The 62,803-nt window shown below is 40.0% G+C and overlaps 3 protein-coding genes and 1 non-coding gene across 5 annotated transcripts; 2 read left to right on the plus strand and 2 right to left on the minus strand.

Annotated features, from left to right (window-relative positions):
- The first annotated feature begins 10,535 nt into the window (after positions 1-10,535).
- Positions 10,536-13,735, plus strand: LOC105050815 (uncharacterized). Its single transcript, XR_012143252.1, has 5 exons — positions 10,536-11,872; positions 12,147-12,197; positions 12,281-12,379; positions 12,912-13,067; positions 13,159-13,735. It is a non-coding gene; the product is annotated as an uncharacterized protein (transcript).
- Positions 13,736-25,436: 11,701 nt separating this feature from the next.
- On the minus strand, positions 25,437-28,579 carry LOC105050813 (uncharacterized). Its single transcript, XM_010930982.4, has 2 exons — positions 27,801-28,579; positions 25,437-27,638 (listed from the first exon to the last, which is right to left on the minus strand). Exon 2 carries the CDS (start codon positions 27,211-27,213, stop codon positions 25,927-25,929), a length of 1,287 nt encoding a protein of 428 aa, XP_010929284.1. The 5' UTR covers positions 27,214-27,638; positions 27,801-28,579; the 3' UTR covers positions 25,437-25,926.
- A 652-nt stretch (positions 28,580-29,231) lies between these two features.
- LOC105050812 (putative glucose-6-phosphate 1-epimerase) lies at positions 29,232-40,252 on the minus strand. Its single transcript, XM_073242367.1, has 9 exons — positions 40,003-40,252; positions 38,549-38,623; positions 36,936-36,992; positions 36,669-36,847; positions 36,398-36,538; positions 31,419-31,521; positions 31,252-31,351; positions 30,873-31,113; positions 29,232-29,609 (listed from the first exon to the last, which is right to left on the minus strand). Exons 1-8 carry the CDS (start codon positions 40,093-40,095, stop codon positions 30,902-30,904), a joined length of 960 nt encoding a protein of 319 aa, XP_073098468.1. The 5' UTR covers positions 40,096-40,252; the 3' UTR covers positions 29,232-29,609; positions 30,873-30,901.
- A 2,672-nt stretch (positions 40,253-42,924) lies between these two features.
- On the plus strand, positions 42,925-59,620 carry LOC105050811 (uncharacterized). 2 transcript variants are annotated; one of them, XM_010930979.4, is made up of 3 exons: positions 42,925-43,161; positions 43,277-43,444; positions 59,248-59,620. In XM_010930979.4, exons 1-3 carry the CDS (start codon positions 43,025-43,027, stop codon positions 59,486-59,488), a joined length of 546 nt encoding a protein of 181 aa, XP_010929281.1. In that variant the 5' UTR covers positions 42,925-43,024; the 3' UTR covers positions 59,489-59,620. The 2 variants fall into 2 exon arrangements, with proteins under 2 accessions (XP_010929281.1, XP_010929280.1); XM_010930978.4 differs by having other exon boundaries at positions 42,929-43,161; positions 43,274-43,444.
- The last annotated feature ends 3,183 nt before the right edge of the window (positions 59,621-62,803 follow it).

Genomic DNA, 62,803 nt, shown 5'->3' on the forward strand with positions numbered 1-62,803 from the left:
TTATATGAAGAAAACATTTGGCTTGAGATCAAGAAAAAACCTTAGGAAGATGTCTCCAATCTGGAAGGATGTATGTAAACATCTCAATACCGTTTGGAACTGTCTCTCTTTCAAGCTTGGTGATGGATCCAAAGTTCATTTTTGGAAGGATCAATGGTGTGGTCTTACATCTCTTGCTTATCTCTTTGAAGATTTGTACCCCTTAGTTGTTAAGCAAAATTGCTCTATGGCTTCACAATGGTCAAAGAGATCCTTGTCTCGGAGGATTAAAGTTTGAGGACCACTATCTCTTCTCCAATATAAATAACTATATATTTTCAAAACCTGTATTGCCAACATCAAACCATCTAGAATTGCTGATGTCTCTTCTTGGAAGTTCACTACCAATGGGCTATTCACTGTGGATTCGTTTTATGGGTTCATCAACAATGGGGAATTGTTTGTCTATACTATAAGATGATATGGAAAGCTACTATACCTAAAAAGGTTAGGATGTTTTTGTGACTGGTGCTTCGAAATAGACTCCATATTGCTAAAATTTTGGCAAAAAAAAGAGGACAGATAAACTCCAGATGTGTTCTGTGTGGATCTAACTTTGAGACCATCTCTCGTCTCCTTACTAGGTGCTCCTTCGTGTGTGGGATCTGGATGGATTTGCTTGTGAATCTGAACATCTCCGGTTGGCCTTCAAATTTATATGATTTGTAGATTGTTTGCAGGAAAAAAAAATTGGATGCCTCAATTAGAAAAGCTGCTGATCAACTCCTTGTCATTTTGTGCTGGGAAGTTTGGAAAGAACGCGATGCAAGAATCTTTAGGAAAAAACATTGCTCTAAGTTTGTAGTTCTTTAGAAAATTATCAATCTTTTCATAGCTGGTTCCACATTTGTAGGTCAAGAATTCAAGATAGCCTTGAAATACTTTGGAGAAAGCTTCAGCTATTGCTTCAGCAGCCGGTGGATTCGCTTTGAGTATCGACTACTTTGTTGTCTTGCAGTCGTCGGAGGTTCTACATTTCATGGTATCCAATAGAAGTATTGGGTGTGAGAGTTATTGTGCCCTATTTCTAGAGCCTATTTTACTTTGTTTTGCTAACCTTTGTTTTCTCTGTTGTGTAGCCTCCTATTTTTTATAAGTTTCTTGCTCTTTTTTTTGTTGTACATTTTTTTTTTCTATATCTTTCTTCTTCTTACAATAAAGCTTCGGTGACTAAGGCTGGCCCTTGGTCTTCTTTTCCATCCAAAAAAAAAAAACTTAACTAAACCCAGTAAATCAAAAATTACTTATCCAATATTCCTTTGCTGCTTATCCTATCAGACCATTTATTATGCAGAGGCGGCTCAACATATTTGGAGGCCTAAAGCTAAAATCTAATTTTTTCGTTTTCTCCTATGCTACCACGAACATAACCCTTTATGATCTGCCACATGTCCCTGATCTCTGAAAAAAAAATGATCGATGTCACAGACCTTTCGTCTTCCACTGCTCCTTGCCATCGATGACTGTGACCGACCGATCGACCGTCGGCGACCGCTCAGGGCTTCCGGTGAGCGGCGCCGTTCATCTTCTCGCTCGCGGACCGAGCGGGAAGGGGGAACCTGGCCACCTAGGGCAGGGGCCTTCCGAAAAATGAAAAAGAAAAAAAAGAAACCGGTCTTCCAGTTCCAGGATCAGGGGCAGGGGCCTTCGGTCCTTCGTCCTTCGTCCTTGGAAGAGTTTGACGCGCGGCGTCGGTGGCCGGCAGCCTGGCGCCATTCATCTTCTCGCAGGACGAGCAAGGGCGGGGACTTGGGGGCAGGGAGGGGCCTTCCGGCTTTCAGGAAACGAAAAAAAATCATCTCCGGCACGCCGAGCGGGGAGAGGGGTGGGGGCAGCGGGGGCTCTCTGAAAACAAAAAAAATAAAAAAATCTACCATTCCGTGACTCCCGTCCATCTTTGCGCCGCTCGCGAAGACGTCTTCCTCACCATCGGTGATCGGATGGCGGCCGACCGCGTGGGCCGAGCGGGGTACCAGGGCCGCCTGGGGGCGGAGCCGTGGAGGGAGCCAAGGAGGGCGAGGGGGAGGTAGCGGGGGTGGAGCGTGGAGCAATGGAGGTGGAGGAGCCCGGAGCCGTCAGCCGTGGAGCGGCTGAAGTCGTGGCCGATGGAGGCGGGGACTACGGGGTGGATGCGTGGAGCCGTGGAGGCAGGACGGGGTGGAGGCGTGGAGCCGTAGTGGAGTCTTGCCTTGCCGGGCCGGAGAGACCTTGCCGGGGTGGAGCGTGGAGGCGGAGGCGGAGGTGGGACTCGAGACTCGGAAGCGGAGGGCCTAAGGCAAGAGCTTCAGTGGTCTTGTCCTTCAGCTGTCCCTGTGCACAATCAGTCTGCACTACTGAGATAGTTAAATTTAGAATGTTTTGTCAATCTCCTAGATTGAAAAAGCTTTTGAAAGCTGTATATCCTGAGAAAATGAAAGCATTATTACTTACTGTTATTTGATCGAAATTTTTATTCACTGACATTTGCACCATTTCTCTCCAAGTATTGCTTGTCGAAAGAGCATCAGTTGGTACCACACCAAGCATGGTTAACTCATGCTCCATCTGGAAACATCTTTGCTCATTATTGAGTGTCCATCATCTACAAACATCTTTTGACCACTTTTGTACTGACCAGATTGAAAGGAATTTCTTTGTCTGGTCGGATCATCCTTATGCTTTGGGGGAGTTTGGCTTGGTCAAGTTGGAAAGAAAGGAACTTACTTCTTAATAGACACAAATTCCTCTGTCATAACATCCGAGGCTCTATAATTTTTTCTAGACTGGTTTATCTTTTACAAATCAGGTGAATATATCGGCTTATTTTGAAAAATTCTAGAGTAAAATAAAAAGAATCTACCCATTGCTGCCCACTCTTGATCCCTGAAGATGGACTCTAACGCTGTCTCTGATTAGTCTAAAACACAATTGATGTCTTCGGTTTGTATTTCTCCTCACTTTGATCTCTTCGGTCTTCCCTTTTTTCCACCTGCATCTTTTCATATTTGCACCCTTTGAAGCTCTTGTAACTTCACTTGAAAGGTTTATGCTTGTGTTTACCTATTCCCCATCGTCAATGTAATCTATATGCACTTTTGTAAGTTCCTGATTTTTTTCGTTGAATAAAGCTGGTTGGCTCTGTTTCTGAGCCTCCCGTTACAATCTTCTTCTTTTTTTTTTTTTTTGTTTGAGGAAAATGGAAATTAATGGCGCATACCATTAGTCACCAAATATTAAGAAGAAATAGTTACAAGTCATGGATGTACAAAAGAAAGAGGAAAGGAATTTTACAAAATAACTGGAAGACCAGCAAAAGTGTAACAAAAGGGACTCAAAAGAATGCTCAGTTCGGTGCAGCAAGAGAAATCACAAAGGCTCACAGTCTACAATTTTCTCCATCACAATCTACAGAGAAGATAGTAAAAATCAAAGAGGAGCATCGACCGAGAGGTAATGGGAAGAAGTAGTGGTATGCTTAATTTTTTCCCAGATCTGCATGAGACCATGCAAATGCTTCTCCCCAGACAACAAGGACCAATCCTTCAGTGGGTTCACAATTTTTGAGGCAATTTTTTAGTGGTTGAAAGCTTGTCTAAGAAGGTACAGGCATTCCTTTCCTGCCAACCGCACTAAACTATGGCGGCAATAAGCATAAGAATTACAGAGTGTAAATCTTTAACGAAACGGGCGTGCAGCCAGCTAGAACATATATACTTCAGGTCACCAGGGGTAGGCATGGAAAGAAATGAGCAGAGAAGTCTCCACAAGCCTACCAGCAAAGGAACAAGAGAGGAAGAGGTGCAAAATGTTTTTGAAGGGTCTCCATAGGAGATGCAATCATTAAAATATGTACTATTTTTTGAAATAGAATATCTCTAGTATTGATCTTGTTGAGGAGGCAAAGCCAAAAACAGCTCTTGTACTTCAATAGAGTTTTGATCTTCCAAAGTTTGGAAGCAAGATCCCACCTCACACCTCTTGAGTTAAGAAAATAGTAGAGAGAGGAGGAAGAGAAATCCCCGTTGGAGTTAATTGCCAGAAAATTGAGTCTTGCCTCGCATCAAAATGAAACCCGACGAGGAGTGCTTTGAGATCGGTTGACCCAATTTGGGCAGCAGGGGAAAGAGTTGAGCTGACCTTGAGAGTTTAAGAATTATTTCTAGGATTATAGAATTTGAAAACAATACCAGACTTCAAACCCCAAGCTTTATAAGTGTGGGGAAAGAATTGGCACAAATGAAAATTTAGTATCCATTTGTCCTGCCAAAAAAGTATTTCCAAGCCATTTTTATCAGAAAATTCATCTGGTTCCAGAAAGGAGGAAGGGAGCAAACTATATCTCTCCATAATCTACAGCAATTCCTCCTTGGTTTCCAGCTGGCAGAGAGTTTGACTCTGTTAAAACAGAGACCAGACATCCGAATCTTCCAGAAAAATCTCAAAAAAAGTTTGGTTCATTTTTGGCTTACTCATAAGCTTAATGCATTAGATCAAGCAAGTCATGTAATCAGGTTTCAGTTTTGGTCAATTTAATGTTCACCTAGCTAGGATTATGTCTCATTTCTGAAGCTAAGTGACCCATGATTTTGGATTGATTGCATTGGTTAAATTAAATTCAGTCGTGATGCTTGTTAAATTCAAGCTTACCCCATTTGCACCCTTATTTGCGTAGGGTGTCTTGCGATCTAAGCTCAAACTTTGAAAGGGAAATGATATCAAGATTTAGCATTGTCTCATGGCTATGACCATGAAACTACATGCAACCAAACCTATCCTCGCAACCGGGAAGGCATTGTCCAAATCCACCAGACTAAACCAACTTGCAATATGACCACCTATCTGGGAAAGGAGAAAAATTTTAGTAGATGGTAATCACAAATTCCAATACTGAAATACTATTTCTTTCCTACGTCCTCCACTTCAATATTCTACCCGCAGGAAAGCTGTTAAAGTAGCCTTCTGGTAAAAATTCCTCCAGCTTTTCAAAGCAAAGAGAGAGCCCAAAGCTGATGGTCTCTTTTTCAAGTAATCATCATCCATTTTCCCCCATTTATTCGGGGAAAAAAAAATTATGTCGCACCAAGAGGAGATGCCTGCCCTGAGAAGAAGGCAACTGGGGGAAGAATACAAGTAGAAAGCACGAAGAGGAGAAGACAAAAGAAGCGAGGGCTGGTGGATGCTAGACAAGGAGAAACGCTAATGACATGCTTTAGTTTATGGATGGATCAGACTTGGCTAAAGATTTCTTTAATCTGCTACCCACAAGATCCCCACAAGATCCCCCACCTGTCTCAAATATGGCAAGAGCCAATTGATTTAATTTACAAGGTTGTGTGTCCTTTTACGGGATAAATTTTATACCTTGCCTTTCTTTACCAATACCGTGTTAAATCGAAGAATTAAAAAGGAACCTCTATTGAGAATTATTACTTTATTACTTTATTCATATTTCATACTCCTGATTACTTCAAGAGTAAATAAATCCCACAGCACACATGAGCTATGAAATTATCTTCACATTTATGATGATGCTGTAGTTCACCAAACTATAGAGTTTATTTAGTTTGCCTGTCATTTTGGTCAGTGTTCTTTGATTAGTGAATTGTTCATGTTGTATAGAGTATATAAATCTCCTGTTTGTTAGTGGATTGTTCATGTTGTTCCGTGATTTTTTTTTTCAGAGAAGTTTTTTCACGTAAGATTTGCGTACCTATTTTATCACTTGTTTTTATTCTTTTTGCATGGTGGAATACAATTTTCAGCTTGCTTTTCTGCTGCAACTTTGTGATTTCCAGCGAAGGCTGGTTTTTTGCAAGCCTTGCACTATCTACGTTTTCTTAACCCTTTTAAAGCAATTCCAGGTTCCCCGTCAAGCATAAAGAATCAATTAAACTCAAACAATTCCAAGTTCCTTGTTGGTATAAAATATCCCCGACCGAAGTTTGTAAAAGATCGATGCTTCAGGGCTCTTCTGGCTCCCGACCTTATATGTGGCGCCTCTCCGAACTTCCTCGGCCGTCCGACTTCTCCGACAATGGATTTCTGCGTTCACCCACCGACCGCCCAAAGCCCTCTGACCTCACTGACAGTCGACCTCCTACAGCAGCCAATCATTCCCGAGTCTCTCCTGGACTTCTTCCGGCCACGGACGACCCTATTCCGAACTTCTTTCGAGCTTCGTTAGCATCCGAGCTTCCCCGACAACGAGATTTCTATAGTAACCAGACTCCTTCCAAATTTCTACGGCGTCGACCACCTTTCGGATCCCGATCGAGCTCCTGTGAGAGCCAAACTTATACTACGAACGGTCTACTCCGAACTCCTACAGCGGACTGTCTATCCCAGACGTCGACTGTAAGCAAATTCCGATTCAAGCCTCTACTATAAACAAATTTCTTCCGAATTTCTACTACAGGTAGACTTTAACCGAGCTACCCCGTAGCGAGTGGGCTCTGGACGAGCTTCTACAGCGGGACACTACTCCGAGCTTCCGCGACAACTGGTCCTCGTCCGAGCTCCTACAATAAGCGGCCCCTTTTCGACCTCTTACGAGAACCGAAGCCCGTCCGAACTTCTCCAGTGGATGGATTCCGGACGAGCTTCTATGACGGATGAGCTCCAGCAACTAGGTCCCTGCGATAGCCGATCACCTCTGATGTCTGCCGAGCCTCCCCAACGCTATCCGAAGTCCATCGCCGGCCGACCTCCTACCAGGCTCCCCATAAAATCGGACTTCCCCGACGGACGATCTTCAGATGAGCTTCCGCATCAGATAAATCCCAGACGGACTTCTCCGGACTTCGTCAACAAAAATCTCCGTCCGAGCTCCTACAGCAGGTGACTCTCGCCTGAAACGTCAGCACCCGAAGTGTCCGACAACAGTAGATTCGTCAGCGACCTCGGAACATCCGAGCCTCTCCTATAACGACGATGTAAAGAGCTATTCTGCTCCATCAAGCATCCCAGCCGAGCTTCAGCCGATGGATCCAAACTCTCTGGCAAGCCACAACAAGGGCCACTACCTTACTCCACTCGCTGCAACGGATTCCACACGGTTCCACCACTCTCTGACAAGCCACGACAAAAACTGTCATCCCACTCCACTCGCTGCAACGGATTCCATACAGCCCCACCTCTCTCTAGCAAGTCCCGACAACGGATACCACTCCACTTTCCGTGACTAGCTCCACGTGGCCCTGAACAACCCCTGACGTCACTATTCTCCGTAACAAACTCCATGCGGCTCTGAGTGATCCACTACCAGACGGTTACAGATGTCGCTGTCGGTCAGTCACACCTCTATCTATAAATAAGGACCCCCAGATACGTTCTTCTAGAAGCTGGTAACTCTATCTCGAAATTCTGTCAAAATTTTCACTCGAGCACTCCATTTCTGTTGAAGCAGATACTGACTTGAGCATCGAGAATCTTGTCGGAGCACCCCTAACTCGATTTAAACTTTCTTTGCAGTTCCGGCGCGGCCGCGATCATCCCAGCTCCAGCTTCTCTGACTTCGATAGAATTCTGCACCAACATTCTTTAATCAAACTAGAAAATCAATTAAACTCTCTCGGCTCTGTTTTAATTCTGATACATGTTAACTTTTTTTCTCCTTTCTCCTCCTCAAGCCAAATACTAGGAACATGATGGATAAGCTCAAGGACAAAGATCGGCAGAAGAGAATCTGCTCGGTGACAATACATACATACATATATATACAAACACACACACATTAAAGCAGGAGAGATCGAAACGAATCGGTGAAAGGGCTCACTTTGTTCCTATTACATCGTGGTTCGGTAGCAGCAATTAACGCAGAAGAACCATTAATGATTCCACTCCATTCGAAAGATTCTTATCGATCTTTTTGTTTTTGTCCCCCTACTTTCTCTTATTCGATACCCTCACCGGCGCATGGACCGTGAAAGAAACAGAGAAGGAAATTTTGGCCTTTTCCAAAAGAAGCGACGCAAAGATTTTTAGCTGGGTCGTTTCTGGAGCTGAACCGTGTGATGATATCACGTTTACTCGGTGAAAATAGCATCAAAATTGGATCTTTTCAATCAATACCCAAAAAAATAAAAATAAAAGCGTGATTGAAGGAAAGTAGAAGATCCCGTGTGCGGTCCACGAATGCGTGGGCTAACGACCACAGTAATCCCCGTCCCTATCTCCCTTAATCTCGGCTCAGATCGTAAAACCGGGATTCGATCTCTCTGGTGTTCTGTTTTGGCTGCTCCGCGTTTCATCCCCCTGGAATTTGTTGTGTGGGGGAGTATTTAAGCCTCGTATCGCATTTGTCGAGCACGTCTCTTCGCCTTATCTCTCTCTGTCTCTCTTTCTGCGGAGCGACGGCTTTCGGCTCTCCTCTTGCGTGTCGAAAACGCCGCCACCGAAAGATATGACGCAAAAGGCGGTATTTTTCTTCCTTTTTCACACTGTTTGATCGGTTTTTGATCTCTTCTATCGGAAAAATTCCAGCTTTCGTTTGACAGGTCGGATCTTTGGTTCAGGTCTTGTGGAATTTTGATGGTTAGAGTCTCTTCTTCGCCTCAAATCGCGACCTTTTTGATCGAATATATGACGTGTGATTGTGGATGTAGTGAGAATAGCTCAAAGCTCTGCTAAATATGGGACTTCCACCTTTTGGAACATATCAGAGCTTTGGGTTGCATTTCTTTTCTCAGGTTTCTGTCACGTCATGTAATATACCTTTCCCTTTTGTGGATGATTGGATATATGCGCGACCTTGATGGTTTCTGTTCCATTTTATGTTTGTTTGGTCTATCACCTTATTGGATTTTGTTGTGTTTCCTCTTCTCGGCGAGGTGATGATTTTTCTTCGTCATTAGCGATCCTCGCTGGAGTTTGATTTCTTAAAAGAAAAAAGTCTTTTTTTTTTTTTTTTTTGGGCAATCTGTTCTGTTTGTCAATCATCCATGAACAACTAGGGAAGGGGAGTTTTGATTCTTTGAGATGCATGGCCTCCTGGATATGTTAATGTTGTATCATTCTGGCTGATCCTTTGAGATGTATGGCTTTTTGGATAAATTTTTTCATTGCTTGATCAAAGATTCTGACATCTAAGTTGGCATCTTGGAAAGAATCAAAGAAACCATCCCAACATATTCCTGAATTAGAGTTATGTTTTCTCACGACGGTACAAGATCGGATATATGAGCTCCTTTAGAAACTTAAATTTTGTTCCTTTTTTATCTATGGTTCTGTGTTTTTTCACCTTTGACAGTTATTGTGATCTCTATATATTATGCTGTGTCTGCTCTATTATAGATTAATATATATTTTTCGCTTATAGGAGTGCAAATACTATGCCAAGTGAACACATGTAGATGGGGGTTCGATCTGACATATTTTTTCCTTGAAGTCATGTTTCACCAACATTAGAAATTTCACACTGTTTCATTGTCTGGATATCTCAATGCTGTGTTTTCTTGATGATTTGCGGCAGTCCAGAGAAGATCTGTATTTTTTTCCCATTGGCATTAACACATAAAAGTGTAATGATAGCAAGGCGTCAATGTATTAACAACTACAGTGATGCCCACTTGAAATGTAGAAACTTCTGCAAATAAATTCCACATTGTAACAATGGCACAAAATGCTTCCCTTCTTATCATATATGTTTGATACATCTACTAGTTGGATCCATCATGTCATTATCTGGGATGATGTCATGTCTTGCTATATAAAGTTTTTGGAGGATGAGCTTGGATATCCGAAAGTCTTCAGATTTCAAGAAAGTACAATGAATATTTTTCTAAAATGTTTGTTTTGTCTCTCATGCTTGAAATCTATGTATCCTGCCGCATGTAGTTTGCCAACCAATACTATAGTTTTGGTTGTACATCCAACTGAATTTGCTTACCTTTATCCTATTTTCTCAATCACCTTCATTTTTTTTAATCACCAAATTGCTCCTGCCTAGCTGTAAAAGTAATAAATTGACTGGAGCTCTCTATCATATTAGATATATCAGTCTATTTAAGACTTTGGGGGCAGAAGAGAAAGCGTGACAAACTTATCGGCAAAAAGGAGATTTGACTTCATCATACGGTGTATTAGATTGACTTATGCTCACAAGATTTATGTTCTTTTTTGGTTATGCTTCAGGTATGCAACATAAAATAGAAGATATGATTTCTTTGTTTATTTGTTTTATTTTCAGATATTTTATTTTAATTATGATTCTTTTCTTGGTTCACTTCTCTCTTTTAACTATTGGTTTTGTAGTTTTTTCCCTCTTCTTTCCCTCATTTGCAAGCACTGTTTTTACAATGCTTATGAGACATTTGCTCGTTCCAGGGTCCTCCTTTCTGATTATTTGTTGCAACATGTGACTCTCTACCCTTTTCCCTATTGGACCCAGAGTCCATGTTTTTGCAATACCGTTATGCACTCCTACTTGTATTTCTTTTCTTTATTGTGACTATTTTTCTTGCATAATTAGAATTTTCCATTTCTGCTCTTTCTTCACAACTTTGAATTACCATTTGCAGCTCTGAGGAACCATCCTGTGCTAGAGTATTGAAATTTGCGATGCTTATCTCCAAATTTTGATTTTGAAATGGATGAATTTGTGGTTGAGAAAGCTGCTGGAGGGCATGATTTTTCTCGTAAAGGGTCGGCATTGTTTTTATAGATCAAAACCATGAGGATAGAAGCATTCAAGATTGCGACAGATTAGGATGCAGCACCAGCCTTAATTCCATGAAAGGGACCCAAATTGGTGACCTAGAAAAAGCCAGATATGTAAAGGCTACTTTTTGCTCTGCGAGCGATAAGACCATTGCAGGAAGCTCTTCTAAATCATTATCTTCATATAGCAGCTACCAAAAGTCTTTCCATGAACGACAGAAGCAAACATTACAACGAGAGAAGGTTATAGCAGAAAGCAGTAACACCCAAGGGAATATTGGAGATTCAGAGGCACAATACACAGCATTTCATAGACAAATCATGGGAGCTAGAAGATTCAGAATGTTCAAAATCCAATCCCACAAAAGTTGGCATTCAGATGTTACTGCCGGATTTGCCAATTCTTGAACGGGTATCTACAAACAGATCAGACTCGCCAGGTCGCTGCACCATCGCATCGAGTTCAAAATCACATGATCAAATTAACCATAATTTTGGTTCGGGCAATCAGACTGTTTCTTCAAGATCCTTTTACCGGCATTCTACTTATGCATCTAGAAACTTTGGGAATGCTGCTAGCCCTGCTCCACAAGGTCTGGGTATAGAGGCACATAAGTGTGGTCTTAAAAGTCTAATTTGCACATCAGTATCAGATGTTCTTCCATCAGTATCAGAATTCTCTCGTGGAGCGAATTCTGCTGCCAAAGACGAGGGCACAAGTGGCCCCTCAGCTGGAAGATATTCAGGTTCTACACATACAGGCATTTCTGGCTTAAGTCGATCTCTTCCAGAACATCGAATACATCGACAAACTTTGTTAAATATCAGGAGCAGACCTTCCAGCAGGGATGATGCAGCTTCAGTTAGAACACGTGTAACTTCTACTGGGGATGCTAGAACAAGGCTGTCTGAGCAAGGGGTTGGTAATACCCTTCCAGTACATGAGCCTGTCGTGATCGCTCCACCACAGCAGAATCAAGTTTCTATCTCAGACGCTGATCTGGAAACCTCATCACGATCAACTTCCACAGAGTTGCCAAATGTCTCGCTTAATTCATCTGAACATCGAGGTTCAAGTAGCAGGACTGCTCGAAGTAGAATGGTTTCTTGTCCTGAAGATGGGAGCACAAATATTCTCCAGGGCTCTTTGGGAGATAGAGGCAGCTACAGACGCTTCAACATGGACAGAATTGATGAGGTCTTTTCCCAATTCTGGAACAGCCATACCTTGTCATATACTTCAGCTGTGCACGGTTATTTGATGGAATCAATATTTTCTTTTTTCACCCCAGAATTCTGCTAGAATTATTTCAGAAAGGATTCATGGATAAAATCATTTTTCTTTTTCCTGTTTCGTAAAGATTAAATTAGTTTTTCAAAATTGCTATATATACAGTAATTGTGTGATGACTGCACAATGGAGTCTGAGAATTTGAGTTTGAAGCTCGACTTATGACACATAAACATTGCAGGTATTGTTGGCTTTAGAGAGGATTGAACGAGGCGAGGAATTAACACCGGAGGTTGTTGATCTGTGTTCTAATTCCCCACATCTTATTTTTGTTTGTTAACTAAATTAACTAAATGAGATTTTATTCTCTTGCAGCAATTATCGGTGCTAGAGACAACTTTATTCTCAGCAGGCGTTAGCTTCAGTGATCGGCACAGGGACATGAGAATGGACATTGACAATATGTCCTATGAGGTACATTCTTTATCAGCCAATTGCATCTAGAGTTCAGACATGCATCTTGTATCCATGTGTCATTCCAATAGAGAATATGGGTTTTTTTGGGTATGTGTGCACGTGCGCACGTGTTTTCTTGTTCATTTTGCCTGGAAAAATCCGAAAAAATCTTTTGCAAAGAGTAGTAACTAGTGAAATTAGTTCTTTTCTATTATCTTCTGTGAATCAATCCATGCTCCAACGCATGACCAATAAGTTCTTTTCTATTTTGGCGTGTCCTTTCTTTTGCCATTCTGCCTGAAGTGTGTATTGAACAGTCAAAAAACATGCATACGTTTTGGATAGCATAACTGCTGAATAGTCATTATTCTATAATTGATAAAGTTCTTCCCATTTACTGAAGTGATAATTTTAGTTTTTATCGACCCGTATAAATATTTTGATACTAATGGTCTGTGTAAAGGTTGTCCTTAAGTTTAGAATGTTACTGAACTTTTATCTTCCTTTTCCCTGTATTGTTCTGAGAAGCTCAATAATGTTTGGCGAACAGGAACTGCTAGCCCTGGAGGAGAAAATGGGAACTGTAAACACAGGGCTTTCAAAGGACCAATTGTCGGAATGTCTCAAGAGAAGCTTATACACTCCTGCTTCTGAAGTTTCGGGAATCACTGGCTCTGGTGATGAAACCAAATGCAGCATCTGCCAGGTACTTATGCTGTTCACTGACATGCTATGAAATTAATTTTTGATATAGAAAATATTGTTATGGATTTGTTGCGTTGTAAAAGCTCCTTTAGGTTCTTATTTTGACAAAGAGCGGGCAGGACATTTTACGGATTAATAACCTTTGCCCATTTGATATGCCTGATGTTCATCACAAAGTCATGAAGGTTATTCATTCGATATGAATTGATACAATGTCTGCATTGGTGCATTCCAGATCGGCCCTGGCATTTGGTGCTTCTTTCATCAACTACTGATTGATCTTGGAACTTTGCGGTGATTGGAGCTCTGTCATTGTGTGTGACCCATGTGATACTAGCTTTCCATATATCCTTACCCAATATCACAACTATAGACTCCGTGCCTTCTAGTTGATCTTTAATTAAAACCAGGTTGTGCTGATCTGCTATAACAGGCACGCTGATAGTGGGTTGATTGTAACACATATTTTTGCTTTAAATCGGCTCATAGTAGTGCTTGATCATATTGCATGATGCATTGCCGTAGCTCAAAAGAACTTGAGCAGATTAAACAAAAAATTGCTCGCAAAACAGTATGTTTGGTTTTTTTTTTTTTCCTTTCTTTATCAGCATTTAGGTAGATGCTGAGTGATAGAATGTTGCAGTACCTCTTCTCTAAATTGGATGATCTGCTGTTTCCTTTCAGGAAGAGTATGTCGTGGGGAGGAGGTGGGCAATTTGACATGCGAGCATCGCTATCATGTGGCCTGCATCCATCAGTGGCTTGGGCTGAAGAATTGGTGCCCAATTTGCAAAGGATCGGCTATTACCCCTAAAGAACGTCCAAAACTGAAGAATCGGATCTTCTCCGTCTGAAGGCAGCTTAGAGAAGTTAAACTAGAATTGCAGGACCTTCTCTAGGTTCTTGTCCAACGTCTGCATACTTTTTTTTTTTTTTTTTAATGAAAACGCTTGAGTAGAAATATTGATATCAGGGTCTTACCTTCAGTTTCATTGGTTTGTAGGTAGTCCTTATTTATTTATTAAAAAACATTTGCATGCTTAACCAGAAGCTCAAGTTATTGACATATACGAACGCTCATCTCCTCTCATGAAAGAGGAGAGAATCTTTGGAAGAGGTTATCGAGGAATCCTGAGAACCCATATTCCTCCGATAAAAGAATATTTCCTCAGAAAGTTTTCCTAAAAAAGGCTGACATCCACAACAGGTGGACTAAAATAGTCGGCTTATTCGCAAGGGATGCCATCTGATTACTGGATTCTCTCGCCCTTTGTGTAGGGCCATGGCTAAGAAACTCTGGTGAGGCCTCCTGTTATTAGCATTTAATGATTAATCATCTCATTTTATTTACTACGTATATCCCCCACAATACCAACACAAGGATCGAAAGACCCAAATAGCTGAACTTGAAATGAACCCAACTTTTGCATATTTAGATCCTGTTATATTTAGATCCTGTTTGGTCGCCTAGATAACGAATCTTGGAATTTTCAGTGCGTTCTTGGTGGGGGAAACTGATTTCTTTCGAGGTAACTTCCAAACCATGTACGAAAACCTTCGAACTGATTTCATTTTTCCTCGTGAGATCGCAAGAGGCACACCAAAAGTATATTTGTAGATAAAATGCCAGCATTAACTGCTGACATAGACAATAGTTTTTGAGATAAAAGTTACATAGTTTTTGAGAGAAGAAAGTTACAAAGCTTTTTTCTTTTTTTTTTTTTTTTTGTTACGAAACCACAACTATATCAAATTAACATTAAATACATCCCAAACCCAACATGATGTGTGATAAATACATTAAAGTCTGGAAGAGTAGATAAGGACTGAAGAAAAAACAGAAACTTGACCGCTTGAAACCAAGTTATAGAAAAGTATGGATATCTTGAGGTGTTTACAAAGCATCAATCACAGGAAACATCATTCAAAGCTTCACTACTTTCTAGTGGCCAAAGGAGAACCTTTTTTCTTCTAGAGCTTCAAAATCAATGCATACTCAGCACTCACCACGGAATTATACTATAAGAAGAACATCCAGCGGACACATTCAGAATCTGAGGGCTAGTTCACTAATTTAATAAAGTGTATTCGAGCCCAAAGGATTGTTCACCAATATAAATGATGAAGCAAATCCACATGGACTGTTAATGTCAACAATGAACCACATAAAAACAGGAATATCACTTCACATTCAACAGTCTGATTTGCAGCCAAGAAAAAACTGAAATAAACATAAACATATAAATACCTAGTCGTCCTCATTATTATTGAGGGAAATAATGGACCAGAGCTGAATCCATGTTAATAAATTCCTAGTCATTCTTGATAGGTACAAAGGCCCCAAATAGTGCTGGAACAAAGCCACCAATTACGAATCTATTGCAGCATCATTTATTTCATCCAGGAAGCTCGTTGTCATTGTATAAGCTATCAAAGAGGCGATTGTGTTTGATGGATTCCAATTGTACTGCTGGGTTCATTGGGCTGGAAGATTTTCCTTATGGTCGACGTTTACAAGAATGCAGCATCTGAGAACGGAGAACCACGTTGCACCTGGATACCAAAAGAAAAAAAACACCACTTGTTTCAGCATGTTCCTCCACTTTCATAGAGATTTCAGATGCATTTTGCTGATCTGCAGGGAAGTGATAATTTTCAACATCAAAACTCAAAACCTTTCCTAAATGGTACCGAATTTGTCAAGTTTCAATTACAATCTGAAGCTGGGTTCCATCACCATAATAGCAGGTACCTCATACGTTGCATAATTTCCTGCAAGGGGTTCAGAGAGCTTTTTTCTCTGGACTTGGCAAAATGGGCATGATAAAGTCTCTTAAAATTTTCACAGAACATCTAGAAACAAACAGAGGCATGAGACAAAAAAAATGTATATATAAAATTAGAATATGAAGGCAAAATGAAGTAGAAATATGCTTACAGCATTCTTTGCGACATTATCTTAAAATGTATGTTATAATCTCCAACTCCCATTGCACATTGTTCTTCCACGTGGCATCTTGAAGTAGTCATGGAGTCGCAAAAAGTAAGCAGGAGGCACAACTGATACAACCTGTTTCATCCATTTAATAGAAGTAACCTATTTTAAGCACCAACTCCCATTTCAGGAGCTCATAGGACCACCACAAAACATTACAGGTTGGAACATCAGAATATGCCCTATACTATTCTGGAGCCAGTAAATTATCAAAAGTTATAGAAGTAACCTATTTTAAGCACCACTACCTTTTCAGGAGCTCTTAGGACCATCGCTTAACATTACAGGTTGAAATATGGGAATATGCCCTATAATATACTGGAACCTGTAAACACTCAAAAGTTTGGTACCTGCCAGATATCCAGAACTCTCAAAGTATGTGAGAAGTGTAGTGCATGTTTCATGATACTTGCCACATAAATGAAATGCAACAACAGAGCACTAGCGTATGAATGTTTGTATGCTGATGCAGTTACCCTCCCATGAGGAGCAGAAAAGATCTGTTCTTAGTTCATGTTTTCATGAACACTAACAATCCACCACCATCATCTTACTGTGGAGTGTGCCTACAGTCTTTCCCTTGGACGGCTCATATAATGAATGACAGGCCCCTGATATCTTTCAGTCCTCCATGACTGCAGAACGGTTGATTTCCAGTCAGTCAAGCTTCAATTTATTCCCTTGGACAGCTCTTATATAATGAATGACAGGCCTCTGACATCTTTCAGTCATCCTCCATGACTGCAGGACGGCTGATTTCCATGCAGTCAGGCTTCAACCTACCTTCCAAGAAGCCAATATGGGTGCCAATAAGGCAGCCAATTTCTGCAGAAGGCTGCGTGAAAAGTTTCTCTGGACTAATGACTATCCTGATGTAATCAAACAACAGTTATATTTTGATGTATCAGACACTTATCTAGAGCAGTATGCCATTTTACGCACCATAAAATCTGATGCAATTTTTGACATTCTATGTTTCCTCCAAAACTAATCTTCAAAAGATGTAACATATTCTGTTGAATTCCACCCACCATTTTAACACCAAGTTCTCTCATTCATCCTTCTTGTCAATCGCAGAATATAAATTCATAGCTACTGCTGTGCATTAGACACTCTTTATGGTACAGTTCTATATGTCTGCAACAAATCTCTATATACTAAAGCTTCGAATATAAGGAAACAAGTTTTAGATGGAATTTTGTTTTGAGGATCCACTGATGTAAAAAGGACTAAAGTGATGCAAGAACACACTAGATGATATTCAACAACGATGCAGTGACCAAGATGTATGAAATATGCAAGGATAATACAAAATTCTTTAAAAATTATTTTTTTTATTCTTGGATTTGAATTGAAATTGACTTTAGGAATTTAGTTTATGGGTTCAATTTTCAATGCGGTCTGCAACAAAAGCTTTAATTTGCATAAATCACCCTTATATTTATTTACTTGTCAGTTTATAGCGGGATGAAGTTGTTTTACAAGGAGATCAAGGAATCACACAAGTTTGTACATTGCATGTCTATATGAAAGAAAAGTGAAGGATGCATTTAACATGGTTCTGGAAGATCCATTTATTTTCACCCTCTCTTCTTTGTTCCTTTAGTTACCCTTATCATCATCTGTAGTTGGTGTTGGATCTGCAGCAGATATGTTGTAAGATCTGACTGAAACCTTGACCCTTCAAAATTTTGCCTGCACTTCCATGAACATCTAAAGTTCTCGAATCCATAGTAGGTAGAAATCCCCCTAAATCAATGTTTAATTCTTTAAGGAACTCAGGCTTTCATTATATATCCTTTCAATGAACCAACCGTGAATCACTCATGTTTGGCTTCAGACTAGTTAAGCTTGATTGGATTGTAATATAAGACAAGCATGAGCACAGTCCAGCTCACTCGAGCTTGGCTCTTTTACATGCATAATAGAAAGATCCAACTACTTAAAATGTAATTGATGAGTTGAACATGAAAAACAAGTTACAAGAATGAGAATTTATATTTGATCAACTTGTAGTTTCATGGGATCATGATATCTGCCTTGAAATACCTTTGACATCGATAATTGATTTGTAAACCAAGTCTCCTCAAATTTCTCTTATAATCCTTACCCAAGGATATCCTGGAGGCCCATGCCCCTAAGCAGATCTAAGCGGATGCTAATTTTTCGACTTTCATTTGATTGGATGGTTTGAAGACCATTGGTGCACGGTGGTATGCCATTCAAATTGAACATCCAAAACGAGCTACATAAGATGGGGGTTTATCATAAGCTGGCAAGACTATCCTTCAGAAGATTTCAAATTGATGATGAGTTTTCAAAAAGAAGGGAACTTTGCAACAAAAGCATATCAGATGACAAAGAATATGAAGGGATAACATGAAAATAAGCTATAGTGATAGTTTAGTATCTAATTTAGTTAAAGCATTTCAATTATGGCTTTGATTTAAAGCTGGCTTAGAAGTTAGTAACAAATTCTTTATGATTTCAGTCATTAGTGTGCAAAGCCAAGAGTTACTTATCATCCACAGTTTCACTTATAGGGGCATGTTGGGTTTGCTCAATGAGCTATTTTCAGAAGTGGTTGAGGAGAAACACGAATATGAGCATTTTCAATTAGAATTTTATGAAATTTGTGCACCCACTTGATGTGGTTCGCAGGAAAATGTTTTAATTTCTGTTAGTATCCCCTGTTGTTAACAAACATTTCATATGATTTGACTGAAAATGATAAAGTAGACTTTTTGTTTTCAGTACCATTTTATTGACTTGTCCTCACATTAACCCATGTTTTACAAAATATCTAGGAGCCTTAAGAACCTTACAACCATCTTTTTGAACCAACTATTTGGAATTTCGTGTCCAGATACGTCCTAACACAGATCTGGACAGCAAAACATAAGATCTGTGGACCCAATACCTTATGGCTTAACTTTCAGTTCATCATGAAGGCTTTGAATAATCTTGGATAGTTTTAGACATCATAATGAAAGATTTTTCTATTGCTAGGACAATCTCTTCAAATGCCACAAAATAAAAGGTTGATATATAAAAGTATATATCAAATGGTGTGCCCTTTCCACTAAAAGATGTTCTTGTTACTCCAGGTATTAACCGCAGGTTGCAGAGTTACTTTCCAAATTGAAGGGACAACATCCTAATTTCCCCATTGCACAATCTTGAAGGATGGAAAAATTTTCTCAGACTTTAACTGGGATTAATCAGAAGACAAAATGTAGGAAAGAAATGATATCTTCCTAACATTAAGAAGCCTTCTTGAAACTAGCTGTTTGAACATGTAATTGTGCATTGGAAAGCGACAAGTCAACCAGTTTGTGCCTTCTAATAGAATAGTCCCAGACACACTAGAATACTAGATTGTGCCCCCTCCAGTCCCCACCTACCAACCCCAGGTCACCATCCTGTGTGCACCTTTTATCTGAAGTGAAACCTGAACCTAGGTTCCAGTCCAGCTATTCACACACATGCAGAAACAACAATTTAGATAATAAATAAATAAAGTTTTAATTGAAATAAGTGATTGATATTATTGAAGATTTGATCCTTCTTTTTTTTTTCAAAGAACTTGTTAACTCTTATAGAAGTTTTCTTAGGTCTGATAACTTCAGAGTTCCTTACTCTACAGTCCACCTACCAAACTTCGCTTGAATCCTTGCCGGGATGTCAGACTTAATCTTTGCTAACTAGATTAGTTGTCCCATTATCTCAATGACTTTTCAGACTTTATCAATCAAGGCCAGCATTATCTGTCCTGTCAGGCAACTATACGTTGTTTACATTAGAAATTTGATGCGAGCACTATACACGTTCAGATGGTGGACAACATCGTTTCACAAGATCATCAAGAAGTTAGGTGAGAAATATATGACCTTGAAATGAACTCATGAAAGGTATATTTAATTTTGAGAGCTCGTAATGTAGTCTAAAGGAACAGAATCAATAATATATCTCTGATCATCATCCAACTATTCTGCAGATACTAACATATATTGGAATAACATGAGAACAGAAGATAAAAGATGTTTTTTCAACGAGCATGACTTACAATGCACAACACCATGTTTTCCCATGTTTACAGAATTGCAAGCTTTTGCTAACCAGTCTATTCTCAAAATCATTTTTTCAATAGTGAACCTCATTCACTGCTCAAGAGGTGGCTTCTAAAATAGCTGTTAGGTTAAGAATGGTAATATAAGATGAATCTTGGAGCTTTTCTAGTAAAACTCCCAGACCCAAGCTAGTCTCAGCTAATTTAACTTTGGAACAGTATATCTTATTCAATTGTAGACGACCAAACAATATCAGGGACTAGGTTGTTCATGGTGGCAGAGTTTAATCTGTAAGGAATTTTTTTTTTTAAGGACACTAGAAGCTTTCACTGATTTAAGCATATGATTTCATGCATCTTACTCTTCAGCAAACTATAGTGGAAACAAAATTTAATCTAGCTGGAGTATTATAGTTGCCATCCAATGAGCATTTTTTCTCACCAGAACTATTCACATAGGTGAATGTGTAAGGACCACTCAAACATGGTCAAATGAATCAAATGGACGGAAGGAAAAGAAAAGGGCAAGAACATACAACCAAAAGACATCTGTAGTTAAAGAAAATTCACATAAATCCCCTAGTTTCTACATTACAACCTCATGTCCCTTTCATAAGTACATATAACTCCCACCTTGTTAGGTAACAACCACTCCCTCCATGCCAGGCCTATCAGTTTGGCTGACCTCTTCAGCATTCCTTTACTGATGTCACAGATTAAACAAATCCAAACAAATAAGATATCAGTCTGCAATCTGCATTATCTCCACTACATCCTATGAGATGAAATACTAATTTATGATGTCGATGTCAACAATCATATATGCAGAAATTAGACAGCAGGATGAAGGACTAGAGTTACTCGTAGGTTTAGGTATGACACAGTCATTTGTCACCAGCTTAACATAGAAAGATTCATCCCCCATAGATACGTAGATACAGAACATGTTCTTCCAACATATAACTAGCCTAGTCCCATGCACAGTGAACATTGAAAAGCACCTATAACATAATATATATGTGAAGCAGTTGCCTAACATTACTTCAATATTTAGGAACTAATGAAAGAAAGAATCGGATACAGGAAATGTCTTCTTATATATCACCTTCAGGGAAAGAATGGATGGTTCAATAAAGAGACTATCCAAAATAATTAACTCATCGTGGCCTTCACAACTAATGCATTCAAACGCCTGATTAATAAGCACAAAAAGCATATCACAGCTACACAAAATACGAATGCATTTGCCCAGAAGGACATGTTCAAGAAATAAACAAAGATGAAACAACAACCACAACAACAACAATAGCATTAATCATAAACAGCAGCAGCAGTAATTACGATGGCATATGGGAAGGTGATGGTTTGAACAGAAGCTTCATCCTTTCTTTGCCGATACTAGGTATGATACTGGTACCTCGTATCGTCCTAGTTTCTTACTCATATAGCATGGTATATATGATATGCTACAGTAGGGTACATCCCTTACACAAGGTGAGGAGACCCTTTTACAATCAGCCATAATACCACGCAAAACCAGGTGATATGGGTCAGTATAATACCAGGCAGAACCGATTGGTTCCTCCCAGCGCAGGCGGGTTTAGCCCTTATGCCACATTGAACCTTAGTATTGCATCACTATCTTATTGATAGATACAATACGCCCAGCATTGAGCATTATGGGTTGGTACAATGAATCAAGGCTCCAACACTGTGGACAAGGGCTTATTAAACTAAAACTTGAATGGATGGATTGATAAACATGAGCTGATTGTTAGTCCAAGTAACTTTTTCTTTAGAAAATATTGTATATGACCATGAGGTTAGACAGACTTCTACCAATTTAACAATGCACAAAGATTAATTAGGAGAGGCATTCCCTACATATTTAGACTTAATTAACCTAAAAATATCCAAAAATATAATTCACTAATATCAAACAAGAATAGCACTACAATTTTTTTAAAAAGAAAACAGCATAGCCAATTATGCACCTTATCTTTCAACAGCCTTTCTTTTGCCTCTTGCACTCCAAGCATACCGAGGGAAGCAACTCAGTAAAAGCAAAATAAATAATTTTTTTCTTTTTACAAAATAATCAAATTACATACAAAGTACTGTAGAATACATGTTGAGGTGATGAAAAAGATATGCGACCGCTTCATTCATTTTTTTAGAGCTCCAAGTTTGCCTCTTCTGCCCGTTGGTATCTATGCTTTAATCAGCTATTTCCTCCATCTTATAGCCTGAATTGATTAATGGTTTTCACCTGCGAACTCAATAACAACGCTTTAAGTTTAAATCACTTCAAAGTGCAAAAGAAGAGATTTTTCTCATGGTACTGAAGTTTCAGAGCTAAAGAGTTCTGTAAAAGTCGTAACAAACTGAAGTATGAGAAATCTGCAAAACAAAATGCATGGACAACCTGAAAAAAAAAAAAAGAGAGATGGGATTTTCTGTGGGGAGAGTTAGCTTTATAATAGAGGTCCCTGAGCTTCAGATTCGTGATGTAAAATCTATATCATATTCATCATTATTTTTTACCTCCTAAGTCATAAATAGAGATGAAAGCTTTACAAAAGCTACTGGCAACTAGTTTTTTATATAAATGTTTCTTTCTTGGATAGAGCCACCTCACAAGACTTGCCACAAATTTGCTGCTCCCTATTTGTGTGGCATATAAGAACATTTTCAAAATCTTCACGGTAACTACTTACGCATTGCCAGTCAAATTCCTAAAGGGTTTATCAACAAATATTTCTAAAGCAGGTTAAGTGGGGGAAAAGCCTCCCAGGTAAAAAAAATAAAAAAAAGGATTCTCCTCTATTATTTCTAATATAGCAAGATGCTAAAAAAATTTGTAAGCCATCAGCAAAAATCATGGTCAAAATAAGAATATAGGAACCACAAATTTTTAATATGAAAAAGAAATCAGAAGAAACTTAACATTTGCAAAAGATGTAATCAACAAACTGAGCCTAACTAACAATCTGAAATATAATGAACTACGAACAAAAGACAGGAATAGAAATTACAGAAGTGCGATTCTCTTCATTAATCAGAAAAAAAACTCAATTATGCAGCATAAACCATCAGGCCATGGAAAAAAGAAGAGCAAAGGATCAGAGCAAGTAAAGAAGAAAAAGAAGCAAATATAAGAAAAATAAAATTCAATGCAATTATCTACCTACTTACCAGGAATGAACTAAGGTTGCAAACTTGTAGTCTTCCTAATGACAAACCAGAGTTGCATTTTCTGTGAGGAGGTAGATATCAACATCTATATGGCAGAAAGCAGATGTCTTAAGATTCCTTTTTTTCATTTTTCTTTCAGCTGAATAAGTTGTTTTAGTCACTTGACAATAGAAACTAGTGTAAAGGTGAACTTACAGATCCCAGTCTCTCCCTTCATAGACATTCTAATATATTTATGAGCATCTTCAAACATGAGATAACTCTACACGTGAGGATAACTGACCAATAAAAGCATTATTTAGGAACATATTGTACACATCTTCAATAGATACCAGCAAGTCTTTCTTACATAATTGCCACAAACTAGCTGATACTAACAATATTTTGAACATTTAAAGTACCTCATTTAATCCAACTGCTTAAATAGAAGCAAACTCGGTACATTTCCACCCTCACATGGATCTTGCAAAATCATTGCTTAGTATTTAAGAGAATCTTTTTCCAAAAGAAGTTATTCATAAGACTCCAATAAACAATTAGATTCATTCAAGTGTTTTTTAACTGCTAGTAAATCATTCTATTGGAAAAGAACCATGAACACAGAGTTTAAATTCATTCAGAAAAAGCATCAATATCGTAATGTAGTAAGATCACGAACATCATGGGGTAAAAGCAAACTTCTTGCTTTGCTTGTGCAATTAGGGACAAAAATGGGGTATTTCAATAGTTGATTCATTGACTTAATGATATTATTGTCTATTTGTCCGTATGTGCAAGCATGTAGGAAACCCGTATGGACATGTGTAAGGATCTACTAAGACACCTCTCTCCCTCTCTCTCTCTCTCACACACACACACCTACAATTTAAAATTCTAGGATATATTTAGATGCTTCCATGTGTGCATAATTTTTCTGAGAGAAAGGGAAGGAAGCTCATATGCGTTATAATTACCTAGGTCCTATTACTTGGGAATGCACCACCCAAGATTCAAACCTAGAAGCTCTATTTACTAGCTAGAGAGGTTTGAGAATTGGGACAAGCCCCAATTTATTACATGTGTGCATATTCAATACTCATTTTAAGTTTGACATAAGTCCACATTTCACTCTTCCTACACCTCTAGAAAATATTTATACATGCCAATTTTTGGCTACAGCCTCTAAACAAGTAGCCAAAAAAGGCCATATAGGAAAACAAGTATAAAGAAAAAGCAAGCCCATCCCTGCATGCACAAAATAGTTCAGAAGTTCTATGTTTCTACCACTTAGATCTCAAAATCCAACAATAATGAAGTACAATCATTGTAAGAACAAAGGTTATTAATAAAAAATGCATGATTAGCTCTGTCTAGTAAAATTAGTTCCTAAACCCTGTAGGATAGCTCAGGCAATATTTGGCACAGCCCATTGTGAGTGACAGGTACCAGGGAAGGGACATGAAGCAGTAACAGACACATATTAGAGACAGTTAAGGATAAACAAAAGTTGGTTAAAAACCCACCATGGCCATTTATCAATACAAATATACAGGGAAAAAAGGGATAATGTATTAGTAGAGCAGATCGGAGAAAGGCAGGCATTTGAATAAAATTCTCCTTTTCTTCTCCGATGGTATAACAGTTAAAATAATCTAAATTTACATGCATGAATATTTTGATTATGACTCTTCACAATCAGAATTATCGTTCCTCCATATGAAAATGAAGAAAAAATAAACGAAAATTCATCCGTCCAATGACTGCTCTTGGAAATTCACATTTTAGTAGTCATCAGAAATTAGGCCATTGCTACCCACAAAGTATTTAGATAGTAAGCACTTCTTTTTCTATTCAGTATTCCATGATGAGTAACGAAATAAAGAACATCTTTATCAGACCCGAAACCTCTAGGCTCTCGCTTACCTCAGTGATATGGCAAAGTTCTTAGTGAAACAGTAACATCAAAAAAAAAACTAAAAGTCAGTAGTGAAACAAACATTAAAAAAAAAAACTCCCATCACTAAGTGCTCATTATTTATTCAAGAAACGCTATATAAACAGAACATATCTTAGTAGAAAACAGACAAAAAAATTTCCATGTATCTAATTGTTAAATGATAAAGAAATTCAAATTGAAAAAATCAGAAACGATCCATGAAATGGTATTGAACCAACCAAGCAATTTTCGCAATTGATTATACATACACCGCAACCCGCAAAACTTACAGAACAAGATGGTATAAGTTACAGAACAGTATTCCTGCAAAACTGTCTTCGGAGTCACTCCATGCTGTAAATTACATGAAAGCTCGATATCTCTGGGTGTGGTAGAGATGCCCCCAAATGGATTCTAAACATACAACAAATGGATCAAACAGGGGGTAATTTCTTTCCTTTGAGCAGATTGATCTTAAAAAATGTGTTCTTGCTTGAGCATGGACCCCACAGTGGGATCTTACAGAATTCTTCTGCTCAGATCCCCAAAGAAATCAGCCAAGCTGCACCTTTTAAGCTGTGGAAAGTGATTCTTTCTGTAACAGCCCAAACAGGCCGGCACATGGGTATCAGAACCCATCCAGCCGCAATTTGCTTCAAACCAGAAAGCTTGATCTGGATATGCACTTATTCTTCAAATGAATGGAGGCATATTTTCTCAATTAGCAAGGGCCAGTCCTCCCCTAGTTGCTGCGGATTTAGCTCCATTGCTACCTTAAAATCCTGCAGAGATATAGAACAATGGTTCTTCAGCTCATGTGTGCTCTCCAAAGGCCCACCACTACGTTGTACTTGCATGTGATTTCCCAGCCAAACACCGTTGATTGGCTTCCCATGAGGCTGCTGCTTATAAGCCAGCTGCTTTATTGGTTCATGCCCCTTCCTTGCCCGTACTATCTCGGCACACGACTTAATCAGCCGCTTCAAATAAGCATCCAGTCCATTATTCAATAAATTGGCAGAGTCCATCGTCACCTCTCCCAAAACTTGTGCTTCTGCTATTTTCTCCATTCGTTTCTTCAATACTTCAGTATGGCACAGTTCACCACAATCATAGCTGCTACTAAAGCCACTGCTGCTCACACTAGCTGCCAGCAGCAGAGACCTTCGAGCTCCACCTACACTTGCAGGACAGAAGGGAATTCCAAGTGGAGCCTGAAGAGGACCTCTAGCAGAGTTCAGATCATCCATATGCTCCAAGTCCTCCCTATCTTCCAGAACAACCACTTCAGCAAGACCCTTGCTATGAACAGAATCCCTTTCAAGTGGTGACGGCTTCTCTGTCCGTGCTCTCTTGGCTGGCTGATCAGCGGGCCCACCTTGTTGATGTTGCAATGGTCTCTTCAAATCACACAAATTCAAGTCACCATTCTCCCTCACGGTAACCACATCAGTGGGAACTGAAGACTGAAGAGCAGCAACTTCTGACCTCCCGTTTGGTCCAAGGGGGCTCGGGCGGTCTTTAATCTTCCGGTCCCGAATGACAGACCTGAACTTGCGAGGGGATGGCGGGAAGATATCTCCATTGGACCAAATGGATGCTGGTGCAATCGGGGCCAGGGATGAATTGAAACTATCGCCTATCTGAGGAGATTTCTTTGCCACAGCTCCGACAGGCTTTGACGCACCCTTGTCATGGACAACAGGGGGCGGACTCTTGGCCTGACAGGCATTTATAAGGATCGAGCGAATAAGCTGGTTGTGCAAGGGGAGGTTCTCGCGCCCAAGCGTTAAAAGACAGAGCTTATTGAACTCAGGCTTGCTCAGCTTATGAGATAACAAACCATTCAGGTAGCCGAAGTATCTCTGAGCTCGTTCTGGCCCAAGCCTCTTCGCTATTTGGGACTTCAGGTCCCCGAGATTGGTACGAGACTGCTGAGTTGGTGGTGGCGGTGGCTGTGCAGGCGGCGGCATCTCTCAATAAACAGTGGCCATGCAATTATTCACCAGATCAATCGAATTGAAGCTCTACCGTGCCCCTTCCCTGCTTCCCGGGTTTTGACCAAGATTAGGGTTTGCACCTTTTCTTAGAGACAGCGAGAGCTATACCCAATTCCCAACTTCTCCGCCAGAGCAATGCAGACCAAAATATCATCTTTCCCGACCAAAACCCTAAAGCGAGACAGGATCAGGAACCGACACGAAGAACGGAGATTCCGAGCTCGAATCCCTCCACAGACGCCAACTTGAAATCCGAATTCTCAAAGAGGGTGATCGAAAACCCTAGAACAATGCGAGGCGACTAGAATCGAGCCCCATTCGGCTGCCTGGAGCTCCAAAAAGCTCTCATTTTGCTCCGGAATCGCGAGATAGAAGCGGACGGCGATCTGCTCCGCGCTCTGCGATCGGAGAAACCACTTCAGCGAGGCGGATCTCGATGGAATCGCAGTCGGCGAGCGGATTGAAAGAATCAAAGCGAAAGAGAGGCCAAGAAAAGAAGAAGAAGGAGAATCCCAATCTATCGAGAAGGACGAATGGAGAAAAGAAGAGATTGAGCTGACCTCTTCGAGCTCGCTCGGAGTAGTGTGACACGCTTCGATTCGAAGCGCATAGCCGTGGACGCAGCTACAATCCTCTCTCTTTGCTTTCTCTCTCCTCTCTCTTTCCTTCGCTCTTTGCTTTCTCTCTCCTCTCTCTTTCCTTCGCTCGGTCGGGGCCCGTTGAACTGGATTGATCGCTGAAGAGCGGAAAAACTCGCGTGCTTGCTCGCTCTCTCTCTCGCTTTTTGTCCCCCCCTCCCTTCTCTCTCTTCGACTCGCTTCTCGCTCTCACGGTTCTTTGTTTTTTCCCTTTTCCCCCTCCCTCTCCGGGTATTTTTGTTTCGTTGGGGCTTCTAGACCAAAGCTGCGGGTATATTTTGTGCCGTTGGGGTTTTTGCTAATGGTCCGTTTGGGCGCGTGGGATTGGGGGTTTTATGCGGCACCATTTGAGTGCTGGAGGCTGAGTGCGATGATGCTGTGCTTCAGATGCGGGAAAGAGAGGGCAAATTGTGCCCACGGTCAAAACAGTGGGATGTTTGGCTGGGAGCCCACCACCAAAATGTCAGGGAAGGGGTGGGGGGGGAGTCGAAGAACTTCAGAGGTCAAATGTCAACGTGGGTTGGGTGGCTTCGGTATCATTGGAGGCACCAACGTAAGAGCCGGCCTTTGGTCGTGAGCGCCCAACATGCATAGTATGTGACTGTTTGTACGAAAGTATTTGAGGAAAAAAAACGTGAAGGCAAAAGAAAAATTGTGACACCTTAAAGCTAACCAGGAGCAATCTAACATTTGTTCTTCATTTGTTCAATGGACTAGATATCTTATATGAAATTTCAGTTAAATTTGTAGTGGCGTTGACCTACAATCCTGTCTTTTTTTGTCTAGACTTTCATGGTACTTTAAATCAGCCGAACTCAAGACTATGAGAATGCAGACCAAGCACTAATAAAAAATTAACATTAAGATAGATATAAGAATTCTACCAAAGCCATGATTAGCTCTAGCAAAGGTACAACATTAAAAGTTTTAACAGCAGACCATATCAATACTCATAGCATATTCGGTTTCAGAGTTAGCAACATAAGACTACAAAATTCAATAAGCCAAAAAACTTCTATGAGATGGACATTTGGTGCCTTTGACCTTCAATTTTCAAATGAAGAAATTTACCATGCACCAGTGTACCCTTTTCTAACAAGACGGACGATCATTGTTTGAAGAAGCAATTAAAGAAGATTCCAACTGCTTAAATGCACTAGCTCGTTACAATCACAACAGGAATAGCAGATGCTAAGAACAAAATAAAAAAAAAAACTTGAGCTGATTATCAAAGAAATTTCTTTGCAAACAAAAAACAGCATGCTCTGAGCCCCAACATGGCCATTTTGGCTTTCACGGGCGTAGTTGATCAACAGCAACATATTGCAATAAGAACTTCAATGGATCAAATACTTGAGAAACAAGGGCTTTTCTAATATGAATTTCATAACCTGAACAGAGTTTACCGCAGAAGGCATAAAATGGCAATAACAAATGTATCTAGAAAGGCTCTATACATGCCTTAGGTAACCATCAATTTATGACATGATACAAAAACAAGAAACAGGTAGCACTTTGTCACTTTCTACACACCGGTTCAGGTTGACATTTTTTTTTTTCTGCATGAGATATGAATCAAAACTCAACATAAGGCACTATTATTCCATAGAAAAGTCTGCCTCTGAATCCACCATAAAGCTTTAAATGGAACAGGAGAATGAGAAAAGGAAGAAAAGAACTCCTGGTAGCTTGCCGCCAAGCACCCATAAGTTAAATGCAACAAGAGTGTGCCTGCAAACCAGTAATTGCCAGGATGCATTATATCAACAACGAAATAGAGTCAGGCTGAAATTGACAAAATATTGAAATATTCATGCAGACAATGACTTATCAGCATCAGCAATTTATACACCTCCACAAGGAATACTAAACGCACCTTTTTGAATGTAATGAATGAATCATCAACAAGCATTACAAAAATACTCGCAAAATAGGGGAAGGTAATGTAGAGGATACCAACAACACAATTAAAATTGTGGATAATCTAGGAAATAATACAAAGAACAAAGGGTTAAGTTGTATAAACCAACTGAATTTCGCTTAGTTTGTCATTGATACATCTCTCAAGGTGACAAAATTAGAAGTTCACGTCAAATATTCAAAACCAACCTCAGTTATTAGATGCATGAAAATGTTTGGAAACATATACGCTAATGCATTGTGTCAGGTTAGAAACTGCAGCTTGCAGAAACCAAGAGCCTACTCAAATGCACAACCATATAAAGATGCCAGAAGTATACAGATTCAGCTGAAGCAGATAAAAAGAGGACACCTGAGTACCAGAATCTTCTGCCAGAGTGCTGTTTCCCGATTCAATCCCTTCTTAAATTGAATATGTGTTCATTGCTACCCACTGCTTTATAGATTTCAGTTAATTATGTTTTCTCCTAATTGTTTCATTTTTTATAACCCATATACCATGTAAATTTTAAAAAAAAATCTTAAAACAAAATAAACTTTCTTTGCAACAAAAGATACAAACTAAATATTTTGGTTATGCGTTTGTATCCATGTCATTCTTATCCTAAACTTTTTGAAAGTCCTGCTACTTGCTCCCACATTCATGGCCAACTCAGGTTCCTAAGATGCACACCATTAGCACAACAGATGCTTGTCAAAAGAAGAAGCCAATGCATCACCTTGAATGTCAGAAAATTCATTTTTCTTCTTGAAAAAAAATGGTGGGAACACACCACCTGAAACTCTATTTTAAACATCTGTTTAAAATTCCAGATTCAATTTGGGTGCAACTGCTAAAATATTTGTCCATATCATCGATCTCATATGTTAGTGCAAACCTAACAAGTGATTGCTGTCTGGACTTCACGACTAGTTTGCACACAGACCAAAAGCAAATCATCAAACAAAGCAAAAAAACACTTGAAGTTGATTGTTGATGGGGCCCTGGAGATTGGAATTCTTATGTGCAGTCTAGAAAAATGGTATTCTAATTAAAATTCAAAAAATAGGCCATGCTTAAGGAAGAACTCCAACCTGTACAGGATACCAGACAGCTAGATGCTTCAACCTTGAAGAACCCTTTGAGGATCCAGTTGCCCGCTACAGTAACTGGAGGGAACGGCAGACAGCTCCAGCCTCCCTTTCCATTCCTCACCGGGCTTCAAAGTGATGGGCTTCTCAATAGCTGCAGCCTCCACACACAACATATGCTTGTACTCATCATCACCAAAATCTGCCATGGCCTTGGCCTTCTTGTCCCATGGATTCCATACCACTGCAGGTATAATATGCTATCAGACTGCAACATTGTCCAGATACTACAAATCCAATTAGCCAGCTCTCTTTCCAGTCTCATCCCAGGATAAAGTTCACAGATATTAGAGATAAAACTAAGAATAGTAATCAAACTTGCCTGCATCTGGAAGTCCATCTTTCCGCAAAACAAAAGTCCTTTTTTTCTCATGGTCCAAAATTGCGATTTTGGTTGGTGTGCTAAGATATATTTTGTCCACCTAATATAAGCAAAGTCTGAGTATCAAATAAGTGAAAATCGCATTTAATCATGCACACTCTACTTACTTCAGATTCAAATGTTATTGCATCTCCTTGTTCCGTGAAGCGCTGCTTTTCCTCTAAGTTATCAAGGTAATCCAGAGTCTCCAATCCTTCAACTCGCACTTCACTGAAACATTGAGTTGAAATTAAAGACCAGAAAATATGAGTAACCTAAGAAGGTACACAAGTTTGTATGCATTAATGTGTGCATATACATATGTACGAAAACAAAATATTCTTTCAGGGGCACAGAACATGAGAATGTTCAATTCTGATTGATTTGCTTACAACCAGAGGTCAACTTTGCACACCCATCTTCCTCTTCATTGCTAATTTTAGCCACCAGTATTCAGGTATGATATTTCCATTTCCTTGGCTTTTGCAACATTTTTTTAACCAGAACAAACGTACAGTGATACTGACATATCAAAATGGACAATAAATACATACATAAATACATACATACATATATATATATATATGTGTGTGTGTGTGTTCAAACATTTTCTTGACTTTGGCAACATCTAATTTTCTTTTGATTAGAACAATATGCAAAGATTATGACAAAATCATAATGTTCGAAAAATAGAAGCAAATAGATAAACTGTATCACAGATATACAAATTATAGTATAGCAAGGGTACCCAATATATTTCCAAGATCTCATGGGAGCATATAAAGTTGCCATAGTTTGGAATGCTACTAATTTGAAATAATGTTTTGTTCTGGATAGAAAATTTGGTGTAATCTTTTTTCAATCAGCAGGTACATCAATTCCACAACAAAGTGGGATAAGTCTTAATTTGTGTTCAGATAAAGTGCTATAATCCCCAATCTAATAATTACATTACTACAGGACAGCTGACAACACTATGGTTACTTGTCTGTCCAAAGAAAAATATGCCACTGCCCTTTTTGATTACTTTTTGTTAGAGAATGGTGTTTTTTGGGTCATCTCCCCACCACACCCCCCCCCCAACCAAAAAAAAAAAAGGAAAGGAACAAGAGCAAGAAAAAGAGGTGGGATCAAATACCTGGGATGCCGAGTTCCTCGGTAACAATGGAACCGCTAATTCGTGATTATCACAGGGCTTGACCAACTGTTGGGAATCAGCAGTCCAGCCCCTCGTTACGGCTCATTTGGCAGTTATCTCCAGGATAGCCTATCATGGGGTTTATCTTGTTTCCGAAATGCCTTGGTTCATTGTTGATAAATGACTATGACCAAGCAATAGATGCTAATTCAAAGTTGGCAATGTCAAGGTTTCATACGTTGGAAGCCACAATATTAAAACTTGAATTTATGAGGAAATGCTAAACATGTAATAGAAGGGATTGGTTTGTGAAGCTAAGGATTTAACATAGCAAAAACTGGAGGAAACCTCTGTCAAGACTAATAGAGAGGTACCTTTTTAAAGAAAAGGCAGAATTTCACCAGAAAAACACTTTGGCACTCTAAGACTCACCACCTAGTTTGTTCAGTGGCATCATCAGAGATCACATAAAAAGAAGAGGAATCATCTGTTTTACCAGTTTCAGCAAATATAATGACATAATGTATGATCATCTTTCTTCAAATTTTCAATTGGATTGCTGTTTCCCTGGCAAACTTTCTGTTTCTTGGTTTCTCAGTAGGACTTCTGAGAAATGAAGAAAAGACTAATTTGTGCTCAAGTGTAACCCACAACTTGTAAAACCAAAGGCTACCTACTCCAACACAAGCTGGATCCCCACTTAGGTGAAACATAACAGAAGATCCTAACTCCTAAGGAATTGCCACCATTATTCCTCTTGAAGTATAAAATAATTCCATGGACCTCAAATTTACAAAATCAGCAATTCCTACATAACTAGCAGAACTTAATTAGAACACACAATCATAGGAGTACAGGACAACTAGTGACATAAGAGTTTGCATTGACCCACACCACATCTAACATAGTAAAAGTAATTGTGTAAGACAAACAATTCTTGAGAAACAATTATCTATCATAAGACACTGAAACCACCCTTAAAAGATCAAAGACCAAACAGACCCTGGTGCTAAGCAAACCAGATTTCTCAGAAATCTCTCTACCAACCAAATGATGGCTGTATAAATATCACAGTCAATCACATAATCGAGCATCTATGTCACTCTTTACTTGCATATCATCTGCTCTAGCTTCACAACATGACTCACACATTTGATTTCAGGGTAATTGGTGCAAATTCTATATCATTCGTGTCTATGCATTTATCAGAACTAAACTTTGTCCTTCCATTTGATACCTTCCAAGCATTCACTCCCTCCAATACTGAAGCAACCAAGTTTGTCCGTTGTTCCCTATAGACAGATTGGCATGCCCCTTTAGTTCATGTTCATTCCTTGTAAATAAACTTCAGCCATTCATTTTGCATGTACCTATAATCCACTCCCTCCACCATTAAACCAAGCGTGTTTAACAAGTCTTCAATCATCAACTGGTATGTTATGTGCCCTAAATTTATCTCTCTTCATCCTTACTATCGCCTGATTGATGTCCTTGCAGCTAAAAGATCCTTTGAAGCATATATCATCAGTACTTTAGCTAAAACATAGACTGGAGGGGAAAAAAAGGGAACTGCATATAGTGCCTTACTACCTTCTGCACTTCTTGTATGATAATAATACCTTTGAAAAGACCATATATCACTAGTCCTTTGCGATTTCTTGAATCATGCACCATGGGTATCCAGGATTTCACGTTTATATTCAGCATTATGAGGAGATTTTTGAATATTTGCGTTGATTAATGAAGGAATTTTTTTCCCCTTCTAGAGGCACAATTCACAACAGAGGTGTAAGTTCTTCCAAGCCTAGCTGCAATTCCTAGGTTCGGAGTGAGTCTGTTTTTATCTATCTTCCCGTTTTTCCTCTCCATTCTTGTCTGTTTACTCTTATTCTTTGCATTTTCTTATACCCAAGGATCATTGTGCCAGTATGAAGGCTCATGCTGATTGCCTAGAGGCATGGTTTGATATGCCCCCCATGCTTGATCCGTGCTAGGCCCATACCGACATGACCAAGAGAAAAGAGGAGAGGGAGAACAGAAGAGAGAGAAAAGGGGGGTGAGGGAGGGAGGGAGAGAGAGAAGGAGAGGGAGGCAGATGGATGCTAGCAAAGGACGGGGAGGAGCGGAGGAAGGGCTTCGCAATACAAGGATTCTGGAGGGAGCCTCTTGTTTATGTTGAAGAAATTAAGTGAAGTAGGTAATCCCCTTGCTTTTTTTTTATTTTGAAAAAACTAAGTGGAGTCAGCAAGGGGATTGCCGACTTCACTTAATTTCTTCAAAATAAAAAAAAGGGGTCCCAAAGAAAAGGGGCCCCTCCACACCCCACTCCCTAATGCTGGCCATCTGCCTCCCTCTCCCTCCATCCCTTCCAACCACCACTTCTCTCTTCCTCTCTCCCATTCTCCCTCGTCCCCAACCTCACTGATATCTTGATCAGAGGGGTGAAACTATGCTAGTCTGCCCCCGATACAGTAATGGCACACCCTGAACCGAGCAGTTCAAGATAGCACAATGAAACTTGCTTCCACCCTTTTTGCTATATTTTCCTCTGCAGCCAACAGCACCCAATAAAATCTGGTTAGATCTAGTCAATTGTTCCTTGATCTGAACCTATCAGACCTCGACAAACCATTTTTTGCACAATTCCAGTTTGCTATAGGCTTTATGCAAAAGATTGTGGATAGATTTCTGGATGGAGAGCAAGGCTTTAAATCTACTCTTCAGCAATTGCAGACCCTCTTATTCCCTAACCATACCCTAGTTTCATATTCTCAGATTAATCACCATGTCCACCATCAATTTTGCATTGAAATTCCAACTTCCACAGTTCAGTTTTGATCAAAACTCAGATTCGAAACTTCAGCAACCTATAGGAGGTTTTGGCCCTATCCTCTACCCTCATACATTCCCTTCTCCTAGATTGTCCCACACCAATGTGTCTGGAAGGGGAAAACAAAAGATCACTACATTTCTTTTTCCTGCTAGCCTTTGCCTCTTACGAGACATTAATAGCTTCCCTAGACCTTTATGATTTCTTGAATCAAAAAATTTTGCATTAATTACCTAATTAACTTATGCTAAGACAACCTTTTATTATACTAGAATACATTACCTTACCTTCAAGCACTTCTAGCTACTAAAAAAAAAAAATTATGCCAGACATTTACTTGTAAGATTCCACCAGCTTATATTTACATTCATTCTTTTTTTCACTCTTAACACATCACCCTTAACCAGTACCATGAGTTTGAAGGTAATGTGTAAATCATTGCATGCCTCCAAATAATGTTGGAATTGATGAAATTCATTTTATAGGTCTAACTCACTTATGGGAAAAGTAACAGAACACTGCCAAAAAAAGCATCATTGTGGAAAGTTGACAGCATCCACATGCATAGCAAACCTCTGACTTGCAGGAAAAGTTAAGAGAAAAAATATGAAGGAAAAAATTACTATGGATGAAGATAATTCTAAGAATAAGAAAGTTTTGCATCAGACATGATATACAAATAATATTGAACACCTTAACATGGATTAAAGTACATGATGCCTCCTACAGTAAAATAACAATGGTCAAGCAGAGCACATGCAGGCAGTGAGACAAATCTATGTCCATCCTCAACCAATCTGAAACCAAAGAAGACTGCTTGTCCAGGTTTCAACATTACAGCAAATAACTGAAATATATTGAAAGTTGTGTTCCTCATGTATATAAGATAACCAAAGAACCAACAATACCACCCAAATGGCATTGCTGTTACACTATTATTAGTATTTTTTGCTTGGTTATCTTAATGCAAATTATACACTATGACAATAAAACTCAATATCATGCATTAATTAATATAAAAAGACTCAAGTTTGTGAATGCACAGATCACAAGCTAACTTATTGGTAACATAACACATAATCCTCAGGTACACGTAAGCTCACAAAAGTACACATAAGCTCACAAGTTGAAAGACAAACCTGATATCAGAAACAGAAAAATAAGTGTGGTATGCAAATGTGAAGGAGAATGGCTTTCCATCATTATTAGTATTTCTTATGCGAGATATCAGCATGAGATCTCCTCCAGGTCCCAGAGTAACCCGTAGACGAAATTCATAACTGCAATGGCCATTGATTCATCAAACCTCAAATGCATGCTAAAACATGTAATCTGAAAAGCAATCAACATGATAACAACAAGAGCAAAACAATTGACAACACCAATGCAATATCACGAATAACACAAGACTGGATGTTTACTGGATTACCTGTGGGCCAGATCTTTAAATCTTCTTCAGATGTTTTGAGAATTAAATCAACAAAAGCTTTATTAGAGCTATTTGTTGGGAAAGGGGGTGGGTCAGTGTCAATACTCCAGAACCTGTTCCTTGCAAACCCATGCTGTTCAAGAGGTCCATTGTTTGAAAACTGCATTTGCAGGAAAATTAGGTGATGGAAATGAATAAAATCCAGCAAAGCATAACAGAAGAATGCTTACAATCAGTAAACATCATACTTGAGGAAAGCATATTGGGATGCCCCCACGTATAGGTTTTGGAGGCTTGAAAATTGCCTATAAAGAACAAAGAAAAAACAAAACATGATTAATAAAAGGTTATAAGTAAAAGAAAACAAACATTATTAATGAACATATTAAATGACTGGAGAAAAGCCACTCACCATCCCTTGATGTCAACCATCACAAAAAAAAAGAAAGGCCACTTATGTAACAACAACATTACGTTGATGCTCATTTCTAATATATAGTAGGGATACTTAAGCAAGTAGCAACATGACAAGACAAAAATGTTCTATACAGGTCCCTTTGAATACACAAAAGCTTATTGATAAGAGAGAACAACATATGCAGGACAAAAAGAAAAGGAAGCTATATGAGTTAAAATTTGCTTTAAAAAGAGAGATAGAAACACTAACATTTAGAGCTGCAAAAGTCACAAAATTTAATCAACATACAGCATACAGCATATCAACTAGCTCATAGAATATTATACGAACTGTACTAGTATAATTTTTATCCCCTTTAGTGACTGATGATGCATATTTAGCCATGGAAGTTTCTATTTTTTTTTAAAAAAAAGGAACTATCAAAGTGAACCATTCTTAAGTCATTACCAAATATTACATAGGTCTTTTCTTAGTGATATCAACAAGGCCAAATAACAGAAAACAAGGGATAAGATGTATGATAATACTTTAACATTCTGAGAAATGGTGAACTGGCTAAAGACCTGATTGTCGATATCTATAATATGATAACCATGCATGAAATGAATCATACTTCTTCTAGATTTAGATAAAAGTGTGACCTCTAAGCACCATGCAATTTAATTTAACTCGTTGATATGCTAAACCTGACCCATAAAACTGTACCAAGTGGCACAATAGTCTAGTTTCTCATCAACCAAATGGTGATCAATTAGGTTTATTCAACAGTGTACACAAGTTAGAAAGAAGAAAAATTTATGTGCACTGCCTCAGAAATCGACTGCTCGCCACTTAGCTTGGAAGTCGATGCCAAGTTCCTTGGCCATGCTCAAGCTGTCATCGAAATTTGACACATTCAGTTTTCTGTTAGTCATTTGACTCCTCCTCTCTCTCTCTCTCTCTCTCTCTCTGTGTGCGCTTTTTCTCAAACTCATTGCAGATCTCCTCCTTCTTCTTTTCACCATTTTTTGTCATTTGCTTTGTCACACAAGCTTCCACATTCTTTACCATGAGCAATGCCCATCATGCATAATCTTGTGTTCCTTGCTTCAATTAATGCAGTTTCAAGTTAAGAAAAGGAATGGGAGAAAACTTTGTGCAAGTGCACTTAAGATTGCCCCAAAAAAAAAAAAAAACTAATGAGAAAATTAACAAGAACAAAGAAGTTCAGATGATACAAAGAAACCATTGAAAGGCCAATACCCTTTATATAGCTTGTGGCAACTCAAATAATCGTAACATTACCCATGATGTTAGGGTCATTTGATTTCTCCAATCAAAGTTTATTAATAATTATATCAATCAAATCAGTTTTAAATAGGATTATATGATTTGAACTGATGGTATCTAGTCAGAAAACCTTGCACCTTAAGACCAATTAAGTACTGTGAATGATTTTGATACCTTACTGCTGACAAAAAGCAACTCCTCCCCATGGTCATTTTTCCAAGATGTCACTTGACCGCCATACAGGTACACCTGCAGACAAAACAAATAAAAAAAGGGCACAATCACCAGAAAATCTTTGTAACCACATCCATTGATAATGTACTCAACTGCAACAGATTGCAAAAAGGATTTGCTTAGGCCATCTTTGTCCATTTAGCCTTCCATTAGATTCTCATCTCGCCAACATTTCATGACATTTATTTTGCTTTTTGTCAGTTACTTATGCCTAAATCTAAAAGAAATTGTTACAAGCATTATCATTGATGTTCTAATCTCCAATCTCCAACTTTTACCTTGGGCAAGAATCTCAAGGAAGCATGCATGAAAAATAATCATATGAAATTTGCTTTTCGTCAGTTACTTATGCCTGAATCTAAGAAATTGTTACGAGTGTTATCCTTGATGTTCTAGTCTCCAATGTCCAACTTTTATCTTGGGCAAGAAACTCAAGGAAACATGCATGAAAAATAATCACATGAAACTATGTACCATGCATCAATGAAGTTTGAACAGGAAATTAAAACAGAAAATTATTTTAAAAAATTGTGATCCGAAAGCATATGTAAGATGTTCCAGATGAAAAAAACAAGTACCCAAAAATTGATTCATCATTGCATATCAGCTAAGTGACCATCTTCCCCCTATGCACCTTTTCTTGTGGTGTTGGGGGATCTAAGCCATGCGAACTATTATATAACCATTCCTCAAAAGGATTGAGGTACTCAAGATCTCATCCTTCAAATTTACCAGAAGATTCACTTTCTTCCTGAAGTTCTTTTCCTTGGACCAAGAGATGAGAAATGAATCAGGAGTGTGATTGATAAACTTGTAATCTATAGATCAAGAAATTCTGACCTCGGGAGCTGTTTTACAGAGAATCAAGAACTCAAGACCGAACCATGTACACGCAACAGACTCCCCTGCAGTTTATTTTGTTCAACTACTCGACATGCATGAAGAAAATGTCCTAACCAAATGATCCAATGGGCATCAAATCCACAATACAGGCTAGAGCCAAAAGAATTTCACAAATTAGACACATGCCATTCTACTTTTCAAGCAGCTGGTGAAGTGAAAAATAAATCAAGAATTACTTGAAGACAGAAGGTAGGCAAATTATCTACAATTTCTTGGAATCATGTTATCCAGAGCTGCTGAACCAAAAATCAAACCAAGAATACCACAAGAATCATGAGAAACTCGCAAAAATTCACGAAGCTGCATCAGATCCAGAATTAATGAATCAGATCCAACTCTACCGTAAAGAAACCACAATAAACGAGTCGAAATTCCTATGCAAGAGATGATCTCTCGTTCCAGATAAGTTTCGATCCAGACTTCATGAATGAACTGGAAAGGAAAAAACAAAATAACAGATCGCGAGAGGGATTCAAGGAGACGAAACGAACCTCAGCCGAACTCCCCTTGACCTCTCTCAGCACGACCTTGTCGAGGCCATTGACGCCCTTGCAGTGCTCCACCGGCGGCTTCTCGCCCGACATCGCTCCAATCCCATAACCTGAAACCCTAACCCACTCTCTCCTCCCCTCGCTCCCTCCCTATCTCTCCACCCGGGGCCAACAAAGAACCGCTGAGAAAGAATGGCGGAGATGGGAGAAAGAACGAAAATGGAACCGAAAGAGATTGGGAGCGCTCTGAGTATAAATATAGGACCGGACCACAGGAAAGGAGGGGCACATAGTGACCTTTGTTCCACCCTCAGCGGCCGTTACGAAGGGACAGAACCGACGTCAGCATGTGCCTGTTAAAAAATTTATGCGCAAGGCAACATCCACCGTCCGTTCTACTCACAGAGGAAGGAAACGGCAATGTCCTCTTGCCGCATATAGACTTATATGCGGACATCCAGAGATGGGTTTGCCCTCCATTTTTGCTCGTTTTATCATGGCTCCAGGAATTGGAATCGAACTGACACCTGCATGCAGACCTAAAACAAAGACTAGTCAATGTGGCGGTCCCGTCCAGGTGTAATGCGGGTCCCGCTTTTGTTTGGTGCGGTGTGTCTGCCCGGTTCTTTTTGGGTCTTCGTAGGGTTTCAACATATAATAGTGCAAGTTTCCGTCTTCGTCAAGGGAATCAAAAGCACTTTTACGGTTTTACCCAGGGAATTTGTTCACGGCGGGGTCCACAGGAAAGTAAAAGAGGTTGGGCACGGGAGAATCTGGACCCTCCATTTGGTGCGACGTGCTCGGATTTTTTTTTTTTGCGTTGTTTTGTCATTTTTATCTGGAAGGGAGGAACGTTACAGAAGGATCCGGTTATCCGTCTGCGACTTGTAGATGGTGACCTGAGGTTTGGACGGTGTAGATCAGAATAGATGGCACAGATTTGAGTGGTAGACGGTTTAGATCAGAGGAAACGGCACAGATTTTCAGTGGTAGCGGGGGTTCATTGTGGGCCCTTCAGCAAGTTGTCCGCATTCGCGCACATGCGTTTAGCACCGTGCCGTGCACAAGCTGTCGGCATTTATACGCTTGAAGTAGGCATCGTATTCGCGAGAATGCGAGGCATAAGCGACTGGTTTTGTCTTGATCCTCTCTGGTTCACGTGCCATCCAGAGAGATCCAATTTTCCATCACAAGGTATGCATGGATAGAGAAATGCATACCATACAAGATACAATTTTTAGATGCGTTTATCTTTGACTTTCTATATGTATGTGTACAAGATTAACATTATATTATGCAAGCGCTATACATGTGAGAATGCATGCTGGGTTTTGGGTTATGAATTTTGAGTTTGGATCCTCTTGACTTCATTGGTGAATCAGAGGTCTAACTTTTCACCACAGGTAATCGATGGATCTACTAATCCATTTGTGGCTTTTGGACAATAGCTAATGGTTAGGAAATGTGATAAAAGAACGTAGGAAAGCGAACTGGCTATATTTGCGTGGATAAAATTAGCATTATTTTTTACAAAAGCTATTTGTATTTATATGCATAAAGTAAGCACTATATGTATGACAATGTTTGTGATTTGTAGGTGGTAGGTTTTCAGGTTGAATCCTCTCAGGGTTAGGGTCCACTCATAAACTAAAGGTCTCCACTTCCCTGCAATAGGTCATTATTGCATGATGGCAAGTAATGGAGTAGGGTTGTGACAAGGATGGGTGGTGGATTCTAGTTTGGATACTTTCTAATTTCTTGTCCATGGTTTATTTTTTGAAGAGTCAGGATCCTTGGGCCACACGATTGCAATTCTAAGCTCAAGTGGTTGGTGTTTTGTGAAGTAAATTAAAGGAGAGGATATTGTATAAAATTATGACTAACGATCTAAGAAAGTACGAAAATAATAGTGTTTTCTAATTTGCATATATTATGAATCCTATCCATTTTGATATCATTTGTAACAGTGCAAGATCTCATCCAAAAAAATTAGTCGAAAGATATTATTTAGATTCATAAGTCTTATATAAATATCCAAAATTTTCCCTATAAATTACTAATTTAAGACTAAATACAAGTCTGTAGAGATTCTCATATTTTGTAATAGCTTATACAATACTTTATCTAAGAATATTTTACTTGAACATTTGGCCAATGAAATCCAGTGAAGTAATTAGAATCTATTTTTATCTATAGATAGATAATTATGCAGGAAAATTCTTTAGGACTGCCCGTATGTGCAAAAATCTTTAAGTGGCAGAAGAATTTGACCAGACAAGAGTAATCTACACTATATAATCGACTATTGCATCAAGCAATCCATTTGCCCTACCGCAATAAAAGTCATACTTCAAATGCATGTAAGCAATTTCAACCTAAATAATTTACTTGTATACGTATCCACATCCTTTTCAATAAATAGGAATCTTGTTAAAAGCTCTGAAAATGAATGGCTAGACATAAATTTAACGAGCAAAGCAGATTACATCGGCAATAGCACCTCAAAATATTCTACTTCAATCATTTACCCAAAAAAATAATCTACCAAAAAAAATCTTTTACCAAAAAAGAATATTCTAATTCAAAAAGACTCGACTGCCACAAATTTAACTTGTTCCATCCCAAGTAAAATGAATAACACTTGAATATGACATGATATATTAGATAGATGTTATAGTTAGTTTCACCTTATTGATAAAAACGGGGCCATCTAGAAAACCAGAAAAATTAATTGCATATGAGATTATGCTATTCCACTCCAGGGACAAGCCGTCAGACAAATAGTCCACCAGATTTTATCAGGCCAGGGGAAAGGGAAATACATGTCCCCCTCTTGACACTTCCACCACAGCATTATCCTCTAGCCACGTGGCAAGCTCCCAATCCATAAAATGATAAGCCTCAGCCTCCTTCTCCCACCTCTCCATAAACAATACCGCAGTTCAACAAATCTGATGCGACTTGAGACTCATAAACAGAGTACAAGCGAAGGAGAAGCTTTTACCTCCCAAGCAAGAAGACCATGGCTTCAGCCTCCCCTCAACCCAGTTTCCTCACAGGCAACCCCATCTCCCCAATTCCTAAGCCCACAAGGAGGTCACTCCCACCCCAACTGCTCTCGTGCCGGTTTTCCATGGAAAAAGAACCAGACCCGTCTGGGTACGGCTTTGAAAAGCTCCCTCCCTCCACATATTCCACTCCATTACTTTTTTTTTTTTGGCTAGTTAAATTGGTGTCTGATGATATAGGACTTGTATTATGGATTAAGCAGCAGAAGTGAGATAAAGTTGGCTAAATTGGCGATTGTAACGTTGGCGGCTGGTGTGCTGACAGTTGGTTCCGTCCATGATGCCATGGCCGCGAAGTCCGGTGGCAGAGTTGGAGGTCAGGCCTTCCGGTCACCGGCACCAAGGTCGTCAGGCCCGCGAATTAACAATTCAAGGTAAGGAAAGAAGTAGTTTATTATGTGATCAAAGAATTTAATATTGATCATAAATTGAAATGTCCTTTCTTGTCCTGTCACAATTTTACGCATAAAGCTTTATCATATATATTTGTTGCCAAGTCCGGTCACCTTTAGACCCATTAATTTCTTTTATTTGATATGTTAATATGATTTAAATTTTAAATATTTTTTTTAAAAAATCTATAGTGGTAGCGAAGGACAAGATCTATGCTTGAAGCTCACCACTGATCTTATTAGAAGGTGCGGGAGGCAACGCCTTCCGCGGTACGGATTAGTATCAATATTATACTTTCTACCAATCTCGATAGTTTTGTGAGCGAAGTTTGAGAAATCAAATTGCGACTAGGATTTGGAGAGTTCTGAGTGATTGTATTTCTCTTTTCATCATAGTAGAATTTTTCTCTCGTGTCTTGTCCGTGGACGTAGATTTTTCAGCCGAATCACGTAAATTCTATTTTTATTTTTCTTCCCTTCTTTATTTTGTATGATTGTACGAATCTGTTTGTGTCCTATTTTTATGCTTGCTGTAACATGATAAGATGGGTGTTGTTCTAAAGCTCCTCTAAAATATACAGTGGCTTGTTCCAAGGAGTTGGATATCTCTATTATGATCATTCAATTTCTAGAAGCTAACTTTAGCTGAGCAAAAGAATCATATTTGGACTAGTAACTTTAGAATGGTCATGAGCAATCGTTGGGTGGGGTATTTGGATTTTGAGCAGAATGCAGAGTTGGCCCGTAGAGCGAAGGGGGGAAATGTGATCCGGTGTCAAGTTTTTTTTGATGGGAACGGAAGCTGCAAAGCAGCCACCTTTTGTTCTTTTTTTGTTTTCGATGAAAAGGGAGGAGAAGAATCCACCCGAATTTATTAAGGAAAAAGATTACAAAAAAGAAAGTATACGGAAGAGTAGGAGAAGCCCCCCACAGATATTTACAGGGACATAGAAGAAACAGCAAAACAGAAAAATGACAGAGACAGTATATGCAGAGAGAGACAAGGAAGAGAAAAAGCAAAACCACAACACAGTATTCAGCAAGGAGAAGAAGAAGAACCAACAAAGTACAAGACCAAAAAGAATAGAGAAGAGAGATAAGCTTCGAGCCAAAAACATTAGTGTCCAATCAGAGCCAGCTAGCGACAGGAAACCTCCCAGAAGTAAACAGCAATAAGAGATCCCAATCCATATATGAATGGCACATCCAAAATCAAAGCCAAGTCCCTCGCCATTGAAGCATCAACTACAGCCATAACGACAAGGGAACAAGAATCCAAAGGGGCAAAAGGAGGGAATCAGATGGAACCAGAGAGAGCATGCGTGCAAATGAGCCGCTGTTGCAACAACCCAAACCCGATGGCATGCGTGCAAATGTGATCCGGTGTCAAGTGAAGGTAAGCTCCAAGAAATTTCATGAGCACTTACTAGTGGTAGGGATATGTTTGAAAGCATCGTAGTAGATCCTATCGCTTAGCCGACTACCAAGTCTTCTTGTCTTCGAACTGATTAGAGGAGCTACACCCATTAAGCTACTACCACTCAACCCGACTTGAATTGATGAGTCCTGTATGGCAGAGTTGACACCGGCCACCATCGTGGTTACCCGGCCAATTAAGGGCAGCATACTCCCAGTCATTACAAAACCGACTACATTTTACATGCCATCCATGACCCACTACACCAAATAATGCTTGGTTTGTATTTGACTTCATACTCGGTGTATGACCGACTATACCATTGGACCGTGGGGCACCACCCCTCTCCCCCAGCTTTATCTTGTCAACTCCGACAATGCAGACCTCTGCCGACTAGTTGAGTACCGAATATGGCTGTCATGCCATTCTGACAAGCCACATCAAGATCATGTCACTCAGACGTCATATTCTAGCTGGCTAGCTGCGCACCGTAATGAGATTTACGAATTCATTAAATACGTCTATAGAATCATTTATTATACCCCACGTATGGTAGCGTCCGCCATCTTATCCAGGCCGAATAGAAGGCACACTCGCTATTAGCATTTAAAGACGCCCACGTGGCACCATACGGCACCGTACGATAGGATATGATAGATATGATCATTTATCCTCTCACCATTTATTTTTCTCCCTCTATAAATAGAGGTAAGCAGGGACCCCTCAGGTATGCATACTATTTGCAATCCAGAGACTCTATCGCTCTTTTCCCTCAAGCCATCTCACTGACGAGTATCGAAGGGTTCTCGTCGAAGCCACCTTCGACGGGACTTATTTTGTAGACCCCTTTACTCCGACGTTGAGCGGAACTTAGCACCATCCTTTTTCGATCAATCTCACCGCCCTCAGTCTCGGTCTTGACTGTGTGTACCTTTTTCAATGACAATACATCATCTTTCGGCACTTCCACCGTCTACCAACAAGTGTGGCCCCTAGTCGGCTTCAAGCCGACTACCGACAACCCACCAGAGAAAGGCCACAACAATTTGGCATCCCAGGAAGGAGGGAATCAAGCAGAGAAAAATCTTTTCTCTTTCAAGGATCTCCATGGCCAAGACAAGGGCACAGAATATTTCTGCAGATTTTGTTCGACGCTCGTCATGGCACGACGCACTTCTAGCGACCCATAGAGAACCGAGTGCTTCACGATCATCAGTGATGGCAAATTTTGGGTTTGCTGCTCTCGTGCAGCAGATAAAAAATCTAATGGAGGCTGTCCAAAGTCTCTAACAACAGCAACAATAGCAATGGCGGCTGGAAATGGTCGCACTATGTGATGTGCCTTTTAGGCACAGTCACTAACCGTGATCTCCAACCCACCACTCTATGTGGCACTCCCGCCGAGCGAGTTATCCATCCGTCCGACGGTCACTGTGTTCAGAATCTCGATGTGTTTAGCATGCCGATTCCGACGACCACCAGCCTCCACATTCTCCTCGACGAACTTAGCACAAGGGGAAGAGGCTGCGGTCTCTGTTAAGATCTTTTTCTTCTAGAAAAGGTTTTACTCCAGATTTCTCATGACATCCTGATATGTCGCAATAATAACTGGACAAATACGATTGGGAATTAAAGGAGATAGATCACCGTCTAAAACGGCTCCAGACCAACCATCGAGACCCAACCAAGGAATTTGGCATCAGTACGAGTCTGCTTTTCTCAAGACAGATCCTCGATCAATCGATTCCTAGTCGGTTCAAAATATCGTAAATCGAGCCGTACGATGGCTCCACTGATCCACTCGATCATCTTGAAAGCTACAAAACTCTTATGCTTCTACAAGGGTCATCTGACATCCTCCTCTGCATTACCTTCCCGATTACCCTCCAAAAAATCGTACAAGCGTGGTACTCGGGGCTACAATCAGGAAGCATCAACTCTTTTGAGCAGTTCGAGCAACTGTTCGTTACATACTTCGGCATAAATCAGAGAGTGCCTAGAACCACTGACAGCCTCTTCTCCATCCGACAGCAGAACGATGGGTCTTTGCAGGAGTTTGTGGCTCGTTTCAACACCGCCACCCAGAAGGTCAAGGACCTCGATGAGGTAATGGCCATCGCAGTGATGAAGCAGAGACTCTGGAGCTCCAAGTTCACCTACTCTCTGGACAAGACGCTTTCTCGATCCTATATCGAACTTCTCGAGCACACATAGAAGTACATCTACGTCAAGAAAGCTACGACTGATTGATGCCAGTTCATGGAAAAGGGCTAAAAGAAGAAGGCAAAGAAAGAAGGAGTCTCTGAGGAGCCTAATCGGATCTGTACCGAGAAGGAGGCTCCACCTTCCCGATTAAGCCAAAAGCCTAAGAACTTTGTGAGCAGGTATAACTCCTGCACCTCTCTGGCTACTTTTCGATCGTAGGTTCTTATGAAGATAGAGGGGGAGAACTTCCTTTACCGACCTCCACTGATGAAGATGAAATCTCATGATCAAAAGTGCTACTATCGCTTCCATCACGATCACGGACATAATACGGAAGAGTGCCGCCAGCTGAAGAATGAGATTGAGGACCTAATAAGGTGAGGATATCTCAAGAAGTATGTGCGGGAGCAACCTACGCAACTACCTTTTGATCCACCTCATCCTAAACCTGAGGAAGAGATTCACGTCCAACTGATAGTGGGCATGATCAATATAATCTCGATGGGACCACGACTCCGAGGGATAGACGACTGCAGAAGCACTTTCAAGCATCAGTAGGCTGACAACGACATCATCTTTATTGAAGTGGATTTGAGAGGAGTATAGACTCCATACAATGATGCTATAGTTATATCAATGACAATTGCCAACTATGATGTAAAAAGATGTCTTCTTGATAATGAAAATTCCGTCGACGTGATTTTTTACGACTGCTTCTTCCATATGTGATGACTTTCTTCTAAACCTCTCAAATTAGTCAATATTCCTCTATTCAAGTTTATAGGTGACTCAGTGAAAATGAAGGACGAGATCGAACTCCCTGTCACGATCGGACAATCACCTCGACAGTTGACCGTTCGTCTCAACTTTTTCATAGCTCGAGTCCATCCGCCTGCAACATCATCTTAAGACGATTCGGATTGAATACGCTTCGAGCAGTCATCTCAACTTACCATCTGCTCATACACTTTTCGATAAGGGACGGACTCGACGAGATACGAAGAGACCAACAGTTGGTCCAACAATACTATTTAACCACTCTCAATGAAAAAAGACTAGCTGAAGCTCTCCTCATTGACGATGGGCTGGATCAGAGAGAAGTCAAAAGAGGGGAGAACCCATGGAGTAACTCATCTCAGTTCTCCTATATGGTGGAGACCCGACTAAAATCATTCAAGTCGGATCTTCATTAAGCGAGAAAATGTGAGAGAAGCTGACTGATTTTCTAAGAAGAAACACCAACGTCTTCGTCTGACATGTCGGGCATCCCTTCAAAAGTCATTGTCCACTGACTAAATGTCGATCCCGACCACAAACCAATGAGATAAAAGAAAAGAAGCTTCACTCCAAAGTGACAGAAGGCCATCGAAGAAGAGGTTGATAAGTTATTGACAGCTGACTTCATCCATGAGACAACCTATCCGGATTAACTCGTGAATATAGTGATGGTCAAAAAAGCTAATGGTAAATGGTGGATCTGCATTGACTACACCGACTTGAATAAAGTCTGTCCCAAGAATAGCTTTTCACTCTCCTGATTAGATTAATTAGTCGATGCAACGTCGGGACATCAGCTGCTCAGCTTCATGGATAACTTCTTTGGCTTCAATCAAATCTGGATGGCGCTCGAGGATGAGAAGAAGACGATGTTTATCACTGACAAGGGTCTATATTGCTACAAAGTCATATCCTTTGACCTCAAAAATGTCAGAGCAACATATCAGAGGCTGGTCAATAAAGTCTTTAACGACCAGATTGGATACAACATGGAGGTCTACATTGATGACATGCTTGTAAAAAGCACTGAAGCTGTCCTCCATATCAATGATCTAGCTGAAGCTTTCGACGTCCTTAAGAGGCACCAGATGAAACTAAACCCGACTAAGTGTACCTTCGACATCATGTCAAAAAAGTTTTTCGACTTTATGATGATAAAGAGAGGCATCAAGACCAATCTCGAGAAGATCAAAGTGGTTCTTGATATGAAGCCTCTAAATTTTTGAAAAGACATTCAGAGATTGACGGGACGTATTGCATCCTTAAGCCAGTTCATCTTCAAGTCTGTGGAATGGTACCTTTTCTTTTTTAAAATCCTCAAGCAAATGAAGGACTTCATCTGGATGGAGGAATGTCAAAAATCTTTTGATGAGTTAAAGCAGTACCTTAGCTTTCCTCTGCTTCTGATAAAATCCAGCACCAATGATGAATTACTCATGTATGTGGTGATGACTTTTGAAGCCATCCGCTCGATGCTAGTCCGAGAAGAAGACAAAGTGCAGAAGCCTATCTACTATATAAGTTGGGTGCTGCATGATGTCAAGATAAGATATTTTTGGATTGAAAAGGTTGTATTCGCAATCATAATGACTATTCGGTGATTACAAACCTATTTTCAAGCCCATTCGATGAAAGTTCTGACCAACCTCTCCTTGAGGATTTTACTTCACAGATCGGACACCTTAGGAAGAATGGTGAAGTGGACAATGAACTCATCGAGTTCGACCTTTCTTTTATCTCAAGATCTTCGATGAAGGTCCAGATTCTCATCGATTTTATTATCGAGTGCACCCCAACCGATAATGACCAAGTGGAACATAACTCTCTGGAGGACACTCAAAAAATCCGCATGGATTCTACACGTGGATGGAGCTTCAAAAGCTTAAGGATGTGGTACAAGCCTAATTCTGACCAACATCGATGAGATGGTGATCGAGTATGTTCTATGGTTCGATTTTAAAGCTTCAAAAAATCAAGCGGAGTACAAAGTCCTAATAGTCGGACTAAAGATCGCTAGAGATCTTGATGTGAAATGCTTATGGGTGTTCACCGACTCGTAACTCATCGTCGGATAGTCCAGAGGAGAATATGTAGTATGAGATCTTGTTCTCTCTAGGTATCTACAAAAGCTTAAATCTCTACAATTGTGCTTTGACTATTTTGAGATCTTCCACATCTCTTGTTCGAAGAATGTCCGAGCCGACTCTCTGTCTCATCTCGCTACCTTCGGTTGTGGTGAGCTTGAAAAAATTTTTATCAGATATTTTGAGAGCCTGAGCATCGACTCAGAAGAAGAAGTTCACCAAATTCAAGTCGGATATCAGTCGAGTTGGATTGACCCATTCATCAACTTCTTGACGGATGGAACCTTTCCGGTTAATCTCGCCAAGGCATGCCGACTGAAAAGATTGACAATTCGGTACATGATGATTGATGATTAGCTCTACAGAAGGTCAGCATCTCTACTCCCGCTTAAGTATCTCCGACCTTCCAAGACTGACTACACTCTTTGAGAGGTATATAAAGGCATTTGCGGCAATCACTTGGGGGGCAAGTCACTGTCCTACAAAATTCTCTGACAAGGATACTACTGGCCGATCATGCAAAAGGATGTCTATAATTTGGTGTAGAAATGTGATCAATATCAAAAGTTTGTCAACATCCAGAGGCTTCTGTCCAGTCGCCTTACAATCATTTCGGTATCCTGACCATTCGACCAATGGGTGTCGACATACTTGATCCGTTCACATCTGCTAACGGACAAAGGAGATTTTTCATAGTGGCTATCGACTACTTTACTAAGTGGATCGAAGTCGAACCACTAGCGCAGATAACGAAGCAGAAGACTATCAATTTTCTATAAAAATCCATCATCTACCGATTTGGTCTATCCCGAGTGATCATCACTGACAACGGCCAACAGTTCAATAACGTCAAGTTTGAAGAGTTCTGTGCGAGGTATCATATCATCCATAAACTCACTTCAGTCAGACATCTTCAATCCAATGGAGAAGCTGAGGTGACCAACAGGATGATTCTCCAAGACCTGAAGACTAAAATCGATCAAGCTAAAGCAAACTGGACCGATGAGCTTCACAGTGTCCTATGGTCTTATCGAACAACTCCTCTGATCTCATCGGAGAGACTCTATTCAAGTTGATATTCGGGATTGAAGCTATAATTTTAGTTGAAATCAGCTTACCTTCAACTTAAGTAGAATACTACGACGAATCAACCAATTCGGACAAGAGACAAGAAGACGTAGATTTGCTCGAGAAAATTCAAAAATAAACTCAGCAGAGAATGATCTTCTACCAACAAAGGATAACTCAGTATTATAACTCCTGAGTCAAACCAAAAATCTTTCGAGTAGGAGACTTAATCCTCAAAAGAGTAGAAATCTCCAAGTCCATTGAGTAAGAGAAGCTATTTCCAAATTGAGAAGGTCCCTACAGAATCTCAGCAGTCCTGCAATCGGAGGTCTACAAAATTGAGAACTTGGACGGCATCGAGATCTCTCGAACCTAGAATGTCGAGAACGTACCAATGTATTATTAATAAGAATGCCTTCATTAATAAAAAGGTCTTTCTTTCTGCAAATTCTGTGCCTTACAGTTCAAGTTCTCGAAGATCTACAACACAACCACTCTCTCGTCGACTTGTACCCGATGAAGTGCTAGTCGGCTCATACTCAACTACCGAAGCTGGGAGTGGACCCGTTCCTAATGCGGGTGGATCCCTCAATCGTAAGTGTGCTTGCCAAAAGTTGCAGCGCTAGGTTGAACATGAGATATAGACGAAATCATTGTGTTGTCGACTAATACCAATTAGTGGAGTCGTGAGGTCTGACATCTAACGGTGTACCTATCCGAGTGCCAACGAGCCCGATCGGATCTGTAAGCCGCGAAGCCATAACACCGATGGAGCAAGTATAGTGTTCGACAAATAATCGGATATCGAAGCTGCATGGTCTGACAACCGCCACAATACTCACATCGATCCAAGGGCCATGAGCATGTAAGCTGCAGTTCGTCATACGATTCGACGAAAGTAAATTATGGTAGGTCGGCTCACTACCTACTACCAGGGATCCAATGATCCGGATTAAAGATAAAATTTTTTTCTGAGTTCTTACTCAATGGAACAATCTACGACTACAACTCCAATCCAATCGAGTTCAATTTAATCGAGTTCGCTTACCAACTACAAGACTTAGAAGATTTTATCAAATCTATTGGTTCAGTTATAACTTACTCGGTTTGTCATTTCCAACTGACTGCTATGATTTATTACCGACTTCATTACTTAGCTAATTTTATAAAAAGATTGCTAAGTGAGTAAAAGAGGAAAGCATACATAAAAATCAAGTCAGACAATTTACAAGTTAAAAGAGAAGATAATTTTATTTCATTTCAAAGGTGTTCAATACAAAATGAGAGCACTATATTAGATGTATGTCCTAGAAGTCCATATGGCTGGCACATTATAATAAATTTAGGACATAATTTTATACTTAATACATTGATTTGATCAATAAAAGGATAAATTTATTTTTCATTCAAGTGTGATGTATCCTTAAATCATCCATGAGATTAATTTTTGATATATATTTTCAAGGTGTTGAGAATTAGAGACATGTATTTGATTCGTAAATACTCCCGATAATAGGATCATCATGAGGATGGTGATCGATCTGGATAGACTGGTGCACAGATCACTTTCTTCAGAATAGATAGATCTCTAGTCTACAATATAGAGATACTAGACGATGAGTGTGGATAGTTGTTAGAGAATAACTAGTACTGAGCGTGACTATATGAGAGATCACTTGAATTTTTACTCGATCGTCAGTGATCATCTCGATGTGTAGTTGTGTGACTGATTTTTTGATCTGAGATGGTACTGTTGCTCGTAGTGAGACTGCTGAAGTTTGATTGACATATAAACATGAGTCTTAATGAGCTCTTGTAGTGGATATTGACGACAGTTGGTCCACTGTAGGAGTAGGATGTGCATCAAGATGGGATCTATCAATCTTGATAGAAAAAAATAGTCCTATGAATTTGAGCGGCTAAATTTGAGATTCTGTGGCCACAGTAATGTGATTGATGGAAAAAAAATTTCATAAAAGTCACAACTGAATTTGAGCTAATCGAATCTATCATATGACTGATGTTGAGGTTTGATGATTTATCCATGACCTGCCATCAAGTCAGGACTCACGATAGAGGGACTGAATCACACGTTAACTATACCTAGAGGTTTATTTAATTCTACTGGATTGTCACTACATACTGCTAGTATCACTAATAGATTGTGAGAGCTCACTAGGGTTGTTCTGAATCGACAATCCTTGATGAGTTAGAATGAATTGTTTTGACCTATTGAGAAGAGTTTCAATGATACTTTGATAGAGATCATTGTATATCTTACTACCAGATAGAATTGGACCTATGGGGTCACACAACAAAGAGATTAAGTCTGAAATTAGTAATTGAGCTTATGAAGTGTCAATTGAATTTAAAAAAATCTGATTGGATTCAAGGTAACCTTACTAGCATGTGGTTGGATCCAATTCTTCTTTCTGTTTGGATTTCTTATTTGATAAGATAATTCAAACTGAATTATCTATTAATAATCTAAATGAATAAGATTCATTGGACTCTAATTGTTGGGTGTTTAAGGTTTTGGATCAAATAAATTAAGGGTGCAAGTCCCTTATTAATTTTTTTAATAGTTATAATGGGGTGCCACCTTGATTTGATCAAGTTGGACGTGTCTTATGATTAGAGGATCTTTTGATTTCATATGGAGCATCCCTTGGGTGCAAAAGAGGGTGTGAAATAATGGGTGCAAGAGCTCCAAGAGTTGGCGCCTAATAGGATTTCTAATGTAAGTTGAATAACTAAAGTTATTAGGAAACTCAATGTAAGTAAGACTTGTATTAAGAGATTGAATAGGATTCAATCCTCATATCTATTTAAAGAACCTTCTCTAAGGTCCCTAGAGCATCCAACCAGCAGCCCACGCCCACCTTTGGAGACCCCCATGCCCTCTCTTCCTCTCCCTTCTCTTCTCTCTTGGGCATCCCACATGTCCCATCTTTGGGTGTCCCATCTTTCACGCCCAAAAGGGCCTTGGCGTCCCCTCTTATGTGCAGGTTCCTGATGCTAGTAGCAGCATAATCTAGGGAGAGAAAGGTAAGAAAAGAAGAGAAGAAGAAGATCAAGAAAAGAGATCAAGTGTTGATCGCGATCCAGGCTTCGTTTAGATTCGACAGACTGAATTTTTTTAGAAAAAAAAATTTAATTTGAAGAGGGCTGCTCCAAGCTAATCTTGAGTGGATACACGTAGAGGCTGGCCACTTGTGTGGCTAAAAAAAAAATTTTCTCACCTAGATCTAGATTCGAAGAAAAAAATTACGAAACAGGTATGCGATTTGATCACAATCTGAATTTCAGTATACGTCAATTTTAGCATATAAGATAGATCCTTGTGGTTTTATATTTTCATGCATGTATGATTCAGATTAAAAGTATTTTAATCTTGTTGTCACTGCAGTGTTTAAAAAATAAAGTTTTAAAACACACATGCATATCCCCAATCTCGAATTCCAACACATTATAAGAAAGTACATGGCAGAAAATCAAAAAGAAAAGGAGTACAAGAGAAATCTAAAAAGTAGGATGGGGCGGCCCTCCTCGACCTTCGCTTTCTCATTGCTCAGCTCGTTCGATTTCTTGTCGACTTAAATGGAGCTTGGATCCAGCTTGGGCGTGAGATGGCAGACCTGCTTCTTACATTCCTTACATCTGAGCTGGTATGCATCCACATCGGTATCAGCAAGCGCATCCTCATACTCCTTTGAACTATAAAACTCGATCAATGTCCGAGAAGCAGCTTCCTAGGTCCGAATTTCTATCGCAGTCAATTTCTGTTTTAGCTCGATGGCAGTCTTCTCGGCTTTCTTGACGGCATTCTCAGCCTCTTTAGCAGCCTTCTCAGTCTTCTGCACCTTTTTTTTCTCCTCGGTGAGGATGCTCTCAGTCGACTCCATCTCCTTCTGATAGTCGACCTTCAATTTTTTGAACTCTTTTTTTTTTCTCTGTTGGGTTGCCAAAATCATCAATTTAGCCTCCAGCAAGATTATTCTCTCTCACTCTTCGATAGCTCAGAGGAGCTCATTAGAGACCTCGCCCACGCACGAGCGGTCTAGGCCTGATCTTCCAAATTATGGTTGATCTGAGCAGATTTGATCAATCCCTCCGATAAAATTGTAATGTCATGGATCATCTACAAAATAGAAAAGATGGCTAAGTCATCTAATTGGCCAAAAATAATTTGAAAAGAAATCGAATAAGGAAAGATCGAAGACTTCTCCCGATCAACGACATGTAAGTGTCCGATTGAATCTTCGAGATTAAGCACGCTTTCTTGACTTTCCGATCTACGGGAAGCATCACCATTCTCGCCAACTCCCCAATAAGTTGGCGGTCTTGAAGTGCCTGATCGGTGGCTTTGAAGCGCATCCCGATCGCAATAGTTGGCTCCCCAAAAGGCAAATATGGATCATTGTCTGTAGTAAAAGTGGGGAGCATCGGTGCCTTACCTTTGTCGGTACCCTTGTCGGCAGCTTCTCGACCTCCTTCGAACCCAGTTTGGATCGAAAGGGCTTGTACCGCTTCAGCTGGTCTTACCCATGGCTCGACGACCACCACATCCTTGTCGATCGAGGGAGAAGTCGCGATCGTGACGACTTCAATGGCAGGTGGTGGGGATGAACACTCTGGTGGTACTCGAGCGATAATGACAGCTGTGTACTCCTCGGTACCCGAAGAGGAGACTCTTCTCTCGGCTTCTTCAATGGCCAAGAGGAAACACCGGGCCTGGATGACACCTTCGTCTTTTTCTTCCAGACTGCTTCTTTGAGGGATTCCACCGTAACCCTCACACCAATATGAATATGACAAAAAAAAGTCAGTCTACGAATAAAGTAAAAGCTATAAAAAGTCTGCAGGAAAGAAGACTACAGAGATGACTAGTCAGACTTATTCTAGCATCATAAAGGGACTGCTCCTTGAGCAGCTCCTAATGTGGAGAAACCTGGACTTCGTAGAACTTCTCGTATGTCTCCCGACTCCCTCCAGGATTGTCTCATTTCTATTCGGAGATAGATTGGGAGTCATTCAGATCCAGTCAAAGCCCCACAGGTGATCGGTAGTAATATAGAAACTTTGTTCTTCTACCCGTGGATGGAAGAAGGAAGCTTCTTGAACAACTGTTGATGGGGCCGAGGATAGAAGAACCACCATCTCTATTTTCAAAGATATTTTTTCAATATAAAAATAATTCAAAATAAGAAAACTCGGGGCTCAACCCAAAGAAGGTGACAAAGAACAACAAAACAAGCTAAGATCCTAAAAGTGTTGGGGGTAAGCTGTGTAAAGACGATCTCGTATAGGTCAATAATATTGGTAAAGAAGGGGTGCAGAGGAAATTAGAGTTCTGATCGAAGGAACTCCTCATAGATGGCAATATAGCCATGGAGGACGAACAACCCAACCTTCTTCGCTAGACGCCATCATCTGATACCAACTATGGATGTAATAATGTCCCCTTAGTCGATCGATAGCTACCTCCGACAACTCAAACCTCTCAATGAGAGGTCTGAAGGGGTTCTCGACAGCAGATCATTTGTCCGACTCCTCATAGTCTGAATGATTCTGTCGAGAAGTTGTCTCTTCAGGCTCATCTTGAGGAACTTCCTCAGTCTCCTTTGGGCGGTTGGAGTCCAAGAACTGCAATCTCCGACTGGGTTCTCGTCTCCAGACTCTCTACCAGCAGAGGCCATAAAGAGAAGAAGAGACTTAAATAGAAGATCAAAAAGAAGAGAAAAAGATCGAGAAAAAAACTTCTAGAGGAAAAGATCGATGGCGACGGAAGACCGGTGCCGGAGGAGATGACTCGTTGATGGCACAACCTAAGCTCTCTGCTAAGAAGGGGGCAGGAAAGACTTGAGACAGAGCGGGCACTCTGGAATCGAAAACAAGACTAAGGAAGGAAGTCCCTATTTATAGATTTCTTCGATGGTCGGGATCGACACTGAGTACCATGCCTTACTCGGAGATCTTGACATGTGACGGCAATCTTGATCGACGATCTCAGCGCCCATTCGACACACCATCGCTTAGATCTCGCCAAATAAGCTAAATCCACATGATAATAAGCTGGGCCAATAGATGCCCGACATGCGGACGACCCTGATATACGTGTTCATTATTATTCTGTCAGCCGATCTTTTGCCATCAATATAAAAAATCATCTCGAGCACTGTGGCATTAACTGCCACACGATCTATAATGGGACAACGCAGCCGCACGTTCTGTGAAAAGAAAAGACGATGGTCCACGGAGCGACATAACAACTAAGTGGCAGTCGACAAAAGTAACTCGGATCTGCTCAAAAATGAACTTCTTTCATCCGACTAACCATGCAATTGGATTTGAAAGTTGGGAGTAAGTGTTGGGATAGATCCCAGTCGCTTAGCCGACACCAAGCTTTCTCATCTCTGAGCCGACTAGAGGAGCTACACCGTCTAAGCTACTGTCACTCAATCTGACTCGGATTGATGAGTCCTATTCAGCAGGGTCGATGCCAACCACCATCATGGACATCCGACCGACTAAAAGCAGTATATACTCCCAGTCAGCACAAAGCTGACTCGATTTTACATGCCACCCATGGCCTACTACGTCAAATAATGCTTGGTTTGTAACCGACTTCATACTCGGTATATGGCCGACTACACCATTGGACCGCGAGGCACCACCCCCCCACGGCTTTATCTTGCCGACTTCGACAATACGGGCCTCTGCTGACTAGCTGAGCATCGAACATGGCCGTCATGTCATTCTAACAGGCCACATTAAGGTTATGTCACTCAGACGTCATACTCTGGTCGGCTAGCTGCGCATCGTAATCGGATGCTATGAATTTATTAAATACGCCCACAGAATCATTTATTATACCCCACGTGCGGTAGCATTCGCCACTTTATTCATGCCGAGTAGAAAGCACGCTTGTTGTCAGTATTTAAAGATACTCACGCGGCACCATGCAGTACCATATGATAGAATATGATCGACATGATCACCTATCCTCTCACTATTTATTTTGCTCCCTTTATAAATTGAGATAAGCGGGGATCCCTCCAGGTATGCACGCTATTTGCAACCCAGAGACTCTGTTGCTCTTTTTCCTAAAGCCATCTCACCGACAAGAGTGTCGGACGATCCTCGTCGGAGCTACCTCCGACGGGACTGTCCCTCCACTCCAACACCGAGCGGAACCCAGCACCATCCTTCTTTGATCAATCTCACTATCCTCAGTCTTGACCTTAACTGTGTGCACCTTTTTCAGCGACGGTACATCATCTTCCGGCATTTTCATCGTCTACCAACAGGTGCGACTTCTAGTCGGCTCCAGACTGACTACCGACAACCCATCGAAGAAAGGTCGTAACAGAAAGAATTTAGAAAAAAAGGAAGGTGATGGTGTAGCGAGTCTTTAGACAAAATTTCCTTGATCAGATGTTTCCATGACCCATGTCCTCCCATATGCTACTACGTCACAAGATGCACCTATTACATTCGCATTTGATTCACTTCAGCAGACATTTTCTCTTATTTGGACGTAATTACTTTTGAGGTCGTGAATCCTCTGCAACCCCCACTACTGGAACCTCTGCATGGCATGCTTCACCCCCGCTCCACTCCCCTCTTTTTTTTTTTCCAATTTTTTTTTTGCCACATATTCTATTGTATCTATAAAATAGAAATCAAAGAGATAAAATGGGACCAAACTCCTCAACTGAAAAAAAATAAATAATAATATATATTATATATATATATATATATATAATATATATATATATATATATATATATATATATATATATGAAGCCCAGTCCATGATGTTGTGCTTTTGTATTGCTCTCTTCTTTCCTGTAAAACTGTCTTTATTATCTATCCATCCACGAGGCTATCCTCCTCAAATCTCTTTCTCCTCATCCAAATCTTCTTCCTCACGGAAACATCCGTTCTTAGTGGCAAAAAAAGGGAGAAAATCGCTCTATAGAATCTCTTCTGGTGCATGCATCAGAAGATTTTTATTCATTTGCATCCATCTAAATCTCATGGTCGATGCATGGTCACCAAGATTTTGTTGCATAAACTTCCTCAATTTAATAATAGGTTACCTATGTGGCTCTTATATAATTCACACACCCTTTTCCACAATAGAAATTATCATAGTTTCCATGATTGAGCTTATTAATTACATGATCGAAGGTTTTCTAATTGATCGCATAGCATTCCATTTTGGACAGGACTAATGTATTCATCAACCCACCAGTGGCACCACCTCTCGTTGGTGGGTATGGCTATGGGGTACCATTCTATGGTGGATGGGGCTGGTCTCCTTTCACATTCTTTGCACCAGGGCCCAACGTTGCGATAGGCATTGGAGGAGGGTTTGAAGTATTTGCCGCCTTCTTAGTGCTTGGAGCGATTACAACCGTTATTAGAAGATTTATTGGGCGAAGAGACGATGATGAAGATGACTATTAATGCCATATTGCTATGCCATCATTTATATAACCACGTCTGTATTAAAGGACACCAAAGTTACCACTTTTTTGTATTCGTGATTAATATCTCTACACTTGCAAAATGTATTATAAGAGTAGTAGACTAGTAGTACATCTTATTTGATCTTTTTATGGTAAAGCCCAGCACCATCTCCGCAGTCCGCTCTTCTTGCCTGAGCTCAGATTGCTCCACCAGTCCACCCCTTCCTCTCCAAGGCCAATCTAGGGTTTCGGCTTCAAGCTATTTTGCCGACTTGAACCCATTCAATTACCATGTTTATGGAGATAAACCCAAAATTAGCCCGGCACATTTACTCGGTTAAGGCCCATGACCACGATGGACGGGTATGAATGCACAAAACAAGATGGCCTTCAGTTTGGTTGGGAATGGGAATTGTATAAGTGGGTCCAACCTATTGGATTTGGACTCGGGTTGTCCCGAGTTCATGGTGATCAGTTTGGGAAAAGGTGGGAGACCACCCATACTATAATACATAGATTTAAATTTTTGAGAATGCGGGATTCAAGAATCAAAACCTAGAATCTCTGATTACTAAGTAAAGGAATGTGAACACTGGTCACAGACTTGATGTCGTATGTGAAGGCCAGTAAGCCATGAGAACATCAATTTTAGATATGACCTCCCCATTGCTCGTCCATCTATTGTCCTTTAAATCTGGAAAATAAAATGTTTCAACCACTGAACTTTGCAATTTCTAATCTCCTTTCTCATTGGAGTATGGTTATACACAGGATATCATGCATATCTCCACCATCAGCAGGCCATTGCTCCTAAAATTTCACCTTTCAGGCCTTGCCTGATTCCCATCCAAATTCCTTTGATATGCATTTGGTTTTGAAGAACACTTTTTAATCGTTCTTCTGTTTTCACCTGTAATTAACTGTTGTCTGATTGTCTACATGTCTGGATTCTTTTCTAGTTACGGAATCTAGCTTTGTTTGGCCGTTGTGAACATACTCTATTTCTGCCCAATTTGGCTTCACATCAAGTATACATTTGCTCATGGGGATCTTTCAAAGGAGGTTTTTATATTGCTTCCTTTTGGGTTATTTTATTTTTTAGTGTCTTCAGAAAATGACCCCAATTTATTGTGGTGCAGTACATGCATGTTAGATTGTGAATGAACCATATCCTAGGATATACTAATTTGATCAAGCGGCAGCTCCTTTCTTAATTTCTGCATCATTGATGACACTTCTAGACCATGGTACACACTTTGACAGCCGAGTTTAAATGGAAATGAATGTATAATTCCAATATAACTGAATGATGAAAAATTGAACCAAGAATTAACTGTTTTGCTTATAAAAGATCCATATTATGACTAGGATGATCATATTTAGCATAATGAACCATGCATACCGGCCAAACTTAGAAATATCGCAGAAACTCTATTCGATTTTCCCAAGCATAACCTTCTCAGCTATGAGTTTGCCTGCTCAACTCTCCTTCTAACTGTTAGCTAGGCCTCCAGATGATTCCTGAAGGTCTGTAATCTTCACCAAATATTTAGTACACAGATAAATTCTTTTTGGTTAACCCAAGAAATCAAACATACTTCCATTAAGGAAATTAGGCCTCATGGCTCCATCATAGATCGGGCATGGATAAATCGGTTGGGTGTGGGTATTGTGATAGGCTTGATATTAGGATTCGAACCCAATTAGATCTGACCTGGAGTCAACTTGAGAAAAATATTTCACTTGCATTTCATTAAAATGATTTTAATGACTAGCCTTTTTACTCGATCATGACATGTTTGAGCTAATTATATGGATAAATGATCTCTCGACTTCGCTTTTCTTCGCTCAAAAGTGGCGTGTCGAACTGTCGATGGCTTTGCATTTGATATGCAGTTTGCTGATTATTGTTTCTTGGAGCTTTAGGCTTGTGGAGCTGGTGCATATAACTAAATTTTTACATTTGGTTTGTCCTGTTCTTAAGTTCCTACCTATGAGATTAGGTGCCGTCAGGAGTCGACCAAGTTGAAGAGACAGGCAACCTATAAAGCATGTTTTTCTGGTGACTAATAACGTTTCAATTTATGTGTTGTATTTTTTTTGTCTTCAAAGTAATAGAGGCTAAGGAATAAACCCACCAGCCGCTAGTTTTTATTAAGTCGTAAAAGTTAACAGAAGTTGACATGCGAGAGATTACACAGCAGACACCCCAAAATGATCTTAACAACCAAAACCATAGAATTCCCGAAAAAAAAATGTGAAGCAGATGAAAAATATCAAGAAGGGACACAGACACCCGAGATAATGAGAAACCTGATGAGAAATAACAAGACTGAAGTCAATCTGAATTAGCACAAAGCAGTCAAAAGCCACAGCTTCAGCAGTCCACAGAATAGACCGTGCAAGCGAAGTCTCAACCAATTGGCACAAACATCTTTTAAATCCCTCTCAGGACCGGCAACATTAATAGAGGTGGAAAAAAAAAAAAAAAATGTTAGCGACTCATATGTTTCCTGTTTACTTCTCAATCTTGCAGGTGTCGATTAAAGGAGCACAGGAGAGTCAGGCATCTTGTCCATGAGATTCCTATCTGGTGTCACGGAAAAAATGAGCAATAAAAGACAGACATGTTACTTGGTTTTTAACGCTTTGAGATTTTGGTGTAGGCCTCGAGATTCAGATCACTTGGAAGGAAGAAAGCATCCGGACAACAGGGGATGGGAGATATTTTAAATAAAAAAGCAGGGGAGAACAGGAAGATAAGAAGGGGATGGGGGGGGGGGGACCATCTGGGTGATTCCTTCTCCTCATCACAATCCTGTTTTCTGGCTTTCGTACCTCGTGCGTCAAATCGAGGATTCATTAATGGTGGAAAGTGTCAAGAGTATGCGGTAGCGATTTGTCGCCAGAATCTCCGCCCATTGCTTTCCAATGGCCCCGGGCATATCCGTCCCCATCCATCAACCACCCTCCCATATCTCTTGCCTCTAAATCCACTAAACAATCCAGCTATGCAGAAATCTTCTTCTAAGCAATTGACTATCACCAATTGTGTGCATGGTCAATGGCTCCATCAGTCATCACCCATCTCTCAACTCCTACCTAATTATCCATCTGATCTCTATCAAGTCAAAGTAACATACATTTCAGTTTCATTTATATAGATTTAAGAACTTTTTTTAAAAGCAATGTAGCTTTAATTGTGAAGGAGGTACCCTTGTTCGGTACGTCTATTTGGTTGGAGGCAATCTGAAAATAAAATCCATACTAGATTAGTATGAAAAGAGGATGAAAATGACTGTAAAATAAATGA

Source organism: Elaeis guineensis, chromosome 8 (assembly GCF_000442705.2).
Source record: "Elaeis guineensis isolate ETL-2024a chromosome 8, EG11, whole genome shotgun sequence".
Lineage (NCBI taxonomy): Eukaryota > Viridiplantae > Streptophyta > Magnoliopsida > Arecales > Arecaceae > Elaeis > Elaeis guineensis.

Bases quoted from the DNA above. Each gene is read 5' to 3' on its own strand.
- LOC105050813 (XM_010930982.4), bottom strand. From the start codon at position 27,213: ATGCCGCCGCCTGCACAGCCACCGCCACCACCAACTCAGCAGTCTCGT.
- LOC105050812 (XM_073242367.1), bottom strand. From the start codon at position 40,095: ATGTCGGGCGAGAAGCCGCCGGTGGAGCACTGCAAGGGCGTCAATGGC. The intron at 38,624-40,002 runs GTTCGTTTCGTC...TTTTGTCTGCAG, and splicing joins TCAAGGGGAGTTCGGCTGAG to GTGTACCTGTATGGCGGTCA. The intron at 31,522-36,397 runs GTTTGTCTTTCA...TCAATGTTTCAG, and splicing joins TTTTCTGTTTCTGATATCAG to TGAAGTGCGAGTTGAAGGAT.
- LOC105050811 (XM_010930978.4), top strand. From the start codon at position 43,025: ATGGCTTCAGCCTCCCCTCAACCCAGTTTCCTCACAGGCAACCCCATC. The intron at 43,162-43,273 runs GTACGGCTTTGA...TGGATTAAGCAG, and splicing joins AAAGAACCAGACCCGTCTGG to CAGAAGTGAGATAAAGTTGG. The intron at 43,445-59,247 runs GTAAGGAAAGAA...CATTTTGGACAG, and splicing joins CCGCGAATTAACAATTCAAG to GACTAATGTATTCATCAACC.